The following is a 69,147-nucleotide window of genomic DNA, read 5'->3' on the forward strand; positions in this document are numbered from 1 at the left end:
GTAGCTGGTGCTGTTTGTCTCTGGTGCATATGCTGCAGACCTGCCAGTGGATGCGGTGGCTCCAGTGGATGCCAGTTGCCAGTATCTGCATTTCTGCATCTGAAGCTGGGCTGCCTCAGATGTCAAGAAATTAACACTGACTAGCACCTCCCCCTCCCTGCCCCCATTACCCCCACCACCAGCCCTCAACCAATGACTCTTGGCAGTTGGTATGACATTGCCCAGTTTGCTCTCCACTAGGTGGCATAATTCTGAGGTTTTGTATTTTGCAGTTTCCCGGAGTTTCAGTGAGATTAAGTTCCAGTCTCCTACAGTGATAACTAGCTTAATGGTATGTCCTTCCTGGCTATCTTCCTTTATCTGTCTCACTTCCCGCAGTCCCTATTGGTATTTCCTGTGTTTCGCAAATAGACTATTTGCAGTCCAATCCTTGTCTCAGGGTCTATTTCTGAGAGAACCCAAATCAGACAGTCACTGAATATGGGAACAATGATCCTGTAAGTCATGCAGTCCTTGTAAAGTGAGCGCCTTACCAGCCTACGCTACCCTCAGCCCAAGCAATAATATCCTTGAAATTCTATATTTAATGTATCAGTTGGTTTCCTTGTAGTACACATTAAAAATAAAAACATAGACATCCAGCTTTACATTTATAATTTGTGTACTTCCCTATATGTAGGATACGCTTCAATTAAGCAGTTTAAAAGATAAATATGTAACAACTGAAACCGTCTTTCAGACTCACAGTCACCCCTGGCTCTGAGCTTCTGCTTCCAGTGAATTCATTCAGTTTATAAGCCATCTTGCCACTCCACTTAAATAATTCAGAATTTTGCTGGAGTCCTTCTTTCTCTTCAAAGGAACAACCTTCACTAACACATGAGAGTAAACAGAAGGTTATTCTCTCTTCTCTTGTCCTCTCTGGGACAATCCTCCAGCATCTGGGGTCTCTTTGCAGCTACCGGTTTCACTAGGGGTGGGTACTCAGAGCTAATGCCCCTTCTCCATCCTGGGATACAACAGGAAGAACAAAGCCATCTTCATCTTGTTTTCCTTCAGTCCTCACAAAATTAGTAAACCAGACTGTACATTTTTATGATAATTTTTGTGGGAGAGTCAGGGAAATTCAGAATTGAAATTGTAATTAACTTGAACCCTCTAAAAGAGAAAATACTTGACAGCATGGGACTTCCCATGGACTGTACTCACAACCCTCATCCCACAGGTGCCCTTTTCTTTGAGACTTTCAGTCTAAAACTCCCTTCCCTAGGAAAACTACACCCCTTCACAAAAGAAGGCTCTCGTCCCTGGCCTGTCTGCCTTCCCAGTCCCTGTCTTGTGGTCTTATATTCTGGTTACAGGGGACACATGGAACACACGTATTTAGCTCCACTCCCTCACAAAATCCCATCATAACTGCAGAAGAGGGGATTTAAAACCAAAGGTATAAACCCACAGGGACAAATGGAATGCAGAGGAGAAAAACAACAGAATTCTGAAAACTAGAAACAGATTGGGTGAGTGGTGACAGCCTTATGAGTCCTGAAAAGGCTGAATCCTAAGCGAGCAGTGTGTAAAGCCAAGAAGCAACCCAATTTACATTGCAGAATCCCAAAAAGCAAAGAAATTGATTGCCTGGGGGTACCTCTGAAAATGGGAAGTGAAAGTGATGTTAAAAAAAGAATACTGGCTGCAAATCTGTTGGAGAAGCTGTTAGATTCCCAGCATCCCTACGCTACTCTACAGTCAGGTGACTGTCCTTTTACCTCTCTGCAGGAGACTGGAGGAGTAGTCTGAGGAGAGGATAAAACAGAGGGGTCTCTGAACTGAAGGACACCAGGCACAGTGGAGGGCAAGGTACCAAGCTGAAAATGAAGGAGGGAATGGGGCGAGGATATAAGAAAACTTACACACCTAACTTGAGATGCCCAACCTTTTTCCCAGAATGTTCCCACCCACTTCTGGACTCCATGGGCAGCAAATTTGAAAAACTTCTCCGGTGACTCCAGTCAACCTAAGAGAAGAAGATCTAAGGATACTGATATTGAGGATTCCCCAAGGATATGGCCCAGGCCAACCACCACCCAGTTCATGATGGGCAGCTCTGGTTCATGGCCCTAGGGTGTCAAGATCTGGGATTCCATCCCCACCAGGGCCAGGTGGGGAAATAGTTACTTGCAAAAGAGGGCAGAGCTTTGAAAACCATAGTGGCCTCCTTGGTGGTTCTTTAATTGGGGCTTGTAAGAGTCTCCATACTGTATCCTGATCTGATACTGGTCATAAGGGCTGAGGGCAGAGTTGCTTATAGCCTGAACAAGAAGAAACTTCTGTTATTCTGGGCTCCACTTGCAGTAGGCAGCTTTTCAGGCCACCCCAAAAATTGGTTGGGCCATCACACCCAACTGTAATATATATGCTTCACAAATCCAAAGAGATTCATCAAGTACTATATCTCTTTTTTAATACAGAGGGTAGAAATTTCAGTAACTTGTTCTTCACTTTAAAAGAGTTATCCCAATGGGGCTGGCCCCATGGTGTAGTGGTTAGGTTTGGCACAATCTGCTTCTGTGGCCTGGGGTTGCAGGTTTGGATCCTGGGTGTGGACCTACACCGCTTGTCAGCCATGTTGTGGTGGTGACTCACATACAAAGTGGAGGAAGATTGGCACAGATATTACCTCAGGGCTAACTTCCTCAGCAAAATAATAATAATAATGATAATAGTAATAATAATCATATACAAATAGGGATATATCCCCCCTCCCAAATTATCATGGTAATAGATGTATATTAGGTGTCAGGCACTGTCCTGATTTGATTCAATAAGAAAGTGAATTCTGGAATAGCAGCTGCAATGGGTATCTCACAGTTTGAAGCTATTAGCCTGATGAAGTTAATGATAATCTACTGTCCTTCTCCCGAACCCACCCATCTTCTGCACCAGCTACACTGACCAGTTAAGTGGACATGTGACAGGAATCATCACTGCCGCATCTAAGTCTCTGTGGTAACACTAATCTCTAAAGCTCCCCCAGAGATGGAATACTGCTGTCAATTTATTATTTTGGTAGGGAAGAGCTCCAGGAGCTGCTGCTTCTCCATTTCTTTCTTAACAGTCCTTACTTCACAGGTCAGCAAGGCAACGTGGGAATTCTATCAGTTTCTAAGGACATCTTTTCTAACTAGACATTTGAGAACTTGGGGAAACAATTATAGGAGGGACATAAGGCTCCACTGGGCCAGTGGTGAGGCTGACTTACGTCAAAACTCCATTGTTACTTGATCCTCATATGCTCCCACAATGACAAGTGGCCAACGACATTATGGGTATTCAGGAATCAGCGATAGCTAACAGCTAGCGTCCAATTGTTGCCAAAGTGTTTGTGTGGTTTCTCCAGTGTCGTTACCCAGATAAAATGGTAATGAGTCACTTTGGGGAAGGCCAGGAGTAAGACACACATTATGCACTTATAGGACTTTTATAAGCTCCCCCGCTCCTGGGTTCCCCATTATTCAACAGGCTTTAGATCTGTGAACTAGCCCAGGTCTAGCAATAGAATGCAGGGTTACATTTCTGTCTTGATGGTATCTGTCTCCAAACCTGGAGAAATTTTGGCTCTCCAGATCAAGTAGGACTTTAGTGAGCTGCCATTTATCTGAGACCCTATCCACAAGTAAGCACTTCCTAAAATCTTGGTATGCATTCTGATTACTATAAATTGCAAGTGGGCCACTGTTAAAGGCTACTACTGGAAACACATCAACTCCCCTGGAAACAGGAAGTACACGTCACTAGCATTCTTGATCTATGGGGAACACCTACTAAGTCACGTTTTAATGTTCTAGTACTTCTGTAACAAAGCATGTCTCAAGTCTTTAGTAAAGGGACCGTCTTCAGGGTTCTGCCCAGGACAGGTTGGGAAAAGGGATGACATATTTAGTAATTCATTCCAGAATTCTTGGAGTCTTGAATTCCCTTCTCCACATTATACAAAGGAATTTCTGTCATCTCAGCTTTTAGGATTGGCCAATGTTATATTCAGCTTTGTCTATTAAAACATGACCAGATGCCGGATCCAGAACATTAAATCTAAAAATCTGTGGTAGGTGCATCCATATCAATAAATACTACCAGACCTTCAATTACATCTTCTCTTCTTGATTGAACACCCTCAATATTTTCACATGAATTCCTCATACTTTTGCCAATAACTGTATAAGCCTATTCCTCTGGGTATTATTTGCTCCCTGGTATGATATGCTGTACGCAAAATAAATCATGTGGTATTCTTTCCAAAAATACCTGAATCTAATCAAGACTCTAGACCTAATTTCCAGTTTCCAGGTAGGTCAAAAGTGTGGAAATTTCTACCAAACAATTGGCTTAAGCCCCTCAAAAGTCAACGTTGTGGAAAACAGAAGTTAGGGGCATTGTTCCAAACTAAAAGAAATCAAATAGACATAATAACCAAATGGAATGCATAAACCTAGATTGGAGTTTTTAAAAAGCAACAAGAAATTTTTGTGATAACTGGGAAAAAATTGAAAATAGACTGACTTGTAATATGAAATTATTGTTTTCATTGGTATGAAAATGGTGTTAGGATTATATAGAAGTGTATCATTCTTAGGGGGCACATGCTCACATATTTAGGGATGAAGCATTACTATGTCTGCAAAATACTTTCAAATGATATAGTGAAAAATGTGTTCAACATTAAGTTTGTGAGATTCCTCTATGCGGTTGTATATAATCGTAGTTTGATAATTTCTATTGCTGTTTAGCGTTCTATCATATGAATATACCACCACTTATTTATCCATTTTTCTGCAGACGGACATTTGGATTTCCGGTTTGGAGCTATTATGAGTAATGCTTCCTTCCATGAACATTCTTGTCTCTTAATGCTTACATACATGCATTTCTATTTGGTATATACCTAGGAGTAGGATTGCTGGGCCACAGGTATATCTATCTAGCAACCTTAATAGATAATACTAAACCATTCTCCAAAGTAGTCGTATCAATTTGCACTCCCACCAGTTGTATATAAGAGCTCCCATTGGGGCCGGCCCAATGGCACAGAGGTTAAGTTCGCACGTTCTGCCTCAGCAGCCCGAGGTTCACCAGTTCAGATCCCAGGTGTGGACATGGCACCGCTTGGCAAGCCATGCTGTGGCAGGCATCCAACATATAAAGTAGAGGATGATGGGCATGGATGTGAGCTCAGGGCCAGTATTCCTCAGCAAAAAGAGGAAGATTGGCAGCCAATGTTAGCTCAGGGCTAATCTTCCAAAAAAAAAAAAAAAAAAAGAGCCCCCATTTCTCCATTCTTGTCAACACTTGGATTATCTTTTTCCATTTTGGCCATTCTGGTAGGTGTTTAGTAATGTCTCATTGTGGTTTTTATCTGTATTTCCCCAATTACTAACGAGGTTGGTCATCTCTTCATATAATTGTTAGTCATTTGGGCATCCTCTTGAAGTGCCTGGTCAGGTCTCCATTGACTATTTTTCTATTAGATTGTCTTTTCTTATTTTGCAGTTCTTTATATTCTGGGCACAGCCATATGTGTTTTGAGTATTTTCTCTTATTCAGTGACGTCTTTCCACTCTCTTGACAGAATCACTTGATAAACAGTTCTTAATTTTAATCTAGTCAACTTTATCAATCTTTTCCTTTATGATTAGTACTTTTTAACTCCTGTTTCAGCCTTCCCTCTCACCAGGGTCATGAAGATATTCTCTCATATTCTCTTTTAGGAGCTTTATCATTTTGCATTTCACATTTAGACCTGCAATCCATCTAGCATTCACTTTTGTTATGGTATGAGGTAGGGGGTCAACTTTTACTTTTTTCTGTAAGTATATCTAGTGTCCCAACATCCTTTATTAGAAAGACTTCCTTTAATCCACTGCTCTGCATTGCCACTTTCATAAATCAATATGTGTTGGGGGATGTTTCTGGGTTCTGTATTCTGTTGGTCTCTATGTTTATCCTGCACCAATTCCACACTCTTAATTATTCTAGTTTCATAATAAATCTTAAAATCTGGTAGTGTAATCTCTCCAACTTTGTTCATCCTATTTCCAAAATTGTCATGGCTTTTCTAGATCCTTTGCATCTCTGTATAAATTTTAGAGTCAGCTTGTCAGTTTCTACGAAAAAGCCTGGTGGAGATTTCTTATGCACTGATGGTGAATTGTCTCTTTCTTCCTGAAGTTCTATCAATTTTTGCTTTATTTATTTTGAGGCTTTAAAAAATGCCTACTGGTTTAGAATTATAATATTTTCCTTGTGAATTGAACCTTTATTACACAGAAATCCTGTTTCTAATAATGCTTTCTGCCTTAAAGTCTATTTTGTGAATATAGTGATCACTGCTTACTTTTGATTAGTATTTGCCTAATCTTTGTCTTTCCATTCTTTTTTTTAATATATATTTTATTATTTTTTTATTGAGTTATTGATAGGTTACAATCTTGTGAAATTTCAATTGTACATTAATGTTTGTCAGTCATGTTGTAGGTGTCTTTCCATTCTTTTAAACTTTTTGCCGTCCTTATGCTTCAGGCAAGACTCAGAGAGACTTTCAGTCAAGGACATTCCAAAGGATTTACTTCAGGTGAAGGAAAGTGATCTTAGAAGAACAGTCTGAGATGCAAGGAGTGGATTTTAAAATTCCAATCTGACAATCTCAATAGTTTAACTGTATTTATTCCATTTACACTTATTGTATTTTAGAGTACTTAGACTTGTTTCAAACATATTACTTTTAAATTCTATTGTTTTCCACTTTTCAATGCTTATTTTTAAAATTCTTACCTTGCCTTTTTCTTGAGGGAGATGACTAATATTTTTGCTTATTTGCATTTTCTTATTCCAAAGTTTTCCTCTTCATCAGTTTGTAATTTACACACTATTTTTATTCTCAAGAATAGAATATTCTTAAAATCTTATCATGTATATTTAACGTAATAGAGCCTGTTTCTCTACTTTTTCAACTCCTTCCATCCACTCCTCAACCCACCATAATCTGGCCTCTGGCCCCACCACTCCACTAAAACTGCTTTTTGCAGAAGTTTCTAAATGCTGAATTCAACAGTTCTTTTATCAGTTTATATGTCACTGGATTTCCCTGCTAATTTGACATTTGTGATCATCCCTCCTTCTTGATATTCTAGTCCGTGGGGTTCCCTAACATTGCACTTCCCCAGAGTTTCCTTGTTTGTTCTGCCTTCCATCTCTTTGACTATTACTCCTCATCCCCACTCCACCCCTCTCCTGCTCAGGCCTTTCGCCCTTAACTCCTATTAAAGATGAATATTTCCCCCAAAGTTCTGTCCCCAGCCTGCTACTCTTATTTTAAAATTCACCCCCTGTGATCCCATCCATTCCCATGGAATCAATTACCACCTCCAAGGGGCTGACTCTTAAGTTCATTTCTCCATCCTGGCCTCTTCCTTGAACCTCAGACTCTTAAATCCCTTTCCAGCTGATCAACCAGACCTGGCTACATCACAGGGACCACACATTCAACATGCCTAAAACCAAACTCCTAATTTTACATACATTCTCCCCTCCTAGAGAGAAAAGCCAGTTTCTCCTCTTCCTATAAATTCTCTCTCACACAAGCTAGAAACACATGAGATTTCTTTAACTCCTGCCTCTCCCCGCCTCGATCCCACATCTCATCCATTACTGAGACCTCCCAACTCTACCTCCTAAAATATTTTTTCTGGTTGTTTTTCCCAAATAGTATTCTATAGTTAATAGGTATTCCATAAAAATGAATTCCATGGAAAAATAAGTCTTGGTAAATGCTAGAAAACCATGAAAAAAGTCTTTCCTCAAGAGAATGAGAAGACAAGCCGCAGACTGGAAAAAAATATTTGCAAAAGACACATCAGATAAAGGACTATTATCCAAAATATACAAAGAACTCTTGAAACTCAACAGTAAGAAAACAAACAATCTGATTTAAAAAATGGGCAAAGACCTGAAAAGGCTCCTCCCCAAAGAAGGTACACAGAGGGCAAGGAACCACATGAGAAGGTGTTCAACATCATGTAATTAGGGAATTGCAAATTAAAACAATAAGATACCACAACACACCTATTAGAATGGCCAAAATCCAAAACACTGAAAACACGAAATGCTAGTGAGGATGTGGAGCGACAGGGACACTCATTCATTGCTGGTGGGAATGCAAAATGGCACAGCCACTTTGGAAGACAGTTTGGCAGGTTCTTACAAAACTAAATATACTCTTATCATATGATCCAGCAACCACATTCCTTGGTATTTACCCAAATGAATTGGAAACTTATGTCCATACAAAAATCTGCACACGGATGTTTACAGCAACTTTATTTATAATTGCCAAAACTTGGAAGCAGGCAACATGTCCTTCAGTAAGTGAATGATGGAACTGTGGCACATCCAGACAACGGAATAGTATTCAGTGCTAAAAAACAAATGAGCTCCCAAACCGTGAAAAGACATGAATGAATATTAAACGCATACTGATAAGTGAAAGAAGCCAATCTGAAAAGGCTACATACTGTATGATCCCAACTATACAACATTCTGAAAAAGGCAAAACTGTGGACACAGTAAAAAAAAAAATAAGTCGTTGGCAGGGGCTAGAGGAGAGGGAAGGATGAAAAGGCAGAGCACAGGGGGTTTTTTAAGGGAGTGAAACTATTCTGTATGGTGGCTACATATCATTATACATTTGTCAAAATCCCAGAGAACATACACCACCAAGAGGGAACCCTAGTGTAAATTATGGATTTGGGGTAATGATGTGTCAGTGCAGGTTCATCAGCTGTAACAAACGTGGCACTGTGGTGCAGAATGTCAACAGTAGTGGAGGTTGTGTGTGGAGGGGGAGGGATGATGGGGGAATATGGGAACTCTCTGTACTTTCCCCTCCATTTTGCCCTGAACCTAAAACTACTCTAAAAAATAGTCTATTAATCAAAAAAAACAAAAAAGCCTTTACCATAGAACTTTTCAGAGCCCTTACTATGTGAATATTATATTCTAGATGTACAAGAGGTGACACAATGTGCAGTCTTTCCGAACTTATTTTAGCATTTTTGTGTTCCACACAAAATGTTCCAAACTTATTTTAGCATCTCCCGAGCCTCATAAGCAGTTCATGAATTGCTGCTCTCAGCCACTCCATTCTCCTCTGCCCCTCCTATCCTGGCCCTCACTCAGCTCTTGCTGCCTCTCTGGTATCCTAATTCTGGTCTTGCTCCCTCATACACGTTGTTCTCAGCAATGCAAGAGTGAGCTGCCTAAAACTCAAATCTGACCACGTCACGCCACTGTTTACAATGATTGAGGCTAAACTCCTTCCTAGGGTAGAGGAAGCCCCCATGATCTGGCCTGACCCCGCCTCAGCCTCACCTCTCACCACACCCTGACTTATATCATCCCTTAGAAACACTGAACTGCGTGTGCTTCCCCAAACATTCTGTGCTCTTGCAGGTCTCTCTCTCTCAGTTCACATGAGTACTGTCTGGAATACTCTTCTCCCCACCCCCACCCCACCTACTGGTTAACTCCTACCTCTCCTCCAAGACTCAATTCAAGTGCCACTGTCCTTAGGAAGGCTCGCTGCCAGGGTCAGGTGCCCCCAGCTCCCATAATACCCTGCAAAAGATTCTAAGTCTGTTGCCCCACAAGACTGTGAGCTTCTCAGGAGCAGGGAGGATGTCAGATTCATCTTTTCTTATCTGTTCTTCCCAAATTCTAAAAGCTGATGGGTCCCAAGGCCCAGTCCTCTTCTCTTTCTCCTTAGGTGACTTCATCCAGTCTCACATACCATCCATACCCTGATGACTCCCAGATGGACACCTCCAGTCAAACAATTTCCAGGGCAGACACTTACACTTGCTCTCCTCTTTTTCCAATCTCCACACACGGGCTGCTTATTCAGGTCTCATTTCAAATGTAACTTTCTGACTAATCCATCTAAATGGTCCCATACCCACTCTCTCCCCTTAACCTACCTTAACCTGTATTATTACTATCTGAAATTAAATAACTGATTTACTTGTTTATTGCCCATCTCTTCTACCACACTATCCCGTGAGATTGGGGAGTTTTGATTCATTGCTTTATTCCAGAGCCTAAGACAGTGTTTGGCACATTGTACATACATTACATAATTGTTGAATGAATTAATGCCTACCATAGGTCTGGCATATAATACTTGCTAACATTTGAGTATTAAGTGCCCAATATTATGCTAAATGCAACACAGGAATTGCTTCATTTTACCTTAAGTACCAGCATTACCCCAATTTTACACTGACACCTGGGGGTGTGGGAGCTTGCCCAGGTCACAAAGTAAGAAGGGATATGAATACTGGCAGCCTGATCCAGAGCTCACTTTCTTAGGCACTGTGCAATCCTCTCACTTACATCTGGAAGCATTTAAAGGTGAACTCAAAGGAAGGGAGGAAGGGGGCTGTCTCCGCTTCTCCATCTATTGGGGGGCGTGCTTCAAGTTTCCATCTTCTGAGACTCTAGCACGTGCAGATCTCCACGGTCCATCAGCTCACAACTCTAGACACCCCTGGAGAAAGGCCCCCTTTTGGACTGCCGGAGCATGGGCCTGGCCCTTGGGTAGGCCCAGGATGGAATTTTTTTAAATACAGAAAGGGAGGGAACTGCCCCTGGAAAGCAGAACAACTGGTGTAAATCACCCTCCTCCAAGAGTGACACACAGTAAATCAAGCAAACAGTCCTTCCCTGCAATGTTTATTCAGGAACTGACACACACACGGGAGAAAGGCAACCAGGAACTGTGGTTCCCACAGGGGAAATCTTTTAAGCAAAGTTGTCTTGTTTTAATTTTCCAGTGGGGTGAACAATGACTGAGAGGAAAGGTGGCCAGGCGCGCTCCCTCACACACCTGGAATAGGTGGGGAAGCAGAGCAGCCGGGACACACAGGCATGAAAGAGTGATCGGCAGCCTGGGAGAGGGGAAACGAGAGAACCATCGATGAGACTGCAATTTTTTTGACTATAAGAAGAACTGACAAAAGTTTTTAGGCTGTTGATAAATTAACTCCTCTCTGTTGCAAACCTAAAACTAAGAAACAAAAACAAAAACACCCAGAGCAGATGGGGAGAGAGAGAGGGCGGAATCCACACATATATGCACAAGCAGGACACTCGTTAAGGTCTGCATTCCCACTGGAGGGGCTGGTCCTCCAGCCTCGGGGCCAGATCCTACTGGAGGCAGGACAGAGGTGGGGAAAGGGCGTGTGGGACCTTCATAAAGTCTTTGGTGCTAACAAGGCTGACCGAAGCAGCAAGTCCTGAAGCCTCAGGATCCAGAAAACAATTCGGGGCAAAGCAGAGTAGTATTTTTGCTCATCCTCATAGGAGGAGGTTGCCTCACCCCAGGGGTAGGGCCAACCTGATCTGATACCCATGGAGAATTTAATTTGATTTCAGAACTTTCTTCATTCCCATAAATCATGCGAGCATGATGCCTCCCTCTTCAACCAATAATTTAAATATGTAGAAATAGCTTATAGAAGTACCTCCAAACCCTCCCCTCTTTGCCTAAAACAAAACACCTACAGACCTTTCTGAGAGTCTGACAGGAGGTTTAACCTTGTGGGAAAGGTACTCAAAGGTGTGCACATTTCTCCCGCAGTTTAAGTGCCTTCTGCCAACAATTTCTAAGGTGCTGGTGCCAGGAGAAGACTGGGGCTGAGGCTGGGGAGGAGGTCAGGACGGCTGGGGGACATGTACAACATAAAGCAACAGAGAGGTGTGCGTGTTCGGCAAGTGGCTGGGCTGGGCGGAGTGCCGAACCCCAAGTGACGGATTGAGCAATTTCTAAACCAAACAGAGATAGGTAGGAAAAGGGGATGGGGCTGGGGGAGTTGGGGAAAGAGGAAAACCGGGGAGAGAGGGAGCTGAGGAGTGGCAGCCATACGGGTGTCCTGTTTTTATTTCCACATCTGAGGGCTGAGAGTCTGGTTTGCTGCCTGTCCGTTCCCGCCGTTCATCGACTGTCCATAGCTCAGCATGCCATTGGCTCCACAGAAGTTCATCCCGGCCATCTGCTGGGTCATCTGAAAGGGAGAGAGGAGACTTTGAGGCCAGGCTGTGGGCATGCAGCCAGTTCGTGCAAAAGGCAGGGTAGGAGTCCTTCCGGCTGTGGGGAGAGGAGAATGAGACAAAGGGAAACCACTGTGGTATATGACAGCGCTGAACCCGGCTAGATCACTTCAAGGACACCAGAGCACAGAAAGGAAGGACTTTCCAGAAAGAAGATGTTGACGGAGACCAATGCTCTGGGAGGGAAGGAAGGAATCCTGGACTAGTCAACGTAAAAGCAGCAGGAGAAGTTATTATCTTTTTCCTTGCCAGTCTCTCAGCCTAAATAGCAGGGCCTATCGCTAACTTGCTGTAGCCAACCCTGAGTATAAAGAGAAGCTCCCAGACCAGCGCTCCCGTCATCTCCCACAGAGAGTTATTACTGTCAGCCTGAGTGAAAGTGCTTATGCACGCTCAAGCAGGACAAAAAGCAAGAGAAAGAAACTGAGCTGCTCAGAGCGAACAAAGGCAGGCAAAAAAAAGACCAATGGGGCTTCAGTGTGTAAGAAGGGAAGCTCCTGGGAGAAAAGTTAGTGGAACAAGGCCTGGGTGGGGGCTGGGGCCTCTTTATGAATTAGATTGAAAGACTGGCCTCTGGCAGTGAACAGAATAAACAATTTATCACAGAAAAAGGCCTTAAATTTTCCCAAGCCTGGTATACTTTCCGTATAAGTTCTTTTTCTTTAGGAGAAGGTCTATTTTATTTCTACCAACTTTTAAAGAAAATTTCAAGCTTACAGAAAAGTTGAAAAAATAGTACAATGAAACTTATATAACCCTTCCTTAAATTCACCAATTGTTAACATTTTGCCATATTTTATAAACTTTAAAAAAATTTTTGATGAGCATTGAAAATTACAGATCTTGTGACATTTCACCCCTTAATCAGGAGGCATCTCTTAAGAAAGAACAGTTTCCTAGAACCACAATACAATTAACATGTTCAAGAAACTTAACATTAATACAATAGCCTAAAATACATGTCATTTTCATATCTCCTTAGTCCCCTTTAATCTGGTACAGTTCCGCCACCACTATCTTCTTTTTTTCCTGACATTGTTTTAAGAATCCAGGCCAGTTATTTTGCAGAAAATCCTTCAGTTTGGATTTATCTCATGTTTTCTCATGATTGGATCCAAGTTAAATATTTTTGGCAAGAATTCTATGTAAGAGATAGTGTGTCCTTCTCAGTACAAGATACCAGGAAGCACATGATATTGATTTGTCCCATTGTTGGGAATTTTATGTTTGATCACTTGGCTAAAGTACTATCCATCACGTTTTTTTCATTATAATTAATGTCATCTGAGGGGTCCTTCTTTGAGAATGTGTGACTACCCTGTTCTTTCTACAATTATGAGTCATCATTCTTCTGTCAAGAAGGCTTTCCCTCCCTCTATTCCACATCCATCTTTTAAAAATATCACTGTGGACTCATGGATTTTTTTCCTTCAGTGTGCTATAATCCATTAGTGTCATTCTTTTTGATCTTCAAATTGTCCCATATTTGGACAGCGGGAGCCTGCAGGAGTTGGCTCATGTGGCCTTTTGACATGTTCCAATCAGTTTTATAACACTTCATTACTTATATAAATAAACATGAAAGAATAAAAATAAGTGAATTAAAATCCCAAGTATGAAAGCTGGAAAAAGGAGATCAAAGTGAGTGAAGATAACCCAGAAATTGAGGTAGAAAACAGAAAAATGTAGAACTAGTAAATAAATCAAAACGCTGTTTTAAAAAAAATAAGTAAAATAGATGGACCACTAGCTAACTTAAATGAAAAAGCGGAGAGGGGAAAGGCGAGCACAAACATACAAAATAAGAAACGACAAGGGAGGGGCCGGCCTGGTGGCGCAGCGGTTAAGTTTGCACATTCTGCTTCGGTGGCCCGGGGTTCGCTGGTTCAGATCCCAGGTGCGGACATGGCACTGATTGGCAAGCCATGCTGTGATAGGCGTCCCACATATAAAGTAGAGGAAGATGGGCATGGATGTTAGCTCAGGGCCAGTCTTCCTCAGCAAAAAGAGGAGGATTGGCAGCAGATGTCATGTCAAGGCTAATCTTCAAAAAAAAGAAATGACAAGGGAAAAACAACCGCTGAAACAGGAAACTAAAAAATCATGAGCCTGCTTGGCACAACTTTTGAGAAAGGAATTTGAAAACCTAGGTAAACTGGATAATCTAGGTAAACAGAGCTTTCCAAAACTGACTTCCACAGAAGACACAGAGAAAGCTACCAAAGAATTACTATAGAAAAAAGCAAAAGGACCATACAATTTCATATGGTAATTATACCAAATCTCCAAAGATCAATACTACATAAATTGTTCCAGACCACAGAAAAAGGAAAACATGAAAATTTTTTTTTTTTTTAAGATCGGCACCTGAGCTGACAACTGTGGCCAATCTTTTGTTTTTTCTGCTTTTTATCTCCCCAAATCCCCCGTGGTACATAGTTGTATATCTTAGTTGCAGGTCCTTCTAGTTGTGGCATATGGGATGCTGCCTCAATGTGGCCTGACAAGCGGTGCCATGTCCGCACCCAGGATCTGAACCCTGGGCCACCACAGTGAAGCGCATGAACTTAACCACTCGGCCACGGGGCTGGCCCCGAAAATATTTTTTATAAAGCAATTATAACCTTGATACGTAAACCTGACAAAGACTGCCCGTGCATGCACTCGTGTGGGTGTGCACACACACCATGTGTCTGGTATTCCTCTGCCTATCTCTTTATTTTCCAACTTTGAATCACTTTGTTTCAGCTGTATTTTTTGTATCTAGTATAAAATCAGGCATTACTTTGTGAGCCAATTTGAACTTCGTTTTCTTTTAATGGAAGAGTTGCTTATTGCTATGACTGATATGTTTGATCTCAATTCCATCATATTATATTTTTATTGTTTTATTATATTTGCTGTACTTCATATGTCTTCTATTTTGTTGTAAAAAAATTCCTTTGGTATTCATGAAGTTCCATATTTTTGTTCTAGTGATGACCTTTACTAATACTTTCCGTCTTTGATCTCATTTATTCCGTTCCCAAGCTTCTACCATTTGGTTTGTGAGCTTATTACGTCCTTTGACTTCCACCTATTTCCTCTGCAACAATTTATTCTACTTTCCCCTTTTCTTCTCCTTTCTCCTCCCATTACTTTCAGTTGTATCGTATTTTAGTTGTTTGTCAGAATACAACATATATTCTTCCACCCTTGTCATTACCTTTGTTTTAGTCTTAGATTCTCAATTAAACATTCACTCACCATCAGTCCTTTTGCCAAAATGTCCCCAGTCCTTAGATGGATGCAGCTTATCTTCAGGTAGATGCCTCAGGAAAGGCTTGTACGTATGATATTCTCTGATTTCCTGCATATTTAAGATTTCTTTTATAGCCTTGATACCTAAAGGATAACTTGGCTGACTATGAAATCTCGTCTCACATGCACCTGAGTGTCCTGAAAATACTATTGCCATTGTTCTCTTTTTGTATGTTGTTGTTAGGAAGTCTGATGTCAACCTGAGTGTTGTTTTTTCTTTGGAAATGACAGATTTGGGGGGAGGAGAGATGAGGAGAGGGCTGGTGCCCTGAGAATTTTCCTTGTTCTATGAAGTCCAAAAAGTTTACTGGGATATGTTAGAGTTGACCATTTTGGGTCAATTTTTACAGATACACAGTGGCTTCTTTCAATATTATATTAAAGTCTTTTATTTCTAGGAGATTTTCTTGTATTAGAGTTTTAAATAGTTTAATTCTCTTCCACTATGTTGTTTTTCTTCATTGGGAGTCTCCAAATATAATTGTGTTAGGCCTTCTTTGCCTAATTTCCATCTTACTTTCTCTCTGATTCCTTTTACTGTTTTCTATATTCAGTTTTCATTCTCTTAGCTGTTTCATGCCTTTCTTCAATGCCAAATATATCTCAGTTGACTCTATTCTCCTTTGGCCAACTTGTAATTCAGTCTTTATTTCTAAGATAATTGTGTCTTTTTAAAATTTCTTTCCTCAGTTTACCAAACTTTCATTTCACAATCTCCAGCTTTTTGTCCATGTTGGTTCTAAGTTTTTGAATTTCTGATTCAAGCTGTTTTGTCTTATCTGCAGTTGTTTGTTAAAGCACATTTAATTCACATTGGTGGACTGTGTAACAGTTTTCTTCTGCTTCACGACTGTTTTTTGGTGGAGAATTTTCATTTCCTGAAATGTTTTGATTTTCATTTTCTATTTTCTTCTCATAGTAGTGTTGTGTGAGTGTTGTCTGCCACTTTCTGTTTACTTTGTAGTGCCTTATTTTTCTGAATCAGTGATAACACAGGCAGGTGTGAGAGTTTTGGGATGCTTACTAGATTTCTTAGTTCAAGAGCGCCCTCTTCTGTTAGTATAGTGAAATGATGGGGGTGTATCTTCTGATTTTGTGATTCTCTATTCCACTTCTCATTTATTTTCCCTTTACTACCAGGTCTCCAAATAACACCTTCTCCTTCTAATGCAACCCCATTTCCCCTAGAAGCAATGCTTTTCCAAGGCTATCACCTACAATCCTATATATTTCAATCCTTTTTTTTGATTCTCCAAGTAACCGTTACTGGTTCTAACCTGCCAGGTCTCAGACCTCTTAGCATATCTCCAATCAGGGTAGGTCTTCACTTTCTAGGGAGTGATTTTATCTGTGTTCTGTCACTTCTAGCCTCCCGCTCCCTCTCCTCTTTTCACAGTCTCCCTGGGATGCTGACTCTGCTGGATTTAGGTGCCATGTAATCTGAAGTCTGTAGTATTGTCTACTAGATGCAATAGTCATGGATTGCATATGGGTGGTTTTATCTGCACTCCTATTTTATCTGTACAGGTTTTTGTTTTTGTCTCGATGAATGTGTGGAGAAATTTAGATTTAGGCAGTTACTCTCATTCTACAGGAACCCAGAATTCCTCAGATATTCTGACATTAGATAGACCTTCTAGGGAAAAAAAGCAAACCTAAGAATGTCTCTGGCATTATCTCATTTACTTTCAGGATTCAAAGGATAAGAGACAGACATAAGGTGGAAGAAAAAGTGCCAAAACTCTCGTCCTGAGTAAAATGGGATAGCTTACCTGAGTAAGGTTCCATTGCAGCTGCTGAGCTGGCTGAACCCCATACATAGTCTGGGGCATAGCTGCCATGCCTGCCATGTAGCCAGCCTGCTGAGTGGTCATCATCCCATTTGGTACACCCATCATTGATGCCTGCATGCCACCCATATAGCCTGCAGGCATGGCCATGGGGGCAACCATCCCAGAGGCTCCAGGCTGCGGTACCATGCCTACTGGTGGGGGCATCATGCTCCCTATTATGCTGTTCGGAGGTGTGACCCCAGGGAAGCTGGGGTAGGCTGTGGGATATGCCATCTGAGCAGGAGCCATGAACATTGCTGCCGAGAAAACACACATACAGTTCTGTTAGAGAGGAAACCACACAAAATCAGTCCAAACTCCCACTGGCTACTCCTTTCTAGCTAGAATTTCTCAGGACTACTCAACCTAGAATGCTCTTTTACACAGAAAAACTGTTAGATTTCCTCTAAGACTTGCAGTGGCTTATCAAGGGGCCGCTGGCCTAGCCACTTCCCTTTAGACTTTGCGGAGGTGTGAAACCAGACCCCAAGTATGGCTCTGAGTTCTAGCTATCTGCAGATATTTTGTGGCTTCACAAGAAATGTCATGTTCAGGCTTGTCTGCAGTATGACATCCTGGCCCCCAAAGCAAGTGCCCCCATTTTAACAAATAATTCCTGCATGTAAGTCCTCGCATCTCTATCTGGCATATTGCCAGGACCCCCATGAACTCTACCTTGGGCAGGCATTTGAGGCGTCTGGGATCCATACAGCGAAAGGATGGAGTCTTTAGAAAGCTGTTTCTTGCCCGTTTCTTCTGATTTGCTCCCTGGCTCCGGAAACAGGTTCAGGTTTTCAGGAACAGAGCCAACACTCCCTGCAGTTGGCATGGAACCCACAACCTTACGGCAAAGAGGGCAGAGGGCAAATTGGAATGGTCCTCATGGGATCTCTGCAAGAACCGCCCTCATCTTTCTGCGGCTTCTAACATTCGCAGTAAGGATTCACGGCTCAAGTGAATCGCTTCCTGACATTTTCACGATACAAATATCTGAAAACACCTGATAGTTAAGCTCTGGTACAATTCTTGGTCCTTTGGCAAAACAACGTGATTTGGCGAAAAACAAACAAAGAAATAAAAACAACCTACAAATGATGCAGCCAGAGAGAACTGAGTTTAGATCCCAGAGCAGCCATTTACTGGTTGCATAATGAGAGGCTAAGTCATATAACTTTTCTGAACTAATGTTTCACCTATTAAATATCCATTTTGTAGGGTTGTGGTGAATATTTTAAATTATAAATGAAACATACAAAATCACCTAGCACCATGCCTGGTACATTGCAGGTATTCCACAGATGGCAGCCATTAAAAGTTTCAAGTCTTTCATAGCTACAAGTTCACTGGCAATAACTCAGGCTGAAGAGCTGACCCGAAGTATCAGCCTTTATAATCTGTCACACCCTTCAACAGAAGCCCACTCTTTTTGGGCAGGAAACAAAATGGAGTGAATAGTAATCTTAGGCTGTATCAGAGATGACACAGTGTTCAGGGAAGAATCAAGAAAATCAAAGTCCAATTCTACCAAGGAAGCATGACTTGGGTCCATGATTAGGTTATCAAAATCACCCTTTTCAGAATGCTCTCTAATCCTCTAAAGGAACCCACAAGACTCACCTTTCTGGAAACCGAAGAAGAGGGGGACGGAACAGAGGCCAAAAGATCTAAATCCTTCTCTAGGGTATTGCTGGTCTTACTATTTGCAGCGGAGCAGGACACAGGAGCATCTGGAAAGAGAGATCAAAGTTAAAATGGAGCACTGCTCATTAAGCCCATGCCTTCCTCCTATTCTGGACATGAAGCAGACAGGGAAGGCCCACATGCTCCATCATGGACCTGGAAATCTTGACTTTTCTGGAACCATCTAGCTTGGATGGGGCATCTAAAAGGAGGCCTCACCCCACATTCCCAAGAGCACGCTGGAGAAGCCTGTAGCCCAGCCATCAGGCCCAGGACAGCAACAGCCCAGGCCTGGAGGCTGCATCAGCCCCGCAGCAAGGGGGCTGGCTGGCTCCCTGCTGGCTATTTGAGGGGCAAAGCTGCATAGGATTCATTTTCAGAGAGAAATGAAAGGTATAGAAATTAGAAGCCTAAGTAGCCAACAGCCTAAATCAGCGGAAATGGGCTGAAACAAAGGACAGCCAGCGGTACTGTGAAAGGTTCAGACTAGACTCTGTTTCTGACAGGGGCAGAATCACTAGCTCAGGGTTTCAAAGGTTTGGGGGAAAATGACCACAAGGTAATAGGCCATCTCAGAAACAGGTCTCACCTGAAAAATGAGAAGGACGGGGGCAGGGCTCACAGGCGCTGGCTTAGTAAACTTGCTAACGTTTAATGAGTGCAGGCACGAGGCTAAGAGTTTTAGAGGCATTATCTCCTTTCGTCCTTCCAACGACACCTCTGAAGTAGACTCTTATCACCCTCACTGCACAGATTAGGAAAGCAATGTTCAGAGAATGAGGAAGCTACCCCGGGTAACACAGATAACAAGTGGCAGAGCTGGGACTCTGGCTCCAAAGGCCATGTTCTTAACCACAACATTTTACTGTCGCTCTGAAAAATCTCACCATAAACACTTTCTGAGAACAACTGCTCAGATGTAAAACAACAGGAAGAACAAGAGAGAACAATCTTAGTGACGAAGACACAAACTGAAGACTCTCGTCTCTGCCTATCCTCCCAGGGTCACAGAGAATTCATCAAAATTTGTAAGATTACGGGAGTGAAAAATTCTAACTCTTACCAAGGCCCAACAAATCCATGACAGGTGCTGTGGATTTCGGGGAGCTCTTCCGAGGTAGCTGTGGATCCTCTTTTTTCTGTGGCTAAGGTGAAAATATGTTATAGAAAGAAATAAGCAGGTGTTTTTGAAGGCTTTTCCCCCCTCTCCATTGTAAAGCCACAGGTATTCCAGTGGCATGGTTGCTGTTATTCAGAGACAAGACTCAGGAAGCGTCAGGTGAAAGAATCAAGTCAGGAGGCACGAGGGCATAAATCAAACCTAAAGTGAAAAACAAAGATATCATCTGTGCCTGTCTGGCTTTCTGAAGAGACAGATCTTTCTGAAACCGAGACAACCACAGATCGGGGGATCCCACAGAAGTAGCAGTTTTTGGTCCCAGGAAAAGCCAAGACTAAAGGTAGGTGTCTGATGGTACAAGAGCCGAGAGCCAACAAATCTCCCAGTGACTATAAAACCTTTAATACCAAAAGGGAGATCAGTAAAGACCACCTAATTCACTCTGCCAAATCACTGATGACTGCGATCTGTGGACGATTCAAAATGATGATAAAAGGCTCTTCCTTAAGCAAATAGCAAAAAGTCTCCTCTCCCAAGATTCCAAGCTCTGATATTAGACTATCTACTACTACAGCCACAGAGTGTCCTGTGGAAAAAGAAAGCTGTCTACTTCAGTATGATAGAGCAAGAATACAAAGAAGGGATTGTTTAAAATAGATTAGTATGGCCTGGCTTCTGGACTGTTCTTAACTGGAACAGGAAGATGAGGTACAGAAAGTCTAACGAGAGAAGGACAATGTAGCATCTGCTCAGAAGGTGTCACACAGCCCTGGCACTCTGGCATGGAGCGTGCCTCTTGCTCAGATGGGGCAGATGCAGGTCCCAAGCTCCCATGTGGCCCCCAAGAGAAGTGTTACAGAGCGGATTAGGCAGCAAGAAGGCGATGGGAAAGCAGCACAAATGGCAGCAGCTGATCTCATCTAAACGCGGACCCTCCCTCCCCCTTGAGCCCCAGGTGCCGTGCTGCAGTACGCTATCAACCCCACACCCCTTCCCCTCCACACACACCAACACACTCGAGGCCATCCACACAGTGCAAATCCTGGCCCACTTACCATTTTAACTTTCTCAAAAACAACAGGTTCCATTTTTTTCTCTGGAGCTGGTTCATTCCCTCTTTTCCACTTGTCATCTTTTTCTTTCTATAATGATTTAATAAAACAAGACAAAAAACACAGGCCCCAGGGTGACTAACAGTTCGATAAATTATAATTCCACATGTCTAAAAAGGACACAAAAAGTCCCTATTGAATTTGATGCAGGAGTCTGATGAACTTGAGGGTTTCTTGGGGTGGGGCATGAGAGCTGGCCTCTTCCACATTAGCCTCAATGCCATAAGAGACATCTTTCAAATGTCTGAAGCACCTGCCCTCCTTGTTCTGGAAATGTGCGGTCTGGGCTATCTACAGAGGTTGACGTTTCCCCAGTTTGCTGCCTTTTTTTTGACCCAACTTTAACTTGCTCATTCTTTGAGGGGTTCCCCCTCATCTTGCTACACCAGTCAATAAGTTCATGTTCATCTTACTCAGCAGATCCTTTGTGATTTTATAAATTCAACCATAAGTTCTTTCCATCTTCATCTCCTTTTTAAAAATCAAAAAATAAACTGTAATTTCAAGCTTAAAGATTAGGGGAAAAATCAAGGAAATAAGGCAAAAAGGAGAAAAAGGATTAAAGTATCCCTTTTAGGGTATCTGAGTGAGTTGCCTGTATAAAACCAAAAAGCACATCAAAAATAAAATATTAGAAAGTCTCTCTCAGTTTTTGTTACTTTCAGAGGCAGTTTCATAAGACTTTCACTGATTATAATGTTATTGGTCACATTTTTGACATCAAATATCTAAATGCAAAACAGAACCCCAAAGTGAACTTAAGAACACAGGCATATAAAAGGAAGTATAGCATATATATGAAAAAATGGGCAGCCTTGCTAATGATCAAAAAGCGAAATTTAAAGCGCATTTTAGGAGGAGAAAGATCTTAATAATAATACCTAATGTTGGTAGGGATGAGGTAAAACCAGCACTCTTATACGCTGAGAAGACAGCGTAAAACAGTACACCTTCTAGAAAGCATATTGGCAAAAGTATGAAGAGACAAATACTGAAACCTTTTGACCTAGATAATATCTTATCTCATAATATATTTTAAGAAAGTAATCCAAAATATGTAAAGGGTTATATCCACCAAGAAGCTCATCCCACAATTATTTATGCTGAACAAAAACTTAAACAACCACCTTTATGCCACAGAAAGAGAATGACAAAATAAACTGTGGCCTAGCTACTCACTGAGAGATGCAACAATTAAAGATTATGGAAACTATATAAGGAACATAAATAACAGAAAATACATCATATGTTAAGTTGAATGAAAGCAGGAGACATTCTTTCTTTCTTTCTTTCTTTGGTGAGGAAGATTGTCCCTGAGCTAACATCTGTGTCAACCTTCCTGTATTTTGTATGTGGGACACCGTCACAGCATGGTCTGATGAGTGGTGTGTAGGTCCACACCTGGGATCCAAACCCACAAACACTGGGCTGCTGAAGCAGAGTGTGTGAACTTAACCACTATACCACTGGGCTGGCCCCCAGGAGACATTCTGAATAACTGCATTATAATTATGCCTCCAGAAAGTAACTACGTAGAAAAAAAGAGGGAACACACCAAGATGATAATCACTCGTAAAGATGGTAAGAGTAGGCATGGATTCTCCACTTTAATTTTCATATTATCTCTAAAATGATATTCTAATCACAAAGAACACATGCAGCTATGTCTGTTTCATACACAGTGTAACATTTTAATGCAGAATCCTTTATTTCTTGAAGTGAAAAGTGTTTTATCTGTCCATTAAAAAAGAATACTCTTTAATTAACAAAGTCAGTTTCTTTTCAATTTGATATTAAATGTCTTCACTTAGCAAATATTAGTCCTTGGCATATAAGTCTTCACAAGAATATTAAAAACAATCTAAATACATCAAATAAATATTTTTGAAATAGCTTTTTGGTAAACAGGAAGTACTTCCTTCCTAAGTGAAAACATTTCCTTCCTCAGTGAGTGAAACAGGCTGTTTTCATGGGTGCGGTGCACCAGTGACACAATTATGAATGAACACTGTCTTCACGTGGCAACTCTTCCCTCCTCCCTCACTCTCTGGATCGCCTCGGATACCCTTTTCTGACCTCATCTGATTTCATACCTTCTGATACAAGGAATAGAGCTAAGCAGACAGGCCACAGCTTTCTACAAATAAAAGGAAATGTGTGTGATTTGGTTTCAAATGCTTTTTGATGATGCCATCCAAGCTGTAGCTGTACACTGGGTTAATTCTTTCTTGGGCCAGTTAGGATAACTTCCAGGTCCCTTTTCTGGATGAGGTAAGAGTCCTTCAGACTAAGTTGAGAAGAAATTTTCTTTACTAACTACATGTATTACCTTGTACTTGCTTGCTTTGAAATTTACCTACCAGTTAATGCCCCTTTTCACAACACCTCAAAAGATCAACCTGGAGCTGATTCCAATAAGCTTGATTTTAAAATACCTGGAAGGGCTTAGAGCCCATGTAAACTTAGTGATTTCACTGGCTAGTATATCCTCCATTAAAATAAACAGATAGATAGATAGATAGATAGACAGACAGACAGATAGATAGACAGACAGAACCTGTGCTGGAACTGGAGAATTCCATACTCTCTATACTTCGGCTTGAGAAATAGTCCATCATTCGTAAGAGAATTTCCTGTAGAATCTTATCAAAGACTTTTGAAGTTCTAAATAGTCATATTTATTGGTTCTCCTTTAGTTATCATTAGTCAGGCGTGCTTTCTTCTTCCAGAAACCATGTTGTATTTCCTGCTGTATGTTATACTTGTCCTAGTTATCATACACTGTATTTCAGATTCTAACCACATGCCCAGGTTGGAAAGTGTACTTGGCAACTGGTAGTCTCCTTCTAAAACCCTTCTCAGGAACAAGGGGCCCACTGGCAATCAGTCCATCAACTCACTAGAAATATACACTGGTCAAAATGAAGGAAAGTCTGGTGATTTAATTACACCTAATTTTGTTGACTTCACTTACAGAAAAAAATGTGTACACACACATATGTATACATACATACATACATACACATACATTTTATTCTATTTGATCTAGTGTGCTCATCATGTCTATTTGAAGAACTAATTTGGAACTGGGGATCACTAACATCTAAATATAGATCACGGCAAAGAAGTCCCTGATGGTTTGCCCTGTCCATCCCTGAGGCAAAAGTTTGATCCATGGTATCTCATGGTCTTGAGTCAATAACTGGCTTTTTTTTTTTTTTTAACAGTTTTTTTTTTCCTTTTTCTCCCCAAAGCCCCCGGTACATAGTTGTATATTCTTCGTTGTGGGTTCTTCTAGTTGTGGCATGTGGGACGCTGCCTCAGCGTGGTTTGATGAGCAGTGCCATGTCCGCGCCCAGGATTCGAACCAACGAAACACTGGGCCGCCTGCAGCGGAGCGCAGGAACTTAACCACTCGGCCACGGGGCCAGCCCCAAATAACTGGCTTTTTTTCTACTTTTGTATTTTTTTTTTGATAGCTTTGGAGTATTTTAGTAGCTGTTCTTCAAATTCTTCCCTAGCATGATTAATAAGCAAACAAAACTTGAAAGATTTACAACCAACCCTAAAGGCATTGATGTCCAGACTTCGGTCCATGTATTTCTTCTTCTCATATTTATCTCGAATAAATCCCTCAACAGCTCTGCAAAAAGCTTATTAAGGATAAATCAAACAAATCTTTCCCACAATGTGACTATAAAAGGTGAATTTATATCCCATGGAAAATTGTTCTCCTCTCTCCCTCCTGCCTGGTTTCCATACGGCTCCTGTCTCTTCACATGCACTTTCTCTGACCAAGACCTTAAAATGCCTCCTTCACGGGTATGGCAGGGAATCACCATTTCCTATGATTTTCGTTCAGAGTAATGATAGCAGCAAATGAGATTAATCTTCATATTGACATCAGGGGAGCTTGGCTGTTATAGAATACAGGTAAAGCAGTCAGTTATCTATTTCAAAGCTCTTAGGTCACAGGCCTTAAACAAAGGCACCCGAGTGCCCCTTAAAAATATAAGCTCTTGTGCCCACTGCCAGATTCTGATCAGTGGGTCTTCTGCAGGGTCCCAAATCTGCATTTTAGCAGGATCCACCTGCACCCACTAAAAAGCAAACTAACAAGATCGTCTACAAACCACATTTTGAGAAACACCGCCTTTAGGGGGTTTGGTTTTGTGAGCTGGGTACTATCCCCTGTTGAGGGGATGGCAGAAGAAAGTTATGGATTAACTAGTCAACAACAGTTAATTCCTTCACATAGGACATAAGAAGGCCTTAAAAATGAATGGTAGTTTTGCTGATTCAACATAGCACAGAAAACTATTCTTTTCATCAAAGACCCAAAAACTACTGGAGATGTCTCTTTACGGAAGAATTCACAGTGAACCACTGCAGTCTTAATTCCTGAATGAGTCTTCCCCATGAGACCCACCATTCTGACATTAGAAAGTATACAGGCGTTCTATGTCTCGGTTGCAGGAGAGAGCAAAAGCAAGACTTGGACTAATCCATATAGAGATGGCCCAGTCAGATCATGGGTCTTGACTCCTGTGTGACTCTCTCAAAACACCAAAATACCACTCAGCCTTATAAGTTGCTCCAGAAAAGATACGGGTCTATTTGAGGCCGCCGAAAGGTCTCAGGAAGGTAGGCTTCATAAAGTCGGTTTGCCTTTCCATTCCCCATCTCTTGCATGCACTGTAACCAGAGACACGGAAACACAGAATGTCACATTAGGAAGGAAGTGAAAAATGTCTCCCCCAATTGCAGCATTTTACAATTGAAAAACCAACCTCGAGACTGGCAGAACCAACACTGAAACCTGGGTATTCTGATTACTGATCCACGAGTCCCTCTACTCTGCTCCCAACCTTTGGCCCCCCACAGGTGTCTTTCCCACCTCCCACCCCAGTACCATTTACTGAGAGGTTTGTCCCACTAGATACAATTAATTCAGTAATAATTCAAGATCCCATTTGAAAGTCCAAAACACATAGCTACTAATAAAAATGTCTACTTGGCAGGCAATAATCAGGCAATAATTACAATTTTGAGCTTATACTATTAATTAACCTATTCAGCTCTATTACCAATAAATGTGTTTCCCATTAGGCTTTTAAAATAAACTCCTTAACACTTGTGAGGGACAAATCCAGAAATCTTTTCAAATCTTCAAATGCCCAAGTATCTCCATGTATGCAATTTCCTTCATAAGAGACAGTAAAGTGTAACTGAAAAATATAACTAACCTTTCAGACTTTTAGTGAATCTATAAAAACAGTTTAACCTCTAAGGTCATTTTCTGGTTAAGAATAACCTCTTATTTCCATTACCAACTTTACCAACTGGTTTTCTTTGCAGCTTCTCTTCCCTCACCCTCCCCAATTTTTTAAAAAATTACTTTTTAAAAGTTTCAATGCAGGAAGAGAAGGGAGAACAAGGAAGCCACATCAAGGTGCAGATCTTAGGCCAGCTGGACTCACTAACTTAAGTCTCTCACTCCAGCCCACCAACCCAACAGCAAGCAAGATTCATATATGCATTTTAGCAGTAAAATATTATTATAAGTTTATAAGTTGGAGGATTTTTTTTTTTTTTTAGTGAATATCTAAAACTACGAATGTTAGATCTGCAAATGCCAAGGCTCGTAGAAAATGATCCAAAGATCCCCTTTACACCTTCACGGACCCATGGGGTCCTGGACCACAGACCATTTGTGTTTTGAAGGAGGTAAATTATAGGTAGAATAACTTGTATCTTAAATAGAAAGACTAAAAATTTCTCTGTTAAAGTATGAGGATGTGACATGAGTGTTTAACAACTAAACCTTTCTTTATCATCACCTTTGTGCCCACTTTGAGCGAAATTCCTCTGGAACTGCTTCCACACGGAAGCACGAGAGCGGCCGACTCGCGCCCGGGCTGTGTCCGTACCTGAATCTGTTCCTGAGTCCACTGGTCGAGGTTCACGGACTTTACCCTGGATATGTGCACCCCCAGATTCCTGTGGATTCCAGCACATCGAATACAGATGAACACACCGATGTTCCAGGAGGCCCATCGCGGCCCTGTGAAGGTCAGGAACACGGCAATAAAGTACACATTAAAACAAGAGTCAAAGCCTAAGCTGGACCATTTAGATCCTCAGCCGTTTCTGCTAGAACATAAGTGAGAGAACCGTTACCACAATGACCTTTATTGGTTTTGTTCATTCCCCCATGGACCGGCTTTTTTTCAGTTTAGTTCTATTTTTTTTAGTTGTACAATACTGTGGTTTTAGTATCTTCACACAGTTGTGTAACCATCACCACTATCTAATTCCAGATCATTTTCATCACCCCTAAAAGAAATCTCAAACCTGTGAGCAGGCACTCCTCCGTTCCTCCCAACTCCTCCCCCTCAGCCCCTGGCAACCACAAATCTTCTTTCTGTCTCCATAGATTTGCCAATTCTGGACATTTCATATAAATGGAATTATACAATATGCGAGCATTTGTGTACGGAGCAGCTTTTTACAGTGACTGATAACATGAGTGTTCAAATGCAGACATTGTCATAACAATAAGTAATAATACTGTAATTAAATAAAGAAAAATCCCAGGAGAACAGTGCAAAGCCATGTCACATTCTGTTCAGCATCTTATATGAACAGCCCCCCAACTCAAGAAACTTTTCAATGGTGGTAGGGCCTGGATTCAGTTTTCCTAAGAGGAAAAAAGATACAGACATGTCATGCCAGCCCAAGGCTCACCTGAAATTTAAAACTTTGTTTATCCTCCCCTCCCTACCAGGCCTATAAAATATGCATCCAGATTAATTTAGGATCCTTTACCCTTCGGCTAGTGTCCCTACTTTACCCAACTATAGAATTATCTAGATTCAAGACTGTCAAGTAATAAGGATGCTTATTACAATAAAAAAGGAAATCTCAGATTTTTTTTTTTTTTGGTGAGGAAGATTGGCTCTGAGCTAACATTCATTACCAATCTTCCTCTTTTTGCTTGAGGAAGATTGTCCCTGAGCTAACATCTGTGCCAATCTTCCTCTATTTTGTATGTGGGATGCAGCCACAGCATGGCTTGATGAGCAGTGTGTAGGTCCGCGCCTGGGATCCAAACTGGCAAATGCCAAAGGAGAGTGTGCGAACTTAACCACTATACCACTGGGCCATCCCCTCAGATGTGTATTTTAATAAAAAACTGTTACACAATTTCCCATCCCCTGCTGACTTTGATCACACTAATAATCACTCTGGAAAATTATCAAACTCCTCTTCATAATTTTTATACAGGAAAAAGGCAACTTACTTTTTATATGACACCTTTCAAAGACTTACTGAAAAACCACTGATATTTCCTTCTCCATCATTCCACTACGCAGAAATTTACCACATAAAATAAGCATGACATCACAGTTAGAGGTTGCAATAAAGAGGTGAAAAGTCACAAATTGATTTTCTACAGAGATAAACAGGACCTGTGTTTCTAACAGCAAAAGGCACAAGACTTCGGTTCTGCCAGACACAGACGATTACTTGATCGGTCTGCAGGTTTGGCGGCAGTTTTAATGAAGGAATGCTAGAATCAGATGGCAGAAAATTATTCTTACAAGTTTGAATCCATGATTGTTATAAATAAGAATGTAATTTTTTGACAAAGGTATCACTCAGATCCTAGGGCGAATTACAAATACAGAGGGTCAAATCCTCCTTATAACCACCAGGTGGTGTTTTCTGCCTGAAATTGTATCCCAACACCCTCTTATTGCTTTCATCTTGATCTAAAAAGACCTTCGGTCCCTTCAAATCCCTGGATAGATTTGCACAGTAGGCCTGCCATATAGCTAATAAACACATAATGATTCACACATTTCCTTCGGGTGGTGGGGAGCTACATAAACACAAAATGAAAAACCTAAACACACATGAACGAAGTTTCTTAGGGTGCCGTATGTCTGTTTGGGGTTACAATTTTCATAAAGGAACTCAGATAAGATCTAAGTTATACAGGATTAAAAACGAGACCAAAAGTTAATATTTCATGTTTCTTTACCATTTTCCCTTTGCTCTAGATCCCAGAGTCTAGAACTCATGATAAGATAGTTAAAATATATTTGTTTGCTAACAAGACCAGAAGCCAAAAACACTAATTAAAAGTTAGCCGTGGAATGTTACACTCTTTGCTTCCTGGCCCTAAATCTAGAGAAGGATATTCCCAATCATCTAGGCCACTGTCACAACTATGGAATTTCTCCAGATTCCATTCCAGAGTATTTAAAGTCTCTTTGCCTCTGAGGGATACAAAGACTAAGATCTGATTTTTCTAAAGCCACTAAACAAGGCTTCAGTACAGAACACAGGCCATGATATTTTCATGAGAAGTCGGAGGAGAGCCGCCACTGCGGTCCTCCCACACCCTTCCCACCACCTTTTCCCAGGGGAAGAGTGGCAGTTCTATCTCAGACACTCCGCCTCCTTTTAGTTTTGAGCCGCCAGATTTGTTAGTCAGTAACTGCATGCTCCATAAAAGATTCTGAAATTGGAGAAGAGGAAAACACAAGAGACAAAAGCTACTTAGATGGCTGAACACGTGGGAAAATGGTGTAGTTATTAAAAGTACAGTCTTTGCAGCCAGAAAAGATTTAGGTTTGGATGTCAGCTCCATCAATGATTAGCTGTGCGGCCTTCAGAGAGATACGTAAACTTCCTAAGCCTCAGTTTGCTCATCTATAAAATGGGGACAATAATACCCACCTCACAGTGCTTAGAACACAGAGGGATAATAATAAAAGAGAACTACCTATAAGAACATGGTATAGAATGAGACTTCCAGAATCCATTTCCCATTCATCTCCTTCACTGATTAGGCCTGTTAACTCAATCATATGTATATACCGACACGCTGTGCAACAGCGCAGAATGCTTCTTTTTAGACAGGAATGTGACTTCTAGTCCTAAAATGTCAGAAGCAAAACTGACTAACTGAATATCAGAAAGAAGAAATTTACCCTGAATCCAATTTCAGTCTTCTAGAAAACATGAAATTTTAAGCAGCTTCCTTTATCTCCCTCAAAATACTCTTTGAAAATGCACTACCTGGACCCCACGTGTTCCCCTTCTCTGCTATACACCCCCGCCCTGCCCTTGTGCCCACACATGCCTCCACCACCCACACAAGGGAAGGCTCAGAGCTGCCAGCCTGCCATGCTTAGATCCCGGAGTATCTGGTGTTTCTGCCACAGGGCCAGCCTACTTAAATTTGGTACGCTTGCAAAGTAAACCAATTGTTCAATACACACTGGTCATGGCAACCAAGGAGAAAATATAAAAGACAACATTTTGAAGCTGAAAATGGAAGAGACTCTGAGAGACAATATTCCGAACAATTCTGAAAGCAAGAAGGATAGACAAGGGATATAAACTGGTAGTGATTAGCATGACAGAAGAACAAGGTCATGGCTAAGTGAGCATATTCAACAGGAGCCTCAGAGCAGGCTCAGGAAGCATTCAGCAATATTAAAGTTAACATATAATAAGTAATTATGATGTTAATTAATATACTCTCTGTAATGCACTCTGCAATAAGGAATCAGTGGAAATGAAGGCAGTATACGGATTTGGTTGATCTATCAAGAAATCGACTGTAGGAAGTACTAGCCAGCCCACTGGCAGGGAAATCTGGGTTTACACTGACTAGTTGCATGTGTTTTGACACGTCTTTCTAGGGCTCAAGTCTCCATTTGTAAAAGAGGAAGCATATAAGTAATATCCAGTTTACATCCAACTTCTGCACAGCTCCTACCAATGGAGTAACTACCGCTGCCCTGCGGCACGCTTCCTTGCTGCGCAAACTGCCCCCAGCAGCAGAGCTGCCAGGCTTCGAAGGGTTCTGGGTTTGAGAACGCAGCAGAGAAAAGAACTAGACTTACAGACAGCTTGAAGCTACTGTTAGAATAATGACAGCTTGTTGACCTCTAACTTATGGAGTTCCAACAAATAAACGTTGAGAAAAAAAAAAACACTGATAAATTAATGGCTGTCCATTGAAAAGCTCTTTGACAGGAAGGGTCAAGGAAGGGAGAGAAAATCTCTTCCATCTTACACTGAGGCCCTGTGGAATCTATCTTGGAAACTTCCAGAATTTATCCATCCATCTCTACCTAGACCTCATCTCTCACCCATAAGCATTCATTCTTTTAGCATTATTTATTGAGTACCTACTATGTGTCAAGCACTCTGCCTGCTAGGTACTAGGGATACAAAGGCAGAGACAACAAAGATGAGAGCCCCCGGTCAAAGGGCTCATGGACTAACAACGAATTGGTCTCCAGACTCCTAGCAGAATAATCTTTCTAAAACACAGAGCTGTACAGATCAGGCCCCTGAACATATATACCTTTCATGTAGTCTCATATATAGAGGTGAAAATGTAGATTGGTGCTAATTTTCTGAATGGCATATGCCAAACAAGATATTCCTAATCTTCTGCCACAAAACCTGCTCTTCCTCCATTCTTCTCCATCTTAGTCAATTACACCTCCACCCATTCAACTGCATCAGTCAGAAATTTATGCATCATCTTTGATATCTCTCCTTAAATCCCCATATTTATACCATCACCAAGACCAAAATAGCTTTCAAATCAGTCTCTCTCCTCTCCATCTGCAATGCTATTTCTCTAATCCAAAGTCACCAGATCTCTTAGACTATAATGGCTCTCCACTTTTACTTTTATATTCCCTTCTCTTCCATCCCAGAACCAAAACCATTCCCCACAAAAGAGCCAGCCTGAGCTCTTAAAGAAGCAAAAGCCACCTTGTCACTAGACTGCCTAAAACCCTTCTATGGAAGGCTTCCTTCTAGCACTGCTCAGTCAGAGAGCAAAACCCTAAGACGGTCTCCAAGGTCTTCTATCATCTGGCCCATGCCTACTTCCCCAGCCTCTCACCTCCTATGATACCAGCCTTCTTTCACTTCCTCAAGGCACCAACATCTTCCTTCCTTAGGGCTTCTGGCCTTTGTACACGCTGCTCCCACTGCCGAAAAAGCTCTTTCCCCAACCACCATCCACCACTTGTAGCCTGGTCATCTCCTATGTATCATGAACGTCTCAGCTGAAACGCTTCTTCCTCAAAGGGGCCTTTCCTTGGCCCCTCAGTCTAAACCAGATTATAATCTTTCTCCCATCTTTTCTTCTGGTTTTTACATTTTATTATGGAAAACTGTAGACACACAAAAGCACAGTATAATTCACCACCAGCTTCAGCAATTATCAACCCCAGGCCAATCTTACTTCAGCTTTACTCCCAGCCACTTTCCCTCGCTCCCAACCCTGAAATATTTTGATGCAAATTCCAAATATCATACCATTTCCTCTGTGTCTACTTCAGCATATATCTCTAAAAGATAAGGCCTTTTTACAAATTATAAACTTTCATTTACCCTTTACTTTTTCTTTCTTAGTCATACCCCATTTTATCATATATTTATTTGTGTGAGTGTTTAACAGTCTTTTCCACTAAACTAGAAGTGCCAGAAGAGCAGAAAGCAGATCTGTGATGTTCACTGTATATTCCCAGGGCACAACAGTTCCCTGAATACAGCAGGGAGGCAAAATTTGTTTAAAAATTAATTAAAAGTAAGTAAATCCTTTGACTATCCCCCCCCCCGACTTGTAAGAACTCATCAAGGAAACAAGAAGTCAAATATACATAGAAATATATTAAGAATATTCATTAATACATTAAGAATGTTCTAATAAAAACTAGAAACCTTCTGGGGCCGGCCTGGTGGCATAGTGGTTAAGTTTGTGCACTCTGCTTCAGTAGCCTGTGGTTAGCAGGTTCGTATCCCAGGCACGGACCTACGCTCTGCTCCTCAGGCCATGCTGTGGCTGCATCCCACCAAAAACGTGGAGGACGACTGGCACAGATGTTACCTCAGCAACAGTCTTCCTCAAGCAAAAAAAGGAAGATTGGCAACAGATGTTAGCTCAGAGCCAATCTTCCTCACTCAAAAAAAAATCAGAAATATCAACAGATTACATAAAGGAATTACAATATCACCACACAATAGGGAGAAAATTTTGTAGCTCTCTATTTAATATAGAAATATCTCCATGTTACATTAATTTTAAATTTCAGTTTTAAAGCAGTATACACAGAACAATTCCATTTTTGTTTAAGAATGTGAATAAATGTATATGTATGCACAAAAAAATGTCTAGAAGAATATATGTAAAATATTAAAAGCTATTATTTCTGGGTAGTGGGGTTGTGAAATATCTATTTTCTTCTCTATATTTTTACAAACTCTCTGAATTGATTGCAATAAACTTGTATTACTTTTGTACTATGAAAAAAATAGTACAGGTATTTTAAAAACAAAACAACACAGTCACAGCCATCGATGGCTCCTTATTGGCTGCAGGATAAGTTGAAACTCCTTAACATGACACAGAAAAGCCCTTTAGGAGCCTGTGCCCTACACACGCTGGGCAAGTTGTCATTCTGAAATATGCCATGCATTCCTCACACCTCTTTGCTTACACCATTCTTCTACCTGGAACAGCTTTCTCCCCGACTCCCTGCTTGACAAACTTCGAACTCCAGTCCAACGTCACCTCTTCTGGGAGGCCCTCCCATGGAATAAATCTTAACCTTCCCTATGGCTAATAGTCCACCGTATGCTTTGCTCTTCTAACACTTAATATCTTACGAGTTCACCGCCTACAGGTCTCCCTTGTCCTAAGCAAACTGTGAGCTCTCGAAGGCAAGGACCACGCCCCTTCATCTTTCATCCCAAATACTTAGCACAATGCTCACAAATAGGACACACAAAATAAATACTTATTAAATGAATTCATCAATCAGTAAGGTAAAAGTATACAATTTTTTCCTGTTTTGCAAAATGAAGGGAGAAGATATTTTCAAACACCTTAAAGGCAAAACTATCCCACAGAGAGGGGAGCTCCGAGGCAGAACCAGCACCAGGGAGGAGAAGTTGACTTTAGCGCACTCTGAGGAAGAGTTTCCTAACAATTCAGGTTGTGTGAAGACAAAGGCAGCACATCCAGAAACAGGAGAATCCCAGTCGGTGCAGGTGTTCAAGCAAAGGCTGGATGACCGCCTCCCAGGGATGGTGGAGAAATGACCCCTGCTCAGCAGGTGGGCAAACCATGAGTCCTAAAGTTCTTTCTACTCCTACAGGGCTCCTAGCTGATTTGCGGGTAATTTTTAGGTCCCTTCCTGCTTGACATTCAGTGGTTCTGAAAATGCAACATGAAATAATCAATTTATGAAGGTGTTAGGGCTTGATGAACCTAACACACTGAAGCAAATTCAGTTCATGGAGCCTGCAACTGGCATTGAAAACTGGTTTAACTGTGACAGACACACAAGGAAGAACCTAAATAAACAAATTCTGATTTGAAAATAGAGGTTAACTCTCTTTGATTTGGCCTGTCATTAATTCCAACATGAAATTTGGGAGGCAAAGTGAAGAAGCAGCAGCAATTGCTTTAAGAATACTTCCAAAGCCAGTTGCCTCGGCTCCACACATCCTGTCTCCTCACCTCCTGATTCACTATAAGGAAGAGCACGCAAACGCCAGCGCCGTCTCGGAGAAATTAGGTAGGGCTGCTGAGAGGTGTGTTTACCAGCCTGTTTTCATCTGTCCAAAAGAGAATTCACCTACTTCCCTATTCCAAAATAACCATAAACAGTACAAACAGTTTAGGGAACCATGAGACCAAAATAAGGGCTTACTCAATCACCCTCTGCTCTCAGAATGTTCTGTAGAGAAGGCCCTTTCCATCCGGTCTATCTTGCGAGAATGTTGTTTCCTTTTGTCAAGAAGAGACACCATCCACGTTCATATATTTAAGAAAAGCAGAAGTTAAGCTTTTTAAACGTTTGAGGCAAAACAAATTGAAACATTTCTGAGATTGATTAGAGAATAAAGGTGAATACTACACCAGGGAATTTAGGAAAATCAGAGGTGGAAAGAACCTTAGAAGTCAGAGTCTAACCTCCCACCGAATGCAGGAGAGCTTCCTAGAAGTGACCACCTGGCTCCTCCTTGAACAGCTCCAGTCCTAAGTCAGTTCGAGTGTTAGATGGCACTGATTATCAGAGATGTCTTCCTTATACTGAGTCCCATTAATCTGCCTTCTTACATTTTTACCCTCTGGTGCCATTGCTATACTCCTCCCACATTTATATAAAATATCAGAGTATGCAAGATACAATAGAGGTTTGGAGATCCAGCAGAAGAGAGCAGCTACTCATACACTCAACCAAAATACAAGCCAGTTAAGCCAACTTAATCCAGGAGGTCAATGGCAGAACAGATGTAGCAATCAGAACGCTATGACATCAGTGGAGGTGAAGCAAAGCAACGTTATCTTCCTAGCAGGTAACCAGAAAAAGGAGGTCAGTGAAGCAGAACACCGCTAATCACACACTGATGAAACCATTAGTCAATCTACATGTAAAGCTATTTTAGCAGTTAACTTGAAACGGCTTTTCTCGAAAGACATTAAAGTTGGTAACACTAGGAAGTCAACAGGGAAGCAGACTGGGGACTAGCTGGAGAATGGAAGGAGAGAGTCTTCATCTTTCTCTAGTTGTTAGCAGTGCTTACAGACAATGGATCTGCCTTGACTTTGCTCAGTCCTGGGCAAGGGAGGACCACAAAATTAAATACAACTGAAAAACAGCCTACAGAAATAAGTCCAAAACAATTAGACGGCCAATGGGCCAGGGACCAAAACAAGGCACACGTCTACAGCTGGGTGCACTGGCGTTCCTCAGCTCCTCTATATGTCGGCTATTCATCTCCTTTAACTCCCAGGAAAACCAGGACTTGCTCTGAACTAGTCCAGTAACGTGCTTGTACGTATCTTGTATTATTTCCCCGGCCCCTGCTATCCACAGAGCTAAGGATACGGATTATTTACACTGTGCCACTAATCAGTTGTGTGACTTTAGTCAAGTCAATTCACTTCTCTGAGAGTCCATTTCCTTCCCCAGATTAGGTTATCTCTAAAATCTACCTCTTACAAAAGATAGTAGGTGTTATCTCTAAAATTCATTAAACTACTCTGAAAAGACTTGAAGGAAGGGCAGTTAACTTTCGGTAAATTTAGCTCCACATCAGTCTTATCTTTCTGGTTTATTATTAGTAGGGAGGGATTTACTGTGGGTTAGGCTGTAACTCTTCCTTTCCGTCTATCTCAGCACTGGATGGTAACTAGGGTATACCTAGGTGATGTTTCTGGTAATAAAGAACTAGCAAATCAACCCGTACCATTATTACTCAACTCTAATTCCCAGAATACCTCAGAAGGGAAAGGACGAGATCCTAGTTTGGAATTTTTTTTAGCTCTGAAAAGGACCTTCTGCCAAGGTATATTCCAATGATGTCATCACCCTACTCAAAGACAGGTAACTGGACCCCCATTGTCAACTGAACTGCTAACTTCTAAGTATAGCTTAAATTCTTCTATTATCTGGGCCTTTCTAGGATCAATTCTTATTACTCCCCTTCTCACTTCTATACACCAAAAAAGACATCACTTCCCCTTAAAACTGTGTATATAGGTGCCAGCTGCCATGTTCTAGCCAGACGGAGTAATCTGAGAGGGTGACTCCTATCCACAGATGCTCAGAGGCCTTTTCCTGATTTGGGGATGGGACACAGATAGAGGGAATCCTGGGCGTGGAGAGTCCCTGATTCCAACCAGAGGGCCTCTTGATTGTCACAAAGATGTCTTTCCAGCCAGTCCTGGAGCAGCTGTTCAGTGCTCTTGGTGGTGCTGTCTGAAGTATGAGGCAAGGCCCACGTCTCTTGGGATTTCCCTAGGAGGTTCTGGTATGTGCAGCTATGACTGTTTTGATAGTAAAGAGCCAGCATATTTTAAGGAGGGGAAAAGAGCTAGCCAAAAGATTTGCTGCCTGGTTGAAGAATCTCATAAAGTCAGTGAGAAGATTAGACGGATGACACAAGCTGATGCCTCCAGTGGAAGCCAGTCCTTGAACATTACATTGAGAATGGCAAAAATTAACACAAATCTGAACAGGTCCACCTCTTCACTTAAGGACACAATAGACTTTCTTGAAAAAGAAGAGAAAAGTGAGCCCCCTAAACTTTCATTTCATGGAGTGATGCTGGCTTGCCTTCAAGGACATACATGGTCACTAAAGATACATCAAAATCTCTGCAAACGCTAGTGACTGGCATGAAAACACCCTAAAAACATCTCAGAAGAATGTAGAATAACTTCAGAGGGAAAGAATGGATGGTATGGTTGAAAACATTCTTCAGGAAAGCCTAAAACTGCTTTCCCAAGAAGCCACAGAATGTAAGCAAAGAGTGTGGGAACTGAGGAAAGAAATGCTTAAAAACTCAAACACATGAATGAAATAGGTTGTAAATGATGAAAACAGCCAGCTAAAAATCTATGACTAAAACTGTGCAGGAGATGGTAAATTTGCCTTCTCTCTTTGGAGAAAATCACATGAATGATGACAACTTGGGATTAGACAAAAAGACTGGATCAGAAAATGGGGACCACCCAGACTCTGAGTCAGAAGTCACCTTGAAGAAACTCATTGATGCTGTTAACTTAAATGTCTCCTTTAAAAATCTTGAAGGAGAAAAGAAGAAACATTTTAAAGGCTTTGTGAAGAAAATGAAATAGGGCTTACAGGTCAAATGAGAAATTTCCAAACTGAGCAAGCATCTTAATAGTCTGAATAGTCACAGCTTGAAAGTGAGATTCAAAAGCTTCCGGTGAAACTTCATATACTGACCGAACTACATGAAGAACATATAATGAAACTTCACAGAAAATTAATCAAGGCAGGAGGTTATTGCTTAGAAAGAAAGAGGAAACTTCCCAAAGTGTATCAGAACATCAGCAATATACTCCAGAAGTGCAACCCCCATGGAACGATGGTCAAAGGCCTAGAGAGAGAACCGGAAAAACATACTTCCTTCTATCAAAGATGGACTATGTCCCACGAGATAAAAAGCTCAACAAAGTTAGCTGGCATCTCTGTTGACTGAGAGGAAACTCAAGGAGTTAAGAAAAGAAAATGGTCACAGCAGACAACAATTGGCTAAAGCAGAGTTGAAATTGCAGCTTTCCCCAGTGGCTCCTTAGCCCTTGCCATTCAACAAGCAGAGGACCGAGAGGGTCAGGGCGCCCCTGTCCTTACCAGGCTCCCAGGGAAGGAGGAGGGTCACACTGGGAGGGCTGAGGGACCCGGGTCACAGTCAGGTTTTAGCTTCCACAGCAGCCGCCCCCTGAATCCACAACCACAGCAGAACATTTGCACACGTTTTCTCTCTTTAAAAGTAATTCTGATTTCTCTCTTTTTAGTTAAGGGCTGTTATTTAATCGATGCTACATTTGCTCTTACTATAATTCCTAAGACAGTTTTTAATACAGTGCTTAGGAACATATTATTCCCACTTCATTGAACTTTCTAGAATTGGACAGTATAACTACAGTTCTTTGACTGAAATAAAAGATCCACTATCACTTAAACCATTAATTGAAGTTTGACATGACCAAGTGGAGACATCTGAAACAATACTGGAAATGCAATGAGCTGTTGTTAAAAATCTATGAAAGTAACAATATTTATCTCAATAAATTTTGATTGGTTTTAATAACAATGCAAAACAAAAACTAAACACCACCACCACCCTCAGCCAAACTTAGTAATATTTTTATTAGTTTAGCCCTAGAGGCATGGATTAATTTAGGAGAATTGACATTTTGCAATTATTTGTTTCCTGATTTTTAAATTTCTTTTTAACTTCTGTTATTTTGTTTTGAATATGCTTTTAAATTTTATGTAGTCAAAATGAAACTTTTCCCTTCTAAAAAAACCCAGTATGGGGGCTGGCCCCGTGGCCGAGTGGTTAAGTTCGCACGCTCCGCTGCAGGCAGCCCAGTGTTTCGTTGGTTCGAATCCTGGGCGCAGACATGGCACTGCTCATCAGACCACGCTGAGGCAGCGTCCCACATGCCACAACTAGAAGAACCCACAACGAAGAATATACAACTATGTACCAGGGGGCTTTGGGGAGAAAAAGGAAATAATAAAATCTTAAAAAAAAAAAAAAACCCAGTATGTCCACAGTTCTTGTTAAATAACCACTCCCATGAGAGACCAGTATAAAAGTTGTGACACATACTGCTGGGCCCTCCAAGCGGGAAGACCCCACTTTTGCTGGAGAATCTTCAGTGCCGCCTGGAGGATGAAGTCTCTTCTTATGCCAGAAGCCTCAGAAGAGGCCTGGATGCCTGCCCACTGGGAAATGAGTCCAAGAGCCCTAAGCGAGCAGCAGCACCAGGCTAGTTGGGCTTTTAGCTCTAGGTCAAGTTCTCTGAGAGTCAATTCCTGGGCGGTGGGTCCTTAGATAGCACCTTTCACATGGAGGAGGGCTGGTGCTGAGAAGAAAGAAATCAGGCAAGGTAATTAAGAAGCTACCCTGGCCCTATAAAGCTAAGGCACAGAGACCCCAGGCTTATGAAGCTGAATAGGGACTGAGAACAAGGCAGGGTAGGATCAGCAATTAAACCTTGAAAGGGTGACTATTGTTTAGTTTTGGATATTTTGTGATAAATTCCCTTTTTTCCCCCTCTTTGTACTCAAAGTTCTGAACAGTCCTGACAGGGTTAAGGGCAAAGAATCAAAGGAAGTGATTTGTGTCTATATATAAGCCAGAGCTTTAGCGCAGAGGCAGCAATGTGACAAAAGCATCGATAATCCAAAAGAAGCAACCCAAAGCGAGAAAGAGAAGCAGGGCACACTGGGGCTTCCTGGGCAAATTTTCATCTCTACCTGTGGATTCTCCTTCCTGAATTCACATTTTGCAGGTTCTTGGTTTTGACCAATAACGAAAACTGGACTACTTACACTTTCCAGACTGACTTAAGAGCCCTCACAAACAGCTTTACACGGCAATTACACCTATCTGCAAAACATCACTGTGAAAATCTTGTTCCATGCACTTTCTCCATCAAGCCTTTTCTCCGTCCTATTCTGACTCCTACACCACTTTGCTGTTCTCCTGTGGCACTCATCTATGGTGGTTCTGTTGCTGGGTTTCATTTTTGGTTTTGTTTATTTTTTTGAGCTCCTTTAGGTAACACCTGCCTAATTTGGTATATTTTTTTTAAAAACCTGAGTATTTTTCTCATGTGGACTTCAGGTTTGAATCACTTTTTAATCAGAAAATCATACAAAGGTAATTTAAATACCCTACATAGAAAGTTAGGGGAGGGGCTGGCCCAGTGGCATAGTGGTTGAGTTCGCACGCTCCACCTCAGTGGCCAGGGGTTTGCAGGCCCAGATCCCAGGTGCAGACCTAGCACCACTCATCAAGCCACACTATGGCAGCATCCCATATAAAATAGAGGAAGATTGGCATAGATCCTCAGCAACAATCTTCCTCAAGCAAAAAGAAGAAGACTGGTAACAGATGTTCACTCAGGGCCAATCTTCCTCACAAAAAAAAGAAAAGAAAGGGAAGTTAGGGGAAAGGGTGTCCTTGATGTTCCTTGTCTCCTGGTTAGCCCATGATATTTTGGCTCTAGCCAATTTCCTCTGCACAAAGACCCTGCTTAAAGCATTTATGAATAAGCTAGAAGAGTGGCAGCTGAAACATGGCTTCTCTGAAAATGGGAGGGAGGAAATAAAAAAATAGCTGCTTTCATTAGGGGCAGGAAGGAGATTATTTCATTAGAAGCTAAACAGTGAGACTATCTCAGTACAAACAATTGTTTGGCTTGAAGGCTCTATGTGGCCAATTACTCCAGCAAAGGCTCAGCTGGAATGGAACACAGAGCTGCCAGGACCAAGGGACTGGGACCGACACAGGCTCACGCGTCTCCATCATGGCTTTGGGATCCCAGAGCCCCCCAGCAAGGATGCTTACAGAACACACTCTACCCCAGTCAGCAACCAGCACCATTCTGCACCCAATCCAGTCAAGAATGTGGATTTAAAAGACACGAGGAAAAGATGACACTGGGGCAAATGCAAAGTTATTCAACCTAAAACTGACATGTTACGGCAAATGTAAGAAGGATAAAAATTAGATCTCATCAGAGATCTGATACAGTTCAATCACTACATCAATGGCTGACAGTAGGCTGGGGGGAGGAGCTGTGGGGGAGGGGCTGCTCAGCTAACTGCTAGATGATCATTTCAAAGTCCACCAGGTGGACCTGATATTCCAAAACTTGACATTATAATTAAACTAATTTCCTACCACTCACTTCATAGGAAATCACTAATCTCCTATGATCTTACTTCAGGTAACAGCTGCTACTTGGTTCACTAGAAGTTATTACCTTCACCCACTGGGGACATTTAGTTCTTTACATTTTTTTCAGGTTACTTCTGATTAAAGCCTTAACTTCCTCTTTGCAACAATCAGTATCCATTCATATTCTGAAAAGAATACCGAAGATGCAAAGTGAGCCTGCCCACTTGGGGGATGCAAATCTTTAGAAGAAGCTATGAAGGGTGATACGGCCATTGACCAATGAGACTGCTCTTCATCCTCTACCCCCAGAATAGGTAATAAGCAGAAGAGAAACAATATGAAAATGGACATTAAAAATAGCCCCAATTCAAACAGTACCACTCGTCTCCCTCTACAGCAGTGTTTCTCAACTGAAGCAATTCCCTCGCCAAGGGGCACTGTCGACGTCTGGAGACATTTTTAGTTGTCACATCTGGCAGGGGTGGGCGCTGCGACTGGCATCTAGTGGGCAGAGGCCAGGATGCTACTAAAACATCCTACAATGCACAGGACAGCCCCACAACAAAGTATCCAAAATGTCAATAGTGCTCAGGTTGAGAAGCCCTGCCCTAGAGGAGGCATTTGAAAGCCATTAGTTTGGAGCACGGGAGATATGAGAAGATACCAATTCAGTGGAAAAGACTCTTCTCTGTAACAAAGAGTGAAACATTTAGAGGAAAACTAATGTTTTCAAAACTGGAAAGAACCTTAAGGATTATCTAGTGCAAGCACAGGTGGAAAAATTTAAGGCCCAGAGAGGCCAACCCATGTACCCACGTTCACAGAAGAAAGCATCAGCTAGACAGGAATTAGAATCATCTTTATAGACTCCGAATGTGTGTTAAATGTAGCAGATGTCCAATAATGGCCACTAAACTGTTTTGAGGTGTTCTTCTCTATTACAACACACAGTTCACTCTCTCCGCTGGGAAACCCAACATCTGAGACTGTGCGTGAAGGCTTGTTCACACCCCATCCCACCCACATTCCTCTTCCTCAAAAGAAGCCCGGAGGTGGAGAAGAGTGTGATAGACTAGACCTCAAGACCAAGTGGCCAGGCAGAAAATGTTTTCCAACTGTTTGAAGGGAAGCTCAAGCCTTTCACCCAGGCAAAGCTTGACCCAAAACCTTCTGAGTCAGCAAATGAACCCTTGCACAAGACCACGGACATGTGAGCTTCTGTCCTCAACACCGTGCAGCAGCTTTCCTAACACATCACAGGAGCCCTAACCAATGGCAAACAGACGGAAAATTGGTGCCAGTTTAATTCAATCACAGCCGTACGCAAACAAGCTAGAGAACTTTCATTTCTAAACAAACAGCAGAACAGAAATGAAATCTGGGATCAAAGTACAGATGGTTAGTCCAGTGGCATGCTAAATGTTAAGTCATCAAAATAGCCCTGGCTAAAGGGAAGAGAGCAAAAGATAGAGATTTCCCCTTTCAAAAATAAAACACTCACTATAATGTTCAAAATCTAGGTGTTTCAGAATTGGGTATAATGAGGCACAGGTCAGAAGGTGTCGTGCAAAGGGGTGAGGCAAAGATGCCAGCCATGAGGACAGAAACATCCTGCAAAGGGAACATTATGCAGAGGGACCCAGGGCAGGTGTCTAGGAAAAAAATCTCAGCTTCAAAAGAGCCAGAGCAAAGTTCTTCAAATGAAACAAACCTGTTCCAGCGGGTAAAGGGGAGAATGTCTAAAAGTGCTGCAAGGTTATTGTTAATTTCTACCGCGCCTGAGAGCCGTGTCTAAATATTTACTCCTACCCCGCAAGAAGGCTGAAGGATTACGACTGCTGCCTCCCGCCTCACACCCCATGCCACGTTTCCTCACGATGATGTGTCGCACTGAAACCTCCCACTGTGAGGGCAGAGTATGAGCTTCGTGACTGGCTCCGGTTCTCAATGCGGCACAGATGCCAGAAGCACACAAAAGAAATGGCACAAAGCAGCAAATACCACAAAGCAAATATGAACTTCATCTGCTCGGCTTCCTGGAAGGTCACAGATCTTCAAATATCTGAGTTAATAGCATGAAGGTGACTTTCAAAAAATAAAACAAAAAAAGAATATGATCTGAACACATAATAGAATAATAGTGCTTACGATGGAGATATTAGACACCATGTGCCAGCCACTGTGCATTAAATATACAGATATACATGGGACATAATCCCTGTCCTCATAGAATTTACAGTCTAAGGAAAGCCTTTGGGGAAAAAAAAATGCAGTAGCTGTCATCCCCTTTCGACCAATGCAGGGACTCTAGCCCACCTGCCCAGTGGACTGAATTTAAGTGAAGGAGGCCTGTGTGAACAACATAAGAGGCCGTTCAATGGCACAACAATATTTCCACATATCAAGTATTTACTGTAGAAGATTACGCATGAGATATAAGAATATATCACCCATCTTGCTGTGATCATGTCCCATAAAGCCGTTCCTTATGCTCAAGGCAGGGTTGTCCCCAGCTCTCCACTCCTAACCTCAACAGAGGTCCACAGCCGTGAGGCAGTTCAGAATGACAGCCCCCAGGGCAAGGCCTTCTCTATATGGACTCAACCCAGAGGACTCCCTGACACCTTTTTAAAAATAAAGGGCCCACATGACCACTCAACTCTGAACACATAAAAACCCATCAGTCTAACAGCAACACAAAAATTGATGTTGTACCATTATTTACAATACTGAAAAACTAAAAAGCCAAATGCCCAGCAACTGGGCTAGAGTTAAGTAAGTAATGACACAGTCAAACGATGAAATACAATAAAGGTATTTAAACACTTTTTTTTAAAGATTTTATTTTTTTCCTTTTTCTCCCCAAAGCCCCCCGGTACATAGTTGTATATTCTTCGTTGTGGGTCCTTCTAGTTGTGGCATGTGGGACGCTGCCTCAGCGTGGTTTGATGAGCAATGCCATGTCCGCGCCCAGGATTCGAACCAACGAAACACTGGGCCACCTGCAGCGGAGCGGGCAAACTTAACCACACAGCCACGGGGCCAGCCCCTAAATATTTTTAATGGCGTGAAAAATGCTTATGTTAAATGTTAAGCAAAAACATAATGATATAAAATTATTACGGTATAAACTCAAGTAAAAAATGGGTGATACAGGTTATGGGAAATATCTTCTATATCATTATACTTTTTCATACTTTCTAATGATTTTTATCACAAATATGAATAACTTCCATAATTAGAAAAAACAAAGTTTTTGCTTTTGAAAGAAACAGCATTTAATGATGTTTACCTAATAAGCACAAGGACCCTCCTGCCTCCCTACCCCCAGAATCCCACAAGACAAAAAACAACTGGTCTGGGAGTCTGTTTCTATGGTAACAAATCTTTTTCTTTTCTTCCCCTTAAATGCAGAAGAAGTCTAATGAAACTGAGCCCTATTTTTAATCTGCCCACAATATGGACCCTGGATTTGAGGCATCTGTGTCGGGCTGCTTCCATCACAGACTAGGCTCAGAACTAAGTCAAACGCTCAGAGGAGCTGGTCTGGGGTCTTCCTGATTTCCAATGCCGCCTTTAATGACACCTCCTTTCTCTCACGTACAAGCTGGACAAGTTAATACAGTACTTACACTACAGGAAAGGCCTTTTCTCAAAATTCTCCTGGGTCTGAAACAGTTCCTCTAAACAAACTCCTCATGCCTACCTTCAGAGCAGCAAAGTCCAGGTACCAAATGGCTATTCTTTCAATAGAAATGCTTTCCACATAAGAGAAGAGCTTGCATCTTTTAATTCTTTCTTTCTCAAATCTGCTGTCACACTTAAATTGGTTCCATTAGCTCTGCTGTTTACAGTTGTTTTGAACAAAAGTATCAGGATAAGAATGGGGAGTTTCCTTCCCATTTCTCGCTGGAGGGCTTGTGTCAGTTATAACCCCAGTGGTAATCTATCAACAAGAAAAGACACCAATGCCCCCTCCCTGTCGAGCTTTATCCTGCAGCTTACGATGTGACCAGCTCACACAGAAAATTCTGTAAGAAATTATTTTTTGAAGGCATTAGGACAAAAATGACCTTCTAAACAATATTAAGACAAAATCTTTAACTCAGGCTTGAAACACTGGAGAATTCATTTCTAAATCCACACACTGGGGGACTTCCAGTGAGACAAGAAAAGAGGAAGAAGTTAAATAACAAAATTTGTTTCGCATGCACTTCAGGAAGCAATGTGGTAGGATTAGCACGTAAACCCACATCTAAAGATGTAAGCTCTGTGGCAGAGGCGTGGGGATTTATGGTCTTTCCATCACTAGCAACTGCTGCAAAGACAGTATGGCTATTTGAAAAAAGGAAAAGACAAGGCACTCTATTTTCTCAAATCACTGTGTTAGGACAGGCTTATCAGCTACGGCTGAGAACAGGTCTCTCTTTTTCCTGTGTTTGTTTTACTCTGTTCAGTACATCATAAAATGAGAACATTACACATTTGTTTTTTGGGCAAAGAAAAATGACATGAAGCCTGAGGGATCCAGTTCTCCTTGTTTCAGATTAAGAAATTTCTCTTTGAAAGTTTTGACTTGAAATAAAAATTTTTAAAACTCAACAAAGCATTCTCCAGTGAGCTTATGAAATTCAGTACTTTCTAAATAAACCATATTCTATATGTGTATGTAAAAGCAAACCAGAACACTCATAGAGAATATACATCTTGGGGGGAAAAGAGAGCTATGGTCAACAAAAATGGTCAGAGAACTACTTAACATTACTTAAAAATGAAAAGCAGCAGCAATAATAAAATCCTCTTAGCACCCAGTGATAGCGACAAAGGTGGGATTCCAGGGCGAGTTTCAGCCACACGAGGGAGGTACCTGAGGGCGGGGTGGAAGGGGAGAGTTGGACAAACTGAAGACAACCACCAGGGCAACCTTACGCTGCTGGATGGCCACAGCTGAAGGCAGATTTGGCTCATCTCTGGGGTTTTCCACTGGGGAGGGACTTGCAGTTCAGCCATCAATGGACCAGCATCCACAAAGCCTGTGGGGAAATACGGGATCCAGAAGAGTGGGGTAGGGAAGGAGAAAGTTTGGAAAATGGAAGAGTCAAACACAGTAGTGAAATGTTGTAATTATTAAACATGAGGCTTCAAAAATGCATAGAGGTACCTCTTAAGTCGAAATGGACTGGCTGAAAAAAACTGGTACTCTGGGAAGCAATCTTATATGCTTTTGAAAATACCAAATTACATTTTAATTACACATGGAATTACAGTAACACCTGCCAAGAGGAAATTAGTTTTTGGAGAAAAGAGAAAAACAATGAAACCTACGCAATTTTTACAGTTGGTAGCTTTACTGAAACCGTTAGGGTCCCCTATCCGTGGCCTCTATGGAAAATAGCAGCCTAAAAGCAAACGTACTCACACTCTACCGAAAAACCTTGCTGGCCTAGTTCCACCAATTCCATTAATGTAGCAGAGGCCCAAAGGCAGGTGACCTGATTAACAAAAAAAGCACTTCTAGAAAGTGCTGAACTTTCTAATCAAGAAGAAAACTAGTGGCAATAACTTGAGAGGCTTTGCTTTTAAATGGAGCAGCAGCCACCTTCCTTATAAGACAAAATACTTTTCAGGCCCAGGATAGAAGAAAGCAGATCCAGTGACCTCACCTCCTGCCCCCAGTGCTAACCTCTCCGAAGTTGTGGGGGAAAAAATCAGACAAACCAATAAGACTAGTTAAAATGATACGTGGCACAAAGAAAATTACAGCAGTTACCCCTTATCCACGGTTTCAGTTATCCGCAGTCCACTGTGGTCCGAAAACATTCAGTGGAAATTTCCAGAAATAAACAATTTATAAGTTTTAAATTGTGTGCCATTCTGAATAGTGTGATGAAATCTGGAACAGGCCCTCTCCGGCTGCTCAGGACATGAATCATCCCTTTGTCCAGCGTATCCACACTGTATACCCACTTACCCGGGAATCACTTTGTAGCCCTCTAGGTTATCAGATCACTGTCAAGGTATCCCAGTGCTTGTGCTCCAGGAACCCTTCTTTTAGTTAATAATGGCCCCCAAATGCAAGAGTAGTGATGCTGGCAATTCGGGTATGCCAAAGAGAACCTGTAAAGCACTTCCTTTAAGTGAAAAGGTGAAAGTTTTCTACTTAAGGCAAGGAAAAAAATTGTATGCTGAGGTTGCTAAGACCTACAGTAAGTTTTATTACAGTATATTGTTATAATAGTTCTATTTTTAGCTGTTGTTAATCTCTTACTGTGCCTAATTTATCAATTAAACTTTATCATAGGTATGTAAGTATAGGAAAAAATCTAGTATATACAGGCTTGGGTACTATCTGTGGTTTTCGTCATCCACTGGAGGTCTTGGCATGTATCCCCACGGATAAGGGGGGACCACTGTAACTCCACTGCAATTACCTTAACTATCAAGGAAAGACTACTCTGTACCATGCTTTAAGGCTGCAATCCCTAAATCTCTCTTTGTACATCTTATGTGTTACTGACAAGTCATCTAGCTGTAGATGGGACAAGCTCAATGTATATACATCCTGCCCAAGGCTTCCCAGAAGTGACAGGGTGGGAACTCTTTTTTTCTAAGTAACCAAACGATAAATCGCTCCTGGCTGCAACCAACAGTCAAATATAGATTCAACAGAAGCCAATTTTCCTAGTCACACATCCTAATTATATAGGCAATGACTGAGTTGTTACATTACTTCCTGGGACTAATTATTGTTTCCGCAACAGTTAAGATCCTTTAGAAGCACAGAAGGTTGTATCTGCCTGAAAACTCTGCACGTCTCTTGTCCAAAATAACTCAACTATTTACTTTAAGGAGAAAGAATTACATCTTAGAGATTTTTTTCAAGTGCCTTTGTGCCTCGGCCCATTTCCACTTGGATCCTACCTGGGTGCACTCTAATAGAGGGAACTACATCTCCCAGGCTCCCCTGCCAACTGATTTCTTGGTATGATCCACCAGCGGGAGGCACTGATAAGGATAAGAGGCAGGACGAGGGGGGAAGCCAGGTAATGCTCTCTCTTACTTGGTCTGAGTTCCAGCTGCCACCAGACAGCTCTTCTTTCCATGCTTCTAGCTCACACCAGAAGCTCAGGCTTCTGGCCTTTGATGACACCAGTACCTTCTAATTTCCTTAGGGGCACAGTAGCTCCCAGGTGTTGCTAATCTCTGGGTTGCCTCCCCTGCCCATGTACCTTCTCGGCTCTTGTATCACGTGTGTAACCTATTCCATATACTAAATTCCCTCTGCCTGTATGGCCTGTATGAACAGAAACAGTGGTTTCTGTTTCCTGACTGGTCCTTGACTTTAAAATATATTTTAAAACCTAGCTTTCCTAAGAATTAAACAAATATTCAGACAACCTGTAAAAGATTTCTCCTAATAGGAAACAAAGGGTTTATGGAGGACAAAACCAATTCATTTGTTTCAACAAATATTTACCAAGGGCCTGATGTGTGCGAAGCGCTGTTCTAGGTGCTGGAAACACCAGAGCAAACAAAACAGGCACCAACCCCTGCCCTCATGGAGCTTGCATTCCAGTGGACATGTTAGCTGTGGCCAATTACAATTTTAAAAAATTAACCGATACAGGGATATCTCTTTAACAATAGAGGAATTTGGTAAAAGTGAATTAACTTTAAGGTCTTCTACTCTGCACAGACTTGGTTCCTACCTTTTCAATGTGGTATGCTGAACTGTCACATTCCAGGGGCCAATACAGAACTTCTTCAAAGTTAGTGTCTACTTAAACTGGCCACTTGCTCAAATAGAAGTACAATTGTGATAAGGATTTAAACAGATACAATAACAAAAGGCAGTGTATGCTTAGAATGTAAATAGTATGTGTGTTTTATGCAGATTCTTGCTTGGCATCTTTTTCACGGGGGATATCATTTGGAGGAACTGAGTCTGAGTCCATTTAATGTCACTTTATCTTTGTCTAGAACACAGGTAGAGTCCATCAACATAATACACAAAGTCAGCTGCAATGTACATAATGAGTAAAGTGTTACAGTCATCAACTGCAAGATGTTATTTCCAAGATGGAATTTTCAAGCAGAAGAATAGAAACAGACAATGACTCAATGACAAGTGTGCCCAAGAAAGCTGCCACCTACACACCATAATGACATCAGATGAAAAATGCAGAAAGAAAGCAGTTTTCTGATTTATTTGAAAGCAACAGATCTGTGTACTGAAGAGTGTAGAACAGAAAAGTGCACTAAGAGACGTGGCTGCAGCTACCTGTCTGCGCACCCTAAGCACTGAGCAACCGAGAGCACACATCAAATACCCAGTGTCCTTAGACTGCTTGAGTATAAAAGCATGTTCGGCCTCAAAAATCAATGTCATCAACTCCAGAAATGATATAATATCTACCACTGGCATTTCCCTAGACTTTTCTAAGATAATTCAACGCATTTGTGAAGGTATACTTTCATAGAGATCTTGTGGGCACAATACTCAGACCTTTCTTGCTACTCAGCAATTGGAAAACATTTCATGTCTGCAATATTTATAATTCCATTTGAGTAGCAGGTGGACTTCCAATACTATGGGCTTCTTATACAACAGGGAGTCTAATGCATATTCACAATCTCAGTACCATACAGCAAGTCAACTACAGGGCTAGAATTCTAACCCTATTGGCCCCTGCCTACCTATTAAAAACCTTATCCCTCGCTGCTCCCAGCATATAGTCAAAATATACTAAAGAATCACACACACACATATACACACAATACAGCACATCTTGGAGCCTTTGCACATTCTGCTTCCTCTGCCTAGAAGGCAAAATCCCCTGAATTCACCTGGCAAGGTCATGCTTATTCATTCCTGACACAGCCTACTTGTCTCTTTGCAGTCACAACTTCCTGAGGCAGACTTGTTTGCCTTCTTCAATGCTTTCATTTCTCCCTGTACACAATGCCATAATGATAATTATTACATTGCATCATTTATCTGTTTACACATCTGCTGCCCCATTAGACTGTAAAATCCTTGAGACCAAAGACCCTATCTTTTAATCTACAGATCTGGTCCAGTGTCTGACACACAGTAGGTGCTTAAGAAATATCTTCCAAATGAATATATGTAGTGTGGGATTGCAGGCTTGCAAAGAGTTCCCCCAAAAGACAGGACATTTTGTACTCTCTATCCCACTGCCACGGAATGATATTTAAAGGACAGGGCAAATGATCAGGAAAGTATCTCCCAGGGAACAGGTTTAACAAGTTAATATTAAAAGACAATGTAATGGGGACTTTAATAAATCACTTTCAGTAAAACTGTGTCATCTTAACCACGACTGTCAGAGTTAAGGTGCATTAGCTGTAGAAACCCAGAAAGTTATTTGATCTTGGCTGGAGAAGGGTGTTTAAGAACTAGAAATGGAACCAAAACTTCTTCCGTTGTCTAGATCTGATGGAATTTTTTTTTAATCTCTCAAAAGTACCATGGATACAGCTAAAATAATTAAAAATTGATAAGAATGTTCATGTTCTAAGGGATGATATAACAAGCAAAGATTTAGCTATCAACAGAAAACAAAAGTAAAGGAAAACTAGAGATTAATTCACCGGAGTTAAAATTTAGCACTACTATTAGAAAATTTCTACACAAAGATTCCCTGGTTTAATCCTTCAGGCAAGTTTGAAGAGTCAGGAAATATCCAGGGACCGCCCTCAAGGGTACCATAAAGCACATCTGCAAAAATGCCAGAACCCCCATATATAGGAAATGGTTTTGGCTTAAAGACTAGGGAATTATTGGGTGAGTCATTCTAACTGTGGCTTCCAGTAACCAGAGTATTTAAGGGAATACAGTCAGCAAGTAAAATGAATAAAATCAAGATAAAAATAAATAAGATCAGCAATGGTAAGAATACATAATGCTACATTTGTGGAACCCTTTAGTTGGCGAGGCGCTTTCATCTTTCAAACGAAGAAAATTAAACCGAGAAAGTTAGGTGGCATGCTGGAGGTCACAAAGCTAAAACTAGCAGAGTAAAGGAGTTAACTAGATGTTCCAACATCAAGTCTACAGCCCCTCCCACTACTCTGCTTCTCCGTCACCTGAAAAGTGGGCTTATATGCACTATGGATGGGCCTAAGACACTTTCTAAGATGCCTTCAGTGAGAACAGATATCTTCCAAATCACTTCACCATATCTTTGAACTTAATCAAGATAACCTAGGTACAGCCTTAGAAAATGCCTTGAAAGAATGAAGAAGCTCCTCGGCGTGCATGGAGAGAGACTCTTCATGCTTTCCATGTTATAGCATTGACTGAAAAATGTGGGGTGCCATGAACTGTGGGTAACATGCTACTATTTGCATAGAAGCCCTGCAAAAGAATATATTTAAACATAGTTGTTTGTCTACGCATATATTATCTCTTAAAAGTCACATAAGAAATGACCAACAGTGATTACTTCCAGGAAGGGAAAATGGTGGCTAAGGGATCAAAAGACAATTTTTCAGCGTACATATACCCATTTGGATTTTGAACTAAATGAAAGCGCTACTTTTTTCAAAAAGTAAATTTAAATTTAAGAACATACGATGGGAGCTGCAACAGCGGCAATGATTAGGTGATTCGAGGTGAAACATTTCAGAGATAGGATGTAGTAAAAGCAGCAAAAAGTAAAAAAATTATTACAAAGTTTCTGTGAGACTCCAGAATTCCATGTGGTGTTTCACAATCAGAAGTAAACATTCCTCAAGACCATCAAATTTCTTCCATTCTAATTCTTTTTCTCATTAAACAGCTCTCAATTTTTTACGAACCTTGATACTGAGAAAGGAGTGTCCCGATAGTGGACACAAGTATTGAGGTCATCAGAAAGGTAGATCTTTTCATGGTAAATAAGATAGTGTCTAGTCTAAACCAGTCTCTTAAGAGGCTGATTAGGAGTTATTCCAGGCACACTGATAAAATGTGGAACTGCAGAGCGAAAGGCTAAACCTTGGACCAGTACGACCCCACCAAGCATCTACCCCAAAATGGGACTTAGCCTCAGCAAGGTGGAGTCACTATTAACATAGCTGGAATTTTCAGTATGTTTGTCCTATGTTTCATCACTACATAACTCTGTCCAAAAATTTACCAGAAAGGTAAATGAGGAAACCACATCTTTGGGCCTAGAGCAATTCATAGCATTTTTTAAAAAGGCAGTACCATAGCTGCTTCCTTTCCCCCACAAGGATCACTTCAATGCCTGGGAGGTCCCAGAAACTGGTGAGTCTTGTGCTCAGGAGAGTTAAAAACCCCAGGACCAACAAAACTTGTACTACGTAAAGAGAACACAAGTTTGTTCTCTAATCTGATGCAAATTACATATCTAAAGATAATATCATTTTTAAATAACTATAAGATTTTAAAAAGAAGAACAATTACCAAAGAGTTATTCTGGAACATTTGAAAACACCTGCTCACAGATCTGTAGTCCAGGACCACATCATCTGATTTAATATTAACGGATTAGCAATCACTCACCAGGTCCTGGACAATTAGCTCTCAATTTTCTAAGTAAGAAAGGACATGAGACCTACAGATAAATAAACTCAAATCTAAATCTCATTTTAGCCAACAGTTTTTAAACTTGTCCTCCCGCTACATGTATTTTTAACCAAAGCTAACAGGTAATTTGATGCTAGTGTCTCTTCCTTCCACGATCTAACAGTCGTCCACAGGATCACGATAACAACCAAAATTAGGGAAAAGGAGGGGGAAAATGAGTGAGAGGGATTGAAAGAGCAGAAGAGGCTAGATAATTCACAAACTGGATCAAGTAATAAAGCTTACAAGCCAGCAGTCACTAGTTCTCATTAACAATTAACTAATGTTTCATTACCTGATCCCCAGTAATGCTATGGATAAACAGCAACAGACAATTTGAAGGGAGGAAGTGATGAATCAATCTCTCTCTTCCATATGCTATATTTTATTGGTATGAGAAATGAGGAGGTGGAGGGGAGGTACTAGTCATCAAAAGGTTAGCTGACTCCTCAAACCTAGCAATGCTCCCTCCAGTGAGCTGCTTCACTGTGACTCAAGACCTGTCAACTGAGGACACAAGGGAATTTGAGAAAAGCCAAGAGATGCATTCCTAAATTTCAAACTGAATCTTCCAACAGATCTAGCACAAGGTCTAACAGGAGTCAACTATAAGAAATTAACCCGCCCAACACAAATTGATTCTGAAGTACTTTTTAAAATGAGTTGTTGCTAAATGTAAAAATTCAGGAAAGAAGTCCGGGGACCTGCTTTCCTAATGGCACATGCCATTTATTTATTGGTAGAGGGCACTAAAATATACTACTAGAATTCCAAACCAATGTATCACTCCCCTGCTCTCCTTACATAACCTTATTTTTCTAAAATAAAAGGTAATTAAGTGAAAGCATCAATTAAGCATGTACTTCCTTTCTCAATATTGATAAATACAAATACATTTGAATCTTGTCGTGTACTCTACCCAATATGCTATATGGCGAACAACCCTGGCAAATCCACTGCATTAGGAACAAAAGTAAATGAATAATAGCTCCCAAAATATAACTACGTATCTCTTTCTCCCCAACCAAAGGGAAACAATTTTTTCCAACTCCTCCAATCATACTCCAAAGAATTCAGAAAGAAAACAAGGAAATAAAATATCTATAATAGCTTCTATCTATAAATTTGGAGGGCAAACATTTCACTAATAACCATGCTTTCCTATCATACTGATTTTTAACTGTATCAAATCATGAATCTTTGAGGGCACAGAAAACAAAGACTAAATGGCTCTGCCAATTTACAACGATCACATTTCACCTTTAGAAGGATAATCACCATGGAAGCAACACATTTGATGCAACCCTTGCTTCCTTCTCTCCACTGATTAATCGGATCCTGCGCTCCAGCCACAATCAGCTAGTTTCTGCCACCACACACACTAGGCCTCCAACGCACTCCACAAGCCAGGGCTAGGCTGTCTAGAAATCTGCACCGTGTCACTGCATAAGGCAGCTTCCCACTGCACACATCCAGGAAGAAGAAAGCCACCTAAGCTCTGTCAGATCTCCGCGAGGCTGTAAAATGACAGAAGGAGCTGCTAACCAAATAGCAGGCAGCCACCATCACCACCTTTAAAGTCATTTAAGCAGTTTTCTTCCCCGTCATCTCACTTCCCTCCTCCCCCTCTCTCCTTTCCCTCTCTCTCACGCGCGCGCGCGCGCGCGCACACACACACACACACACACTGCAGTTCATCCCCAGCTTTGCAAGTGGAAGGCTGAGAGCCCTGGGCTGCCTCTGGACTGACAGTCGGCCCAGAACTCATTCAGAGCCCTGAAATACACACATTCTCACCTGCACACACCAGCCACTTCCCCCCCCCCCCCCCCCCCCCCACCGAAAGACACTCACCCTTGCCCTCGCGACCTCTCCCCACACCAAGCCCGGCGCTGCAGGACACCCAGTAGGCTTATCAGCAAGAGCAGCACGCGTTACCATTTAGGATGCTCTGGGCCGCCTAAGCTCCAGAAACCCCCTCCCCACCCCGGCCCCCTCCCAGGCACAGCCCGGAGCCTGGACCCCTCGCCCTCTGGGAGGGATGCGCTACCTTTAGACTGGCAGTCCGCACAAAACTTGTTATCCTCCTCCAGCAGCAGGTTGGCCAGGACCGCCTGGTACCGATCCACGTCCTTCACCGACTTGCCCGTCATGGCCAGGGTGCCGGCGGGGGCAGAGGGCGACGCGCCCTCCTCGCCCCCAGAAGCCCCTGCCTCAGTCCGGAGGTGAGGACTCCCGGTCCCGCGCCCAGGGGCACCTCCTGAGCGGGGGAGAGCCCTCTCCCCCCGCCCGGCGCCCCTTCTCCCGGCAGCCGCGCCCGCCCCCCACTCCGCAGCCCCTCGGTGCGGCGCCCCCTGGCGGGCTCAGGGGAAGGCCCGCGTCCAGAGAAGGATGCGGGACCGGTGGCCCTCCACCCCGAGAGCCCCAGGAGCTCTCGAGCCTCCTGCGTGCCGGGCGCAGAGACGACCCCCGGGCCTGCCTGTCTGCGGGTCGTGCGTCCCGCGCCTCGGTTTCCCTGGCAGCTGCCGCCCGCTCGGCCACCACCTCGGCTGCCTACTTCCGGCAGCTCTTCCTCCCCACCGCCACCCGGCCCAGCCCGCGCATGCGCCCCGCCCCCGCCGCTTCGTCCCGGGCTCTCCGCCTCTCGGGAACCAATCCGGGCAGAAGTGGGGGGCGGAGCTTTGGGGGGGAGGAGGGAGGGTGGACACGCCCCCTGCTTGTCCTTGGAAAAGAATGAATGGAGCCTGGCAGAAAGAGAGTGGAGGGAGTGGAAGAAAGTGAAGGCAAACCACAATCAACCTTTGCTGAGCTCTTACTATGTGCGAGGCACTGTGCTGAGCGCTTTACATGACCTAGCCCAAGATAATCCTCAAAATGTCTCTGTGAGTTAAATATCGTCCTTATGTAACCTGAGGGTTGTGGATACTCCAAAGTCCTCCAGCTTATTCCTTCCCTCAACAACCAAATAGAAGGGCTCAACCCCTAACCCAGGATTAGAGAGACATCACAGCCACCTCAAATTTTCAGAAGATTCTGATCACCTCTCACTTGGAAGGCCTGCTTCCGCTGAATCTGGGTTCCCCTGTTCATGAGCTTTCCTCTTATGATTACTGACATCTTTGGACATTGTTCTGCCTGCTGCGTAGACATTTTGTTCTTTCATTCCCTAAATCCTCCCCAAACAGTGCACTTTTGTGCAGCAGACCTTTACTGAAGGTTATTTGGAGAGGTGAATAGAGAGCAGGGGTGATTGCTGGGAAACAGAATAGGCAACCATTTAAAAACCATTATTAAACATCATTGTCCAAAGCCACCTTTACTACAGAGAATTTCTCAAGGGCTGTCCTTTTCTTTAGGGCGCCACCTGGCGTCTGCAAAATGTTTTCATTCATTCATTCATTCACTCAGCAAATTGTTACTGAGAAACTTCTAAGTATCGGGCACTGTACTGGGGGAGAGGAACAACATGATCCAATTAGTGCTTTTAAAAGATCCCTCTGGATGCCCTGGGAAGATTGGACCAGGGAAGGTGGCAAGACCAGATGCTCAGAGTAGTCTTATCTCTAGTGAAACCCTCTCCTTTATCTCTTACCTTCTCCCAAGACCAGGCTTCCCTTAAAACTCATCAGAGAAAAACTAAAATTTTCTGTTACTTTATTAATCAAAACAATTGAATTCTCTGTCTAGCCCTCTTCCTTTCTAGCCATGCCTAGTATCTAGGAGACTTGATTTTCATAAACACACATGTTCATCATGGTATTTTTCCTAAACAAAATCTCAGTTCTTTCTCTAGAAGGAATTCTGCCTTCCTGCTAAGATAATTTTCTCAACCTGCAACCAGTTTATAATAATTTTTCTTACTTTAACTTAACTTTTCTTGCTTTAACACCTATTTTATAAATAAGCAAACTGAGACTTAGAACAATAAACTCTCTCATCTAATGAGGAGTAGAGCTGGGATTTTTTTTTCTGCTTTTTCTCCCCAAATCCCCCCAATACACAGTTGTATATTTTAGTTATGAGTCCTTCTAGTTGTGGCATGTGGGCTGCCGCCTCAGCATGGCCTTGTGAGCGGTGCCATGTCCGTGCCCAGGATCCGAACCAGCGAAACCCTGGGCCGCGGAAGCAGAGCACACAAACTTAACCACTCGGCCACGGGGCCAGCCTCAGAGCTGGGTTTTTTTTTTTTTTTTTAAGATTTTATTTTATCCTTTTTCTCCCCAAAGCCCCCCGGTACATAGTTGTATATTCTTCGTTGTGGGTCCTTCTAGCTGTGGTTTGTGGGACGCTGCCTCAGCGTGGTTTGATGAGCAATGCCATGTCCGCGCCCAGGATTCGAACCAACGAAACACTGGGCCACCTGCAGCAGAGTGCACGAACTTAACCACTCGGCCACGGGGCCAGCCCCCAGAGCTGGGGTTTTTAACTTAGATCTTTATGATTCCAGAGCCTTAGTATTGTCAGAGTTTTTGCTCATGTTATCTTTTATAATCTCAGAAAGCCCCATAAAAATAGGTATTACCACAACCATTTTTCAAGAAATAATGGCACAGAGGCTCAAGTTGGTGAAACAGAGCCTCAAAATTACCCAGCTAATTGTGGTAATTGTGCCTTAGTTCAGGTCCTTTTCATCTTCATCTCTTCATTATGCAAATAGCCTTCCTGCCTTAGTCTAACCCTAGTTAAATTAATCCTTCACCGCACTCGTGAAAGAGAGCTTCATAAATGGCAAACCTCCATTGAATCCCACCCTCTTGCTAAAAGTCCTTTAGTAGCTCTCCATGATCTATGGCGGTGCTTCTTAAATTTTCTCATCTTGTAAGAGATTGCATAGCCTGGTGGTTAAGGACACAGACTCTGGGAACAGAATGACTGGGTTTAACTCCTCAGCTTCGCTTTCTATCTGTGTGACTTTTATCAGGTTACTTGACCTCTCTGTGCCTTAGTTATTTCATCTACAAAATAGAAATGATAATGATACTGATAGTACCTATTTCATAGGATTGTTTGAAGCTTAGCTGAGATAATGCCTAAAATATATTTAAGCACAGCTCTTGGTATATAGTGAGTGATAGACCATTAACGCTCTTCACTAAATATTGCTGGCTTTCTGCCTTCTGGGACATGATAGGACTTTATTTCCTGGCCCTCTTCTGGTTGGAGGTGGCCAATGAGTTTGAGCAGAAAGGATACGTGTCATTTTATGCCTGAAGCATTTATTTGCTGCTTTGAGCGTCCTCTGATTCTCTTTCCCTCTGGCATGGCAACCATCAACGTTCAAGACAGTGGTTCTCTTGTCCAGTTTGGAAAACCATAACAGAACACCACAGACTGAGTGACTTATAAACAACAGAAATGTACTTCTCATGGTCTGGAGACTGGGAAGTCCAAGATCAAGGCGCCGACAGATTCTGTATCGGTGAGAGCCCACTTCCGGGTTCATAGCCGGCGACTTCTTGTTGGCTACAGCAAACTTCTCTTCCAACAACAAACATTTTTTTGAAGTCTTGAGTTTTGCCTTGACAGTTCTTACAAAAATGTCCCTTCTATTCCATAATGTGACTCCGTTATCTTATCATAAAGCTGTTTTGCATTAATTGCCACCAGAAAGAAGAGTTTCCCATCTGACTCAGTGGCTAGTGGACACAGTTTGGTGGCACCATATCTATGGATTTCAGAAAATTGAGATGAATGGAAGAGACCTGACACCACATTATCACACTCAACTTTTGGATGATTCCTCTTCTTCATCTTCCTGCCAGAGTATTTTGGAACCCCAACTCACATAAATAAGAGGACAAAATAGAAACTGGTTTAAAAACTATTATTTTAGAGTAACCATGGTGATAAAATGCCTGGAATACTACCAAAAGGGTGGTATGGCGAATATTTTTGGACTATTGCTATTGAAAAATTTCATTAGTGTGTCTTCTTGCTAAGAGATCAAATCTCTTGAGTGATATACTGAAACAAAATAGTTTCTAATCCACTGGTCAGCCACTTTCCCTATTCAGGGTAATACTCTTAAAATGACTTTCATTAAGAAAGCAGATAATTATGCTCCCCATTTGACTGCTAGTTCTGTACTGTTTGTCACACATATATGAACGAGGGTTCTCAAATGAACTCATAGTCCACTCAATAACTGTGTTCAGCCAACTCTCAAGCTTCTTCCTCGGTGCAGAGAATCTGTGACTGTTTAGAAGCCTCCACTGCCTCGCAGTGGACTAAGCATTCAGCCTTGTATCTGCTTCAGAAGCCAATTCTTTGAGCCCCACAGTTGAGTTACATGCCCCTCCTCTCTTACTCCAGCTCCCATTTGTCCATTTTCACAACCTGATACTCTTCAAAGAGCCTACATTTTCCATTGCTGATGGAGCCCACTGTGAGAAAGCCTGTGTCTATATCAATGGCACTATTTTTTGATGCTCAAAGCACCAGGATTCCTTGGTCAGTAGTCATCCTTTGCAAAGACAGAGAGAATGACGTCTCCCCAACTCTGTGTCACACCTTATTGTCTAGTCCCCAAATTACTTGTGTGCAGTCTCACAAGGTCTTTCTTAAAGACAGTTTGGCTGGCTTTGAACCTCTGCCTCTAACCTAGGGGCTCAGGCCCACTGCCAGGGACCCAAGGGGTCTGATGGGAACAGACTTCATGCCATACAACCCATCATTTGCCTTGAGACAACGGGTGACCCTACCTCTACCAAATGTCTCCCTCTTCCCTCTTCTTCCCTAGTGTCACAACAAAACCTTCCACGAATATCAACCGGTACAAATTCTGGGAGGAAGCAGAGTTGTCTCTACCAGCAATGTCTGAATCCCAGCCCATTGCGATTTTGCCATGTCGTCCATAGGTGCATAATAATGACCAGACATCATATGTGCATTGAAACTATGTAATAATGCAGGAGATGGATGCTTACATCCATAGTTCTTACATTTTCAGGGCCTAGGAGGGACTGAGCAAGTACACCTGGCCTGGGCCTACTCTGGAGACCCTGTCATATAACGATAGAAACTAATCCCTTACCCAATAGTGGAACACTGGAGGAAAAGACAAGATCCTGAATTTCCAGAAAGGAAAAAACAAGTCACATAAAAAGGATCAGGAATCAGAATGGCAGAGTTCCCAACTCTGGAAGCCAGGAGACAATGGAACATTGCTTCCAAAATTCTGAGTAAAAAGAGCTGCCAGCCCAGAATTCTATACCAGCCAAATGATTACTCTAGAGGCAGTGTTGAATAAAGACAGTTTCAGATATGCTAGATTTCAAAATTTGACCTCATGTGTTGGCTGCGTTCCATTGCCCCTCCATAGCCACTCTCCACCCTTCACCCTGCTCTGTGCCCCGAGACACAACCTCTGTGCAAGGGCATCACCCCAGTTCCCCATACACTGGCTGCTGGTTGGATTCAGCCAATGAGAGGCACGAGCAGGAAATCAGAGTGGAGGGGCAGAGAGAAGCTGAGTTATTTATTTTCTCTGCTCTCTTCCTGCTGGCAGAACCACCACATCCCTGAGTGACAGGCAGAGTGCCTATGAGGCACTCCCCCTGCTACAGCTGTGGCTCTTACCACGTTCTGGGAAATACCCTCTCCTCTTGCCTGTTCAGGCTTTGGGGGTAACAGCTTTCTGCTGTTGCTGGTCCCAAGGTACATCATGTCCCTTGTTGGCTTTTTTTTAACGCTGTTCGTACTTCGTAAAATGGTCCTTTCTTCAATTTTCTCTTTCGCGTTGGCCATGTGCTTCCTGTTGAAACCTAACCGATTCACCTTCTGGACATGCTTTGTCAAAAATGACAGAGCAAATCAAGAAAAAGGGAGACAGCAAATCCAGAAAACAGAGCATTCAATGCTGGAAAAGGATGAAGGTTATTCCCAGTGCGATGGGGAAGGGACATTCCAGGGTGACAGTTATGCAACCGAACGCCTACTCCAGATCGGAGCGATGGGACAGAACTTTAGAACGGACAGTGCCAAGAAGAATGAAATTTATGGATGTGTTGGAACGAAGAGGAAATTCTTTCCTGGAAGAGGATTAGGGGATGAATTAATCATAGATTCATAGAAAATTAAGCAAATAAGAAAAAATGGAGCAATTATTGACTCCAGGGAAAAAACAGTTTAACCAGAAAAAAATATAATCAATGAATACAAGGCCCAGCTGTCAATAATATTTAGTCATAATATTATAGACATTGAGTGTTAATTTAACAAAATATTGTTAATTAACTATAGTGGAAAAATGTGGGAGAGGAGATGCATATAGAAAAAGAAATCGAAATGCTCCTTTTCCAAAGTGGGACATGAATAAACAAAGCTGAAGAGGTATATAATGGTAGTATAAGCATGTCATTTAGGTAAATTTGGAAATTCCAGAAGAAACGACTACAAGAGTTGAAAATGATTGTGTCAGAAGAGTAGGTATGGGGGTGGGTAGAGGTGGAATAGGGCATTACCACTTGTCATTATAAGCCGTATATAACCAGACTTTTTAAACTATGTATATGTTTTACTTTGATAAAAAAATTTTTAATTAACCTAATATTTGAAATCCCCACAATCTTACTATGATCAACACCCACAGACGCTAAGAGACGTTTCAAAACATTTCCATTGAGGCAGTTTTTACTCCAAGCTGAGTTAGCCTTGGTTATGCATCCCTCTGGATCTTTCTCTCTTTCTGCCCTCCCCACAGCATCCAGCTCTCTGTAATTGCAGAATGCTTTTGAATGTGAGTCACAAGGAACCCAACTAATCATAGCTTAAACAAACAGCGGTTTATTTACTTACAGAACAAGAAACCCAGAGGCAGGGCAGTTATTTACATTGATTCAGCTACCTGACAAGGCCATCAGCACCCAGACTCTATCATCCTGCTTTGCCATCATCACCCTACTGAATTTTCATCTTCATGTTCAGTGGTCCTCAAGGGGAGTTCTCAGCCCAGAAGCATCAGCATCACCTGGAAGCTTATTAGCAATGCAAATTCCCAAGCCTACTCCAGACCTAGGAGTCAGAAACTCTGGGGATAGGGACCAGCAGTCTGTTTTAAGAAGCCCTCTGGGTGATTCTGATGCATATTCAAGTTTGAGAACCAACTGCTCATGCTAATCCCCTTATAGCCACAAAATGGTTGCCACAGCTCCAAACATCACATCATCTTTGAAGGCAGAAAGAGGGGCAAAGATGTGTCCTCGGTCTGGCTGTTCCTTTTATCAGGAAAGCAAAAGTTTTCCCAGAAGCTCCCAGCAGACCTTCCCTTAAGACTCCCTAGCGAGGCAGCATGGCTCAACCTCTAACCGCAAAGATGGCCAGGAAAGCATGGATTTGGTTTTCTAGTGCCTATAATGGGAGGCAGCAGTAGGGAAGGGGGCTGGGAATGTCTGTGGACAGCCAGCAGACAATGTCTGCCACGGGGTCCACAGTGGTCAGGGCCACAGATAACACCATTCCTGATTCCATCCTGGGAAAGCAGCAGAAGATCTTGACACTCATCTGCACAAGCAGCCTTAGAACTTTCGAAATCTTCAGATGGGAGAATCGGCAAGACATGGAAATCACGTTCTTATTGATACTATCTGCCTCTCATGGAATGGTGGTTCTGATCATAATTCATTATACTACAGGGATCTCTTTCCATCAGAAATGGGCAGAGGAAGGAAGCGGGGAGAAGAGAAGACAGGATATTCCTGTCCTGCCACACTGGCTTAGGGAAACACTGCTTTTACCTTTTGACGTGGAGATTTGACATGATGGCTGCTTTGATACCATTGACCAAACAGCCCATCAAAATGCCCTGTTTTGGTGCACACCACACAAAAAAAGAAGTGCTTAACTCTGCCTTAATAGAGTGAGTCAGTTTCCAGGCAATCAAGGAGGAGGACATTCCAGGCAAGGAGGTTAGTATACAAGAAAGTGCGGAAATGAGAAAGCAGAACTGAGAATTTTTGGAGAGGGTTCATGTGGCAAGCATTAGGAGAAGCTGGAGAAGGCACCAAGGGCCAGATCACAAAGGGTCTTGTGTGCTGTGCTGAGAAGGCTGAACTTCACACTGTTCCTGATATCATTACTATTTGGAGAGCATCTTAACCTGGGTCCACAGATGGATTTTAGCACCTTGTCTGCCCTCTGGCATTATATGACAAATTTCATGGGTTTGTGGGTTACATGTTTTTCCAAGGAGTGCGCCCTAGATTTGCAAAGATGCGTGTGACCCAAACAAGTTTAAGAATTACTTCTTTGAGGAGTCAAGGAATTAGTCATTCAATGTTTAATTCATGATCAGAATAAATTCATACTCCAACCAGATTCTAGTCCAGGTTAACTAGAAAAGGACAGAACTCAGACTAGAACCAGGGTTCCCTTTTCCTGTCCAGAGCCCTTTCCTGTGCAATCTCTGCAGTGGACAATCTCCAGTAAGTGCCAGGGGAGAGACGGGTATTCATCCAGTGTGTGAGAAACACTTGCCAGGTCACAGAGCTCCTCCTTTCTCCAGAAACCCTCCAGTCTTGCTCTTCATCACCACTCCCAAATTACAAGGATGGAGGGGATGAGATATCTGTGGAGAGAGAGCCACCAGCTCTCCATCAAAGCTGGGGCACTCCAGGCTGGCCCCCCCAGGAAGGCACCAGAAAATGGAACAGGAGTAGATTTTTCCAAGGAGAGCGGGCAAGTACAAGAGAACACCTTGTCCAAGACTTGTCCCTCTGATTCCTGGTAAAGACTAGGATCGTTTGAATCTGCTCTCAACCTTGAGTCTTCAGAAGTCTCAATTCCGGAAGCTTGCAGTCATTATTTGTAATGAGTGAGCAAGCAGCATGGGGCAGAATATCATCACTTATTTTTCTTAATCCAAAGGAAAACGACTTTATAAAAATCCCAGTGAACGGCAGAATAAAGAAATATTTGTTTTAGAAGAAGATATGGAAATATTCCTCACATGACTGAACCTGTTCATCAATGGTATTATTTTGGTCCTTTCCAATTAGTTTTTAAGAGATCTTTTAGGTTCTTAGTCCTTTAGGTACCACATACCTGAAATATTCACCCAGGTAGACTCAAGAGACCTCCGAGTAACTTGGTTAGTGCCCTCAACGAAGGCAGGAACTTCCCTTGATCCAGCTCGTTGGAGCCCTACTTCCCCAAGTATATTACACAATAGTGCCTGGACAGGAAGTGGCCCAGATTTGCAAGTTGCCACACAAATTCAGTTTTGTACCCACAATACAGTCTTCCTCTTGGTTTTGTCTCTTAGCAGGAAACAGATGTGTCACCCATTCGTCCCAGCCGACTCTCCTCTGTTCTTGAAGTCCTCGCGGATTCCTGGACCTCTTCTGGTCATGCTTGTATGGTGTCACGTGGTAGGGACCGCAGGTTTGCACACTGCCCTCTGTGCCCTTTGCTGATCCCCAGCATGGTGTGATGGGTCTGATCTGATTCCTACATATCGGGTATTGGTGTTCTGTTTGGGTCGCCTGCGGAAGGTCATGGCCCAGGAACCAGTGACTTCTCTGCTGGCTCACCTGGCCTGCTCTCTGGTGCTGGTGATGCATAGCTGTTGGCTTCATCACGTGGCCCATTCAGTGAATTCAGAGCAGGCAGCTGGGCAGCCCCTCCATGGCTTCTCGAGACTGGGATCCCACGGCCGCACACCTGCTGCTCCTCACTGGTGGGGGTTCCCCCTCACAGCCTCTGAGCGGGCTGGAGAGTACCGTCCTTGACTGTGTGGTAAGGTTGCAGATAATCCTTGCCTTCCTTCTGACTCTCCAGCCCTCTGCCTTTTCCAACAACTGCCTGTGAGATACCAGACTGGACAAATTGCTCCTGTCAGTGACCTTAGAAAGGATGGACTACTGCTGCTTGGAATGCAGAGAAAAGAACACCATACAAGTTGTCACGAGGATTAGAAAGAGCTTTCCACTTACTCTCTGCGTGACCTCAGAGGAGATACTTAACCTCTATGTGCCTCAGTGTCCACCTCTGGAACATGGGCCTAAAAGGGTGGTTATGGAAATGGGAAATAATATGGAAGAAGTACCTGGGATGGTGTAGATGTTTAACAAGTGGTACCTGTCTTTATTATTAACTACAAACAGCAGGCCTATTTTTGACCCTCACTTCATCACCAAAGTCACAAAACTTTATGCATTAAATGACATAGAAACAACATCAATCACAAAAGGCAAAAATGGTAACCTAAGAAAAATGTACAGAAATGCACTTGTGGGAGAATTTCATAAATTAAATGTCCCAATAGAAAAACAGGGTAGATGATATGAGCAGGCACTTTGACTAAAGAACAAAAAAATGATCAACAAACATAAGAAAAAATTTTGCTCTCACTAGAAATAAATCCAATTAATAGAATAACAAAATTGGTTTCACCTATCATGTTGGGAAAGATTTTAAAATTATGATACCCTCCTTTGGGTTGGGAGGTAGAAAACCACTAATCTTGCATACTGCTGGGGGGAGGGGTATGTAAGCTCTTAACCCAATTCTGGAGAACAATTCAGAAATATCTATTAAATGTCTTAGAATATTGCATATTCTGTCATGATGATTCCACTTTCAGGAATTTGTCCTAAAGCAGTAATTATAGTTGAATACAAGGATATTCTTTAAGCACTATTTATAATACTGAAAAACTGAAAACACTCCAAAATCAGTTTTAAAAAGGTGATTATCTAGAGGTTATCACCACAGAAAATTCTTTCTTTTTTTTTAGATTTTTTAAAATTTTTTTTTCCTTTTTCTCCCCAAAGCCCCCCAGTACATAGTTGTATATTCTTCATTGTGGGTCCTTCTAGTTGTGGCATGTGGGATGCTGCCTCAGCGTGGTTTGATGAGCAGTGCCATGTCTGCGCCCAGGATTCGAACCAACGGAACACTGGGCCGCCTGCAGTGGAGCGCAGGAACTTAACCACTCAGCCATGGGGCCAGCCCCATCCACAGAAATTTCTAAATACAAAAACCAGAGAAGAATTCACATGCACAAAAATTTAAATCTATATGTTAAAAAAAAACATAAATTATATTTAAAAGCAAGCAACAAGCTGGAAAAATATGTACCACAAAATTGACAAAATGTTAATATCCTAACACTACACTACAAATATAGTGTATACTACAAATCAATAAAAACACCCTCCAGTAGAAAAATGGACAAAGAGTTATCTGACAATTCACAGAAAAAGTATAAATGGTTAATAAACGTAAGAAAACTATTTAGCCTTATTAAAAGAAATGCATATTTAAATGAGGTTTTTAAAAACTTAGGTCAGCAAAAGAAATTTCATTATAACATGCAGTGTTGTTGAGGATATAGGGAACTATGCATTTTCATTTACTGTTGTTGGAAATTTAAATTAGTTCAGATTTCTTTTTTGAAAACCAACAGCAGTATATTAAATACTTCCCCCCCAAAAGCAGACTTTGAGCTCCCATTCTAGCACTATACAAAGGAAACAATCCAAGAAATCCATGAAGAATTATATATAGTAACTTGCTTCACAGCATTATTCATACTTTTGCAAACATAGAAACTGGTTAAGTAATGCATTTACGGAGGGGCGCAGGGTGGGGGCAGGGAGACCAACTGCGTTGATCTCATCTTCTAGACCCCCAATGCATATTCTGGTGGGTGCCATATATATAACAGATATAAAAATGATTGGAAAAGTATGACATACAACAGAAACACTAAGTTTGAAGGCTATTTTCCTAACATAATATATAAGAGAGAAGAAAAACAACTCTGACATCAGACTTTCCGCCCCATCCCCTCCAGACAGAGGCAGTTTTAGTTCTTCTAAGAGTCAAGATTTTCCTCTCCTCTGGGCCTACATTTGCCTTTCCCCATACCTGGAAGACCACGCCTTACTCCACATGCTCATTCCTACTTTATCCCTCCCCTTCACTTGGCTAGCTCCTACATGGATCCAGATCCCAAATCATAAGAAAAAACCCTGGAAAATAAAGACTTGTTATATTATACACACACACACACAGACACACGCACAACTCCTCTCAAGAACACTGTGTCTAACTATTCGGTGGGGATGGAGAGTTTGAACCACCAAGGGCTTGCTCAAGAAACCACTGATGGTAACACAACTAACTTCTAAAGAGGATGCGTGAGTCTAGTCAATAGCAGAGCTTTTGTTTTGCAAGTTCAGGGCCAGAGCTGAATCCTAAGCATAGGATAATGGAAGGGAAGGAGAATGTTTCCCCCAACAAGACTCCCTCTCCAACCTTCCCTTATATAGTACTCATCCTCTCTGCTAAATAAATAAAGACTATCAGCTTAAGTGGACACCAAATTAATGGCCTGCCCAAAAGACTCAAGGGAACATCGGGCATGTTTCTGCTCATCTACAGGTTGCAGCCTAAACACCACTTTCATTGTAGCCTCAGTACTGGGGCCGGCCCCGTGGCCGAGCGGTTAAAGTTCGCGCGCTCTGCGGCAGGCGGCCCAGTGTTTCATTGGTTCGAATCCTGGGCATGGACATGGCACCGTTCATCAAACCACGCTGAGGCAGCATCCCACATGCCACAACTAGAAGGACCCACAACAAAGAATATACAACTATGTACTGGGGGGTTTGGGGAGAAAATAATTAATTAATTAATTAATTTTAAAAAAACGTAGCCTCAGTACTGAGCACTCAAAAACATTTTATAGAATGAATCAAGAAAGGCATGCAGAAGAATGGTGACATGACTGGTTCTTTCAGAGACGTTTAATAAGAAACTCGGAACCTAAAAAAGAAGACTGTGAAATAGACCCATGTGAACCAGGGCCTTTCTGTTCTCACCCAGCTGCTTCCTGCCATGGCGGGCCAGCACGACCCAGTAGAAATAGTATGGAACTGGAATTCAAGATTGCTGATTTCTAAACCTACTTCTGCCACTTATGGCGCAGCTCTGGGTAACTCACGGGAACCCTAGGGGTGTTGGAGGCATTAGGTCTGTAAAACACTTGGTATGATTCTGATGAAAACATTTATATTCATAAACACAGAGTGAAAATGTCAACTAGATCAAAATGATGTCATCAAGATGTTTTGCACGACCTCCCTAATAACAAAAGGAAAAGAAATTACTTGGCTGTTACCAGGTTTTTCTTATCACGATAGCAAACACATGAAAGATAGATAAGATCTGGTGCTGGCCAGGGTGTAGAAAAGTGGCCAGGCTCATACACTGTGGTGGGAGTATAAATTGGTTGCAAACTTTTTGGAAAGTGGTTTGATACATTTTTGGAGTGGGGTTGAAATGCACATACTACAGGACCAAGCGACTCCTCTTCTGGGGGTGGATCCTACAGAAAGAACAGCAGAAGCACCTAAAGATGCATATTCAGTGATGTTCACTGTAGCATTGTTGTGTAACCCTAACACACCCCAGGACTCCAAGCAGCCCAGTCTCTATGTGGAGTCACATTCGAAGATGCTCAGCAATCAAAATTAAGAGCCAGTAGAAAGGAACGCCAATCTTGCATCTCTCAACAGGCATTGAAGGGAAGCTGCAGCATTTCATAAGCTGCAGGAGCACTTCTCTTACTCTCCAGGCTTCTGAAGTCCCAGCCAAATCTCCAAATTCGAGCTTCCAACCTCTTGTTCACCTCCCTGTTTCCTTCTGCCCCTTCTGCAAGATCTCTCTACCTGTTCCTGACTCAGAATCACAAAGCCTGGAAAAGGACAGAACTTTGCGTAGAAGGCAAGATAGGAGCAGGGTGAGGAAAGAAGCTGAGCAAAAAGAAACTTGAGAGGTTGGCCCTGTGGCCTAGTGGTTCAGTTTGGCACACTCTGCTTTGGCGGCCTGGGTTTGCGTGTTCAGATCTTGGGCAGGGACCTACACCACTCGTCAGTCATGCTGTGGTGGCAACCCACATATAAAGTAGAGAAAGATCAGCACAGGTGTTAGCTCAGGACTAATCTTCCTCAAGCAAAAAAAAAAAAGGAAGATTGGCAACAGATGTTAGCTCAGAGCAAATCTTCCTCAGCAAAAAGAAAAAGAAAGAAAGAAAGAAAGAAAGAAAGAAAGAAAGAAAGAAAGAAA

General features: G+C 42.1%; 1 protein-coding gene across 3 annotated transcripts; it reads right to left on the reverse strand.

Annotated features, from left to right (window-relative positions):
• Window positions 1–10,762: 10,762 nt before the first annotated feature.
• Window positions 10,763–55,648, reverse strand: SMAP2 (small ArfGAP2). 3 transcript variants are annotated; one of them, XM_046662698.1, is made up of 10 exons: window positions 55,130–55,648; window positions 27,131–27,264; window positions 25,810–25,895; window positions 24,765–24,843; window positions 21,144–21,230; window positions 20,032–20,113; window positions 18,906–19,015; window positions 17,964–18,129; window positions 17,229–17,545; window positions 10,763–12,110 (listed from the first exon to the last, which is right to left on the reverse strand). In XM_046662698.1, exons 1-10 carry the CDS (start codon window positions 55,230–55,232, stop codon window positions 11,985–11,987), a joined length of 1,290 nt encoding a protein of 429 aa, XP_046518654.1. In that variant the 5' UTR covers window positions 55,233–55,648; the 3' UTR covers window positions 10,763–11,984. The 3 variants fall into 3 exon arrangements, with proteins under 3 accessions (XP_046518654.1, XP_046518656.1, XP_046518655.1); XM_046662700.1 differs by lacking the exon at window positions 55,130–55,648 and adding an exon at window positions 54,358–54,388; XM_046662699.1 differs by lacking the exon at window positions 55,130–55,648 and adding an exon at window positions 43,293–43,359.
• Between the last annotated feature and the right edge of the window lie 13,499 nt (window positions 55,649–69,147).

This window comes from Equus quagga, chromosome 5, assembly GCF_021613505.1.
Source record: "Equus quagga isolate Etosha38 chromosome 5, UCLA_HA_Equagga_1.0, whole genome shotgun sequence".
NCBI classification, from domain to species: Eukaryota; Metazoa; Chordata; class Mammalia; order Perissodactyla; family Equidae; genus Equus; species Equus quagga.

Coding starts and splice junctions, on each gene's coding strand:
- SMAP2 (XM_046662698.1), bottom strand. CDS start 55,232: ATGACGGGCAAGTCGGTGAAGGACGTGGATCGGTACCAGGCGGTCCTG. Junction 19,016..20,031: donor CATGGATTTGTTGGGCCTTG/GTAAGAGTTAGA, acceptor CTCTCTTTCCAG/ATGCTCCTGTGTCCTGCTCC. Junction 12,111..17,228: donor TGCAATGGAACCTTACTCAG/GTAAGCTATCCC, acceptor TCTCCCTTTCAG/ATGACCCAGCAGATGGCCGG.